The 52,365-nt window shown below is 41.8% G+C and overlaps 1 protein-coding gene across 2 annotated transcripts; it reads left to right on the top strand.

The window, feature by feature from the left end:
• The first annotated feature begins 3,219 nt into the window (after window positions 1–3,219).
• On the top strand, window positions 3,220–46,019 carry EGLN1 (egl-9 family hypoxia inducible factor 1). 2 transcript variants are annotated; one of them, XR_002908998.2, is made up of 6 exons: window positions 3,220–4,566; window positions 34,141–34,260; window positions 37,455–37,591; window positions 41,610–41,677; window positions 43,416–43,819; window positions 45,280–46,019. XR_002908998.2 is itself a non-coding variant. In XM_024215926.2 (5 exons), the coding sequence occupies exons 1-5, from the start codon at window positions 3,688–3,690 to the stop codon at window positions 43,478–43,480; spliced, it is 1,269 nt and encodes a 422-aa protein (XP_024071694.1). In that variant the 5' UTR covers window positions 3,220–3,687; the 3' UTR covers window positions 43,481–46,019. The 2 variants fall into 2 exon arrangements, 1 of the variants encoding a protein (XP_024071694.1); XM_024215926.2 differs by having other exon boundaries at window positions 43,416–46,019.
• Window positions 46,020–52,365: the final 6,346 nt, after the last annotated feature.

A 52,365-nucleotide genomic window follows, 5' to 3' on the forward strand; every position in this document is an offset into this window, starting at 1 on the left:
CTGAGTTATTCTTGACTTAAATCCAGTGCGGGGAGAATCAGGCCCAAAATTTCAGAAATTCAGTTTCTTCTGCTTGTAGTTAAAGAACATCTCTCACTGGCAGGCGAAGTATGAAAACCCAGGTTATAACATCTTCCCACTTTATACAATGGTCTAAAAAACCCACTTTGACCCACCTTCCTTCCTACCACCGCATCTCCCTTCATCTTTAAAGCCATTAAAAATCCTGTACCCAAGCATTGCCTCAAGTTCCTTTCCTACAACTGTGTTCTTGATTTCCTCCAATCTGATTCCCACCCTTCTCAAACTCCAAGGTTTTCAACAACCTCGTGGCAAAATCTCAGGGCCTTTATTCTATTTGCTGCCTTAGACACCACTGGTCACACTCCCCTTGAAATCTTGTCCTTTGCGCTTTCATGATCCTGTCCTCTTTTAATTCTCCTTCTGACTCTAATAATTTATTTAATCCTCCCTCCTCCCACTTTCTGGGAGTATCCCTCACTTGGTACACTTCTCTCCTCCCTTTACATCCTTTATCTAGATGACTGCATCTGCTCATGTTCCACTAATCACCATTTCTATGCCAATAACTCCCAAAGCTACCTTTCCTATCTGTATTAGTTACCTATACAGCCTGCATTACCATAGTATCTGACTGCCTCACAATCTTAATCCTCACAGCACCCCTTTGTAGTAGGGAAGTACTATTATCCCCATTTTACAGATAGGGAACAGAGGCACAGAGAGGGTAAAGGTGGGATTCACAAAGGTATTTAGGCACCTACCATTGAAATCAGTGGGAGTTAGGTGCCTAAATCTCTGTGTAAATCCCACCCAAAATGACTTGCTTAAGGTCAATGGCACAGCAGCAGGGCCATCCCTAGTGGGGTGCAGGGCCAAGGACACCCACCCCCTCCGCCCCAGGCCCTGCCCCCACTCCACCCCTTCCCCCAAGCATCTGCCCTGCCTCTTCCCACCCTGCTCCACTCCCTCCCGGTCCCATTCCACCCCTTCCCCCAAACCACCGCCCCACCTCTTTCTGGCTTCTGTCTCCTCCCAAGTGATGCCAGGATCCGGCGGAGCGGGGTGCGCTGGGGCCGGGTCGCTTGCTGCTGCTGGTGCCAGGCCCCCCGCTAACCCCTCAGGCTGCCCTGGATCCCCATGTCCCAAAGCGCAGGGCCCCCCCAAAGCACAGGGCCTGGGGTGGTTGCCTCAGTCCGTCCAATAGACAGGATGGCTCTGCACAGCAGAAACTCAAAACCCGGTCTCTCAAGTCCTAGGCTACTTACTAGATCAGCTGCCTAGCTGGGCTATCTCCAACCATACCTACATCTTGGTCCATTTAGCTGATATCTTTTGACTTTCACAACATCAGCTTGAAATGGCAAAAACTGACCACCTAGTCTGCCCTCTCCACTTCCTCCTTTCTCCATCAGTGTCAATAACACCACTAGGAATCATCCCTGTCACTAAAGCCCAGAATGCAGATGTCATCTTTGATTTGCTCTCCTTATCTCAAAACATCCATTCTGTTGATCTAAACCTTGGCTTTTCTTGCCTGTCATTTTTATAATATTTTGTACTTGTGTGTAGGGCCCTACCAAATTCATGGCCATGAAAAACGCATCACTGATCGTGAAATCTGGTCTTTTGTGTGCTTTTACCATCAGGAGAGACCAGCAATTCTCAAATTGGGGATCCTGACCAAAAAGGGAGTTGCAGAGGGGTCACCCTCTGCACTGCCTTCAGAGCTGGGTGGCCAGAGGGCGGTGGCTGTTGGCAGAGCGCCCAGTTCTGAAGGCAGTGACCTGCCAGGAGCAGAGCAGAGCAGAAGTAAGGGTAGCAATAGCATACCATGCCATCTTTACTTCTGTGCTGCTGCCTTCAGAGCTGGGCAGCCAGAGAGTGGTGGCTGCTGACTGAGGGCCCAGCTCTGCAGGCAGCATCGCAGAAGTAAAAGTAGCAATGCCATGCCATCCTTATTTCTGCACTGCTGCCGGTGGTGGGTCTGCCTTCAGAACTGGGCTCCTGGCCAGCAGCCACCACTCTCCAGCTGCCCAGCTCTGAAGGCAGCACCGCTACCAGCAGCAGCGCAGAAATAGGGGTAGCAATAATGCAACCCCCCCCCCCCGTAACCTTGCGACCCCCGCACAACTTCTTTTGGGGTCAGGACCTGTACAGTTACACCATGAAATTTCAGATTTAAATAGCTGAAATAATGAAATTTACAATTTTAAAAATCTTATGACCATGAAATTGACCAAAATGGACTGTGAATTTGGTAGGGCCCTATTTATGTGTATCGCTTTTCAGTGGAGGAGCCTGGTGCACTTTACTAATGTGGATATGTATTATTAGCATTCTTTTATGGATGAAGCTACTGAGACACCAATAAATTAAAGGGATGCCATTAACCTGTAATCTATTTTTTTAAAAAGTAATTTCTATCCCCCTGGTAGCTGTTGTCATTTAACAACCAAATTGTCTTTCTTGGGGGAGGGGGAAAGTGTTTTCCTCTCCACTGTTGCTCTGCAAAACACCCCCCTCCATCCTAAATAAATAAATGAGCGGAAACTGTGTACATGAGAAACCATAGTGTAATTGACTATGCAGAAAGTGTTGTCAAATGCACAATTTTGCTAACCTTTCCATTATAGTAACCTTAGGTCTTATAACTATAGTAAATAAATAATTTTCAGACATAAGTGTGAATTCAAGCTGTTTCCCTTTAAGTGACTTGCCCAAGGCCACTCAGTAGATCAGTGGCAGAATTTGGGACTATAAATCAAGTGTCCTACTATGTACCAGACACACCACTTCTTATGTTTGTACAGCACTGAGCACATGGCTGCTATTAGATAAATAACTGTAGTTCATTTAGCAGACAGCAGTGCAAAGCACAGAGGGGAGGGGGGGCGAGGAGGTCAGAACAGATTTTTGTAAAATATGGGTGCTTGGTTCCAAGGTTTTGGTTTGGCCTCAGCTCCAACTGGGCTCCGGAGAGAGAGCAAAGGGGTGTCTACTCATGTCCTGGCAGGGCTGCTTAAAGTGACTGAGGGCAAAATCCACCCCGTCTGCTCTAATACAAACAAATCACGGCCTTTAAGGTGGCTGACGAACTAAAACCTCCCTCAGGAGGGGTGTTACAGCCCCACCCCCAACGCTGCAGCAGTGCTGAGCTGGCCCGCACTCCCCCTACTCTGCGGCCCCGCCCCGGCCGCGCAGGCTGGCTGGAAGTGGCGTACGTGCAAAGCGGGCAGAGATAGTGGCGCCTCCTCCTCGCCCCCGCAACCCCCCCGACTCAGGCAGCGGCGAGGCGAAGGGAGGAGACGCCGACCCGCACCGGGAAGAGGAGGAGACCCTAGTTCCCGGCGCAGAGGGGAGAGGCGGCGGCGGCGGCTCCGGCACTCCCCGCTGCTTCCCTCGCCGGAGCAGCGATGAGGCGGTGGCGAGCCTGAGCCCCTGGGGAGATCAGAGCGGCCTCGGCTCCCGCGGGTGCCCGCTCCCCACCCAGGAGGAGGCCCGGGCTCCGTCGCGGGAGGCAGGCAGGGGAGCGGAGGCCGCCGCGGAGCAGGGACGGCCATGATGCAGTGAGAGCTGCCCGCCCTCCCAGGCTCCCTCCCAGCGCGGCCCGCCTGAGCGCTGCTGCCCCCCACGACCCCCCGGAGCACCAGGGGCGGCGGCGCCATGGCCAATGACAGCGGCGGGGGCAGCGGGGCCGGCCAGGGCGGCGGGGGTGGCGGCAGCGAGCGGGACCGGCAGTACTGCGAGCTGTGCGGGAAGATGGAGAACCTGCTGCGGTGCGGCCGCTGCCGCAGCTCTTTCTACTGCAGCAAGGAGCACCAGCGCCAGGACTGGAAGAAGCACAAGCTCATCTGCCGCAGCGGTGGCGGCGCGGCGGCGGCAGGGGGCGCTGCCGAGCACCACGCCGGGGCCGCCGCCGGAGCAGGCGGCGGCAGGGAGGACGGAGCCGTAGCTAGGAAGGTGCCGCCGGGCGCGGGCCCCGGCGCTGAGGAGGAGGCTGCGGCTGCGGCGCCTCTGACAAACAACCACGTTCCCACGGCCGCTGCTGCGCTGTCCGAGGCGGCGGCCCCCGCCGAAGAGGAGGCTGCGGCGGCGGCAGCTCCGGGCGGGGAGGCGGGGCTCGTCTACCGGGACAAATCCAACCTATACCCTGGCGGGGGCCAGGCCGGGGCCGGCGGGGGCGCGCTGCGGCCGAACGGGCAGACCAAGTCGTTGGTGCCGCAGCGGCTGGCGCTGGAGTACATCGTGCCCTGCATGAACAAGCACGGCATCTGCGTGGTGGACGAGTTCCTGGGCAAGGAGGTGGGTGGGCGCATCGCCCGGGAGGTGCGGGCTCTGCACCACACCGGCCGCTTCACCGACGGGCAGCTGGTCAGCCAGAAGAGCGACTCCTCCAAGGACATCCGCGGGGACAAGATCACCTGGGTGGAGGGCAAGGAGCCGGGCTGCCAGACCATCGGGCTCCTCATGAACAGCATGGACGATCTCATCCGCCATTGCAATGGCAAGCTGGGCAACTACAAAATCAACGGCAGGACGAAAGTGAGTGACCCTCCCTTCCCCCCAATCATCTCGCGCACACACCTGCGGCTCGGCCTCCACCCCAAGCTCCCCAATACCTGGGGCTTCTCTCCTTGCCCATTTCCTCCTCCTGCTCATGGCTTTGTTCAACATCTTGATTAGTGATCTGGATGATGGGATGAATGGCAACCTCCGCAAATTCACAGTTGGCACTAAGCTGAGGGGAGAAGTCGATACACTAGAGGGTAGGGATAGAGTCCAGAGTGACCTAGACAAATTGGAGGATTGGGCCAAAAGAAATCTGATGAGGTTCAACAAGGATAAGTGCGGAGTTTTGTACTTAGGAAGGAAGAATCCCGTGCACTGCTACAGGCTGGGGACCGACTGGCTAAGCGGCAGTTCTGCAGAAAAGGACCCTGGGGTTTACAGTGGACGAGAAACTGGATGAGAGTCAGCAGTGTGCCCTTGTTGCCAAGAAGGCCAATGGCATATTGGGCTGTGTTAGTAGGAGCATTGCCAGCAGATTGAGGGAAGTGATTATTCCCCTCTATTTGGCACTGGTGAGGCCACACCTGGAGTATTGCATCCAGTTTTGGTCCCCCCACTACAGAAGGGATGTGGACAAATTGAAGAGAGTCCAGCGGAGGGCAACAAAAATTATTAGAGGGCTGGGGCACATGATTCATGAGGAGAGGCTGAGGGAACTGGGGTTATTTAGTCTGCAGAAGAGAAGAGTGATGGGGGATTTGATAGCAGCCTTCAACTACCTGAAGGGGGGTTCCAGAGAGGATGGAGCTAGGCTGTTCTCAGTGGTGGCAGATGACAGAACAAGGAGCAATGGTCTCAAGTTGCAGTGGGGGAGGTCTAGGTTGTATATTAGGAAACACTGTTTTACTAGGAGGGTGGTGAAGCACTGGAATGGGTTACCTAGGGAGGTGGTGGAATCTCCATCCTTAGAGGTTTTTAAGGCACGGCTTGACAAAACCCTGGCTGGGATGATTTAGCTGGGGTTGGCCCTGCTTTGAGCAGGGGATTGGACTAGATGACCTCCTGAGGTCTCTTCCAACCCTAATAGTCTATGATTCTATCCACCTATCTAGCAGCTCCTCCAAGGCCAAGCAGGGTTAATGAATTAGATCATCACCTCTCGCTGCCCTTCTGTCTCACCCCGAAGGGGCAACTCAAGTGAGAACTGAAAAATAAAATAGTTTAGTCTGTTTCCTCTTGTCAAAAATGCCACTGACAGGCGAGCTCCACTGATACCAATATTGAGCATCTTAGTCAATGTTGTTACTGTGCAGCTCCAAAGAAACTCTGCTGGAAATAGCAACAGGAGGATTACATGAACAGCGTTTTAATTGCTGTGTTGTCTAACCCTGTTTAGAACTCTCTAAAATTCTCATTGCAAGTGTAAGCATAGGCTTGGCGGGGCCAAGGATTGGATAGTCCTGGGAACTGAACAGCTTCTCATTCCTAGAGGGTTGTCCCTAAATGTCAGGGTGGGGTAATGTGTATTGCTGGTGAGTGAGGTAATATCTTTTATTGGACCAGCTTCTGTTGGTTAGAGAGACAAGCTTTTGAGCCACACAGAGCTCTGGGAAAAATCAGACCCGAAGAAGAGCTTTGTGTGGCTCGAAATAAAAAAAAAAATTATACCTCACCCATCTTGTGTCTCTAATATCCTGGGACACACATGGCTAAAACTACACTGCATACAACAGTGATTGCTGCTGTCAGTGCTGTGCTGGTTCTGTGTCTGACTTCCATTTCTAGGACAGTCAGTGGGCATGCTTTCATGAATGCTACATCCCATATGCAAAACTGTAATACTGTATTAAATGTCTCAACTCATACAGCACAATCCTTGTTTGTGAAAGTACAAGAAACACCGCTTCAGAAACACAGCTTCAAATAGAGGTCTCTCTCCTCCCGAGAAAGATGAGGCAGGTCTGTAATGTCAAGGTTGCTAGAGGACTTGTTAGTTCTAATTTTCCTCTTCTCTATCCTCTTATGTGCACAGCAGTTTTTTGTTCTGAATGTGACAGAAAACTCATATTGTACAGGTGGGGAAATAGTTTTGAAAATGATGCAGTTTAATTTGACGGACTTGAGTTTTTTCTTTTTCTTCATAAGTAAAAGACAGGTCTGAAGATATACAGTATCTGCTGTGGAAACTCTCACACTCTACACAAGTGTGAAAATGATCCTCCTTTAAATTCTGTTTGAACTGGTGGTCCCTGAAAATTTGGAATGTGATGGCCACTGTCTGTAGTGTTCCCCTTTTGATATTAAGTAATTTGACCACTTCGGAGATCTCATGCTACAATAGTGTTTGATCAGTTTCTCATGATTACTTCAGTTTATAAATTCTGAAATAGTAATTCTTGTTATGAATACTTCTAGAATTACTTAGTGGGTGTTTGCTTATGAACATGCTCTTGGCAATGGAGGCTTTAGCGTGTATGTAGTCTATTAAATTACCATGAGTTGCATTGGTGTAGTAATACAGAAAGTGCTGTAAATAGGTGTTTGCATAAAACTGCCAGATATGGGACTATGGCTTACAGAGTGACTATAATATGTCAGATTGCAATATTTGGCACATTTATGAATACAACAAAATGGAAATTATTGGGTAAGTATCCAGGTGTGTGTGTGGTGTTTTTTTTTTTTTTTTAAAGTTTGTAACTTGTTGACCTGTAGTGGAGTCATCAGGCAGTGCTGTTTTTATAACCTACTGTAAAATGTAAGTGGCGAGGAGAGGAAAGGTGTGATTGTTTGTGAGATGTTTTCTTTGCCAGTTTTGCCAAAAATGAGTACATTCATATTTTCCTTAGTGGGTTTTTTTGAGACACTAGCCCTCTTAACATGGAATTCAAAGTTTCATGTCATAGTCATCCTGACTTGCAACTGTTTTCTTTGGATTCTTAAAGAAAAAAATCACAGCCTTTACAGGAGACTGTATAGGACATCTCTAAGTTTAATAAAGGACTAGTAATAAGAAAAAATATCAAAACTTTTAAACTTTTGCAAAAAAGTTGAAACATCATTTTCAGACATCTCTGACAACTTGCTACTTCTGTTGCAATATAAGAATGTTAGTGTGAACTGCTAAGAAGCAATGTGTGTCTGTTGCACTGTGACAGACTCTTGTTGCTGCAGAGCATCAGCTAGTAGGAAGCTATGGGGGAGAGGGAGAAACTGGAAGGAGGGTAGCCCTGGCCTCCTTTGGGATATAGTAAATTAAATAGATTTCCCTGCTGATGGAGAGTGTGTGTGGAATTTTGTTTGTGTACCTTGGTGTACTGACACTTAATTTGAAAGGCTATTATGTTGGAAACTGATGGCTGACATGCTATGATTGTGTGGGTTTCTTGCGTAACTCCATAGCGTGACATTTGTTAGCCAATTCATCCTTCAAGTAAGTATTCCACTCAAAAAAACCTCAAAGTTAAAATATTACAAAACAGCCTCCTAAAATCTGTAGTATTGTTAGATTTAAAATTGGAGTAGTACTATTTGAATGGTAATCCTGCATTTTCCATGGCCTCTGCCTTTTTGTAATTCAGACCCCAATCCTGCAGTTTACGATAGATGGGTAGTATGGTGTAAATAGCAAGACTGGGGCTTAGAAGGAGGACTGTTGGAGTTGACATACAGCATCAAACTATTAGTTCATTTAGTCTGGTATCCTACCAGCTTCTGGCAGTGGCAGATACCTGATGCTTCAGAGGTGGTTACACCTCCACCTCAGAAACCCCTTGGCTAATTGTGAAATGATGTAAATGGGCAGGAGAGAATTCCTTCCTGCAGTTAGTTCTAAATGGAGTAAGAATAAGATTGATGGAATGTGGTTAGTCCTACTTGGATGCAGTCTGTACCTTCTGAAATCTCTGGGGATGTGTTATGGACAAGATCCCTCCAAGAGAGAAAAAGGTTTAGAGAGATGTTGCTTTTCTGAGGCTAATGCTTGTGCTGCTGGGGGTAAACTTACTTCCTCAGCAACTTCAGCAGGGACAAAGTGGAAGTCAGTGAACTGACAAGAATCATTCTCTTGAGTGGGTTAGGGGATAGACAAAAGGAGAGAAGAGGGAAAAGTCTCAAAAGGAAGGTTAAAATTGCCAAGGTATTCGGTCTAGTGCAGGGGTCGGCAGCATTTCAGAAGTGGTGTGCCGAGTCTTCATTCATTCACTCTAATTTAAGGTTTCGTGTGCCAGTAATACATTTTAATGTTTTTAGAAGGTCTCTTTCTATAAGTCTATAATATATAACTAAACTATTGTTGTATGTAAAGTAAATAAGGTTTTTAAAATGTTTAAGAAGCTTCATTTAAAATTAAATTAAAATGCAGAGCCCCCCGGACCAGTGTCCAGGACCCGGGCAGTGTGAGTGCCACTGAAAATCAGCTCACGTGCCGCCTTCGGCACGCGTGCCATAGGTTGCCTACCCCTGGTCTAGTGTATATTTCTGAACCAAGCTTATTCACTTACTCCCACAGCTAACTGGGACTAGGAGTGCTATGAAAATGAATATTTATTTCTTCCTACCTCAGCCTTCACCAACTGTACAGAATTGCACTTGTGCCACTCCTTCAGAGTGCTTTCTCTGTTTGGCAAGAGTAGCATAGTGAAACTAATCGCGATCACCTGATTGAGTAGTACAGTTCTGGGGAGGAAAATAGTAGAGATGGAACACACACAAGGTGGATAGGACAGAGACAAAGAGGTGAAGGTGTGAGGATGATTGAGACACCTGAACAGCAGGGGACTGGCTGTGCGCCAGCAGCAGTATAATAAATACTATTCATGGTAGAGGAGAACCCAAAAAGTAAAGGGTGGGGGAGGGGTAGAGTAGTGGAGACTTTCCAACCACTGGCTGCTTGATAGGAGAAGGGAAAGAAGGCTCCACATTTATTATACAACTGTTATATAAAAACTGTTATGAAAAATGAGTCCCTTCCTTCCTTCCCCCTTCTTTTAGTCCCAGGGTTGAGGGAATTGCAGTATGTTCAGAGTCTGAGCATCCACATTCCTGGCAGATCAGAGGGATAAGGGGTGGGGCACCACATTGGGTCACTGCCATTTGGCCTTGCTGGTGGGGCACCTTTCATTTTGACCTTTGGTTAACAGGCTTAGTTCTGGGTACTGTGTAGTCTAGTAAATTTTCAAGCCCTGTTCCGAACAGTCCTTACACCAAAAGTGTGCTTTTCTTTGGTAGCAAAAACTGCTTTTCTTTTTTAAAACAAACAATGGCACACTAGAAGAAGTGTGATTATATTAGATTCCCATTTATAACTACTGATCCAGCTTTGTGTAAGCCCCAACATACATAGGTATTTGGTATAATGCACTTTGCCGTGCTATAGCTTACATATTTTTTACTGTATTAAGTACATTTGGCTTGTTATAGGGACAGTTGCAATCTTGCCTTTCAAACATTGTTTTTTATATTTGTGTCTGTAATGTTTTGGATTGCTTAGTATGGGTGTATGGAGAATGTAAAAGAAGCCTTATAATGTTTGATATTCATGACAACAAAATACTTTTAACAGGATAGTAGGTAAATCAGCATAAAATACTATGGGCTACAGGGATCATTTTAGAGTTGGCCTTTGCTCTGGCAGGACAAGAATGCTCAGCTTTACCAGCAAGGTCTGATGCAGTATACTCCCATAGCACAAGCACTCTAAGGGTACGTCTACACTACCCGCTGGATCGGCGGGTAGCGCTCGATCTATCGGGGATCGATTTATCGCGTGTAGTGTAGACGCGATAAATCAATCCCCGATCGCTCTCCCGTCGACTGCTGAACTCCAGCAGTGCGAGAGGCGGAAGCAAAGTCGGCGGGGGAGCCGCGGCCGTCGATCCAGCACCGCGAGGACGCGAAGTAAATAATTTTAATTTGATCTAAGATACGTCAACTTCAGCTACGCTATTCTCGTAGCTGAAGTTGTGTATCTTAGATCGATTTTTTGTTGTTGTTGAGGGTGTGGCGAGGGTGAGTATTGGCACAGAAGTCACCACAGCATTTTTATTGAATATTTGACCTTTTACCAGTACTGGTCCAAGCCCTGTAAACAAACTTGTTCTGTTAGGAGAAGGAATGAATCATAAATGACTCCAGTCCATAGCCTGCTGTAATAAAAGGGTAGGAATTATGTTGTTTCATAAATGTTTCATTGGTTGAAAACAACTGTAATATTTTACACCTTTTTTCTATCTTCTACCTTTTTTCTAGAGATGCAAAAGCAAAAACTCTCTCTGCTTTAGCTGATAGCTGGGTGCCTTTACAGAAGTGACTGGATTGCTGATGAAAGGACAAAATGCCATTTTAATGGCTAATACTATTGAAAAACATCCAAAAATTTAAGTAATTGATTTCAGTACTGAAAGTTTTTCCTCGGTAAGCAGTTGAGACATGATCATTCACAAGATCATCAGTTCAGATTTAATCAAGGCTTATATAGTGGTTGGAGCGGGGGTCATTACCATTAGAAGGCTATTTAGTAAGGGCTAGTCTACACCGGCAACGCTAAAGTGCTGCCCCGGCAGCACTTAAATGTGCCTTGTGTGGTTGTGGCACAGCGCTCTAAAAACCCACCTCCACGAGGGGCGTAGCTATCAGTGCTGGGAGCGCGGCTACCAGCACTAGTGCACTGTCTACGCTGGTGCTTTACAGCGCTGAAACTTGTTGCTTTTTCACACCCGAGCGAGAAAGTTGCAGCGCTGTAAATAGCCAGTGTAGACAAGCCCTAAGTGTATGAAAAGGAGTAGTAGCTGGGCCTTGAAATATTTATCCAACATCTACTAGCCTGAGGAATCGTCTCTATTTGGGAGAGTAGACTGATATTTTGGGAGAGAGGGAGAAGAAAGGAAATATAGAGGTGGTAGAGAACACAACATAGGGAAAGATGCATAAGCAAGTGGAGGGACAGAGAAAAAGAGACCGACATTGATGACACAGGAAGAGAGATAGTTATGATCTATTACAGGGAAAATAAAAAAAAGTGAAGTGCAGTCCAGGAAGGGAAAAGACTATGGCCTTGGGCTACACTCGCGGATTCACAGCGCTGCCAGCGCTGCGAGAGCTCTCTCGCAGCGCTGCAAGTACTCCACCTCTCCGAGAGGAGTAGCTTGCAGCGCTGCAGGCGCTGATTACACTGGCGCTTTACAGCTCTGCACTCGCTGCACTAAGGGGGGGTGTTTTTTCACACCCGAGTGCAGCAAGTGCAGCGCTGTGAATTGCCAGTGTAGCCAAGGCCTATAGAACAAAAGCAAGAGGTGTAGTAAATTGCATTTTTTAAGTTTTATTGCATAAAGGTGATAATGTGTTACAATTAAACGCAATACTCATCTGTTGTACTCTTTTTACATTGCAGGGAGTGTGGCTTTGTGGACATCACTACAAAAATATTTCTTATGCTAGTTAATAGGCTAGGTTTAATTCAATCAGTTTAAATCGATTGTTTGCCTTAATTTGATAGCAATGCAAACTAAAATGACTTAAACTTAAACAAGAGTTTATTTACATTAGGGGCTTGCGCTGGTTTAAGTAGATCAATTTAAAATCAACTTCCTCAAACCACAGTGACATTAAAATCTGCTGTATTTGCATTCCTGATCACATTTAACATCATTGTATGAAAGTTTCAGGTGTCTCAGATGATCTTCAGGTAGTCAGAACTTCACTGTATACTCTTTTGCAAAGATAAGGTACAAATGTGACCATTCTTTTCAAAGCTTGCCCTTTTTAAAATCAGAAAGAATGTATTCCTAGAGCAGTGACTAAAAAGTGGGTAGCACATTTAAAACAAATTGTGCTTGATTCTCCACTGCACTTGGGTTCTGCTTAGAAGCAATGGGGAGGGGAGACTGGGAGGAAGTCAGTTGTAGCTTCCTGCTTGACTATTATTATTTAATATTTGTATTTCTGCTGCACCTAGGGGCCCTATTCAGAGAGCAGGACCACATTGTGCTAGGCCCTATACAAACATGGAACAAAAAGGTGGTCTCTCAGCTATTTTGTCCTGGCTTAAGTTAAAACTGCAAGGTGAGCAAGTTTAATTTACACCGTTGATGTAAGGTCTCTCAGGGTCCTTAGTCCAGTGGAGAATTGGGTGTATTAGAGCCCCACTCTGACATGCCCCTTACCTGCCCAAGTGTCTCCTTCTTCTCTTTACACTAGAGTAAAGCTCCAACACATGGTGCAGTAGAGTTGGCAGAGAAGGCTTCTGAGCTGGTGGTGGAGATTCCCCTTACACAGGGGGAATTCTCTAGAGACAATCTCCTGGGTGCTTTGCACCATATAAATTCACTTTTCACCACAAAAATAGTGGAAAGTGAACTTTGTGGACTGGAGATTCTGGACTATTGGTTATGAACCCTTAAGTAAAACAATGTACTGATTTCTAAAATAACCATTATCTTGCTAAATTAATTATTATGGGGAATTAAATCCAGTGATAGAGCATGCACCACTGGATTTAATTCTGAGTCTGTAGCCAAGTTGCATTCTGGACAAAATGCTGTTTTGGACTCCTTCTCATATGTTTTCCCTCTAAGTTACACCATATGAGAATCTGATAATGTGTCATAGTACTATCCTCACTGTTTTTCCTGGTATAGGTATTCCTGGCATGTTGGGGATTTTCTTTTTTTGGCAGTATAATTTCTGGCTGTGATTCTGGTCTTTCCCAACCATTACACAGAGCAGGCTTTGCATAAAAGGTCTTTTCTGTTCCTAGTCTGTAGAACTTGGTTACATTAGTAGAATTACATAATAATATTACTGTTGGAAAGTTAGTTTCTAAGAAGTCAAAATTATTTCTAGAAAGTTAGTAAATCCAATCTAATCTTATGAGAGCTCCAGCATCTATGTCCTAACTCTTACAGTACATATGCCCCCAAAGTCTATCCCTACTATATTCAGCTTTTATATTGTCTGCTCAATCATAATTTAATCTCCTGCTGTCAGATTGCTAGTAGTCCTTTCTGGTAATTTTACTTATCCAAAGCTATGGAGAAACCTTTTTCCTTGTGTGGTGGTTCATTGAAAGCATATTTCATATTCCAGTATGTGATGTGGCTGGACTAGCTGGATCTTTACTCTCCTCTGCCTTTTGGTAGGGCAAGGGGTTGGACACAACCACCACAGTTATTTCATCCTATCACAGATGGCTAAATCTTGGTTTACACGTGCAATTTAGGTTGACATAGTTCTGGTGCTCAAGGGTGAGAAAAATCCACTTCCCTGAGTGATGTAGCTATGCCAACCTAAACTCCTGCTGTAGGTGTAGCTAGGTTGATGGGAGAATGCTTCTGTCAACCTAGCTATCATTGCTTGGGAAGGTGGTGTTCTAACAGAGAATGAAAAACCCCTTCCATTACTGTAGGCGGTGTCTGCTCTACAGGGTTATGCTAGCATAGCTACAGCACCATAGCTGTGCTAGTGTAGTCCCCATGGCATAGATGTGGCCTAAACTTATAGGTTCTCATAGTGTCTACTTCCACCTTCAGTGGTTGAATTACAGTGGGTGATGAGGCTGGTTTATATGTTAAGCACAAAAAACGTGCTAATTCAGCATTGAAGTGAATGTTTTATTCCATCCTTCACTCATCCTTTATTCACCCTGATCCTCGCTTTTACGAAAGGTGATTATATAGGTAAAGAGCCTTTTTATTTTTAAATATAGGGTCCTCAAATGACCCTCTCTGTTACATGTGTACTCACTGCCCAGTTCTTTAGAAAAAGAATGTTTGGCCATTTGCTTTCCCTCATTTTTGTGAACAATGGTTTAGCAATTAAAAAACTGCATTTTACTGTGTAACCTGAGTACTGACATAACCACATTGTACATCTGTGTAATATTTTTGTATGTAGTTAAATTGATAATGTGTATTTAACATACAATAGAGGCAGTGTAGGTTAGTTATAAGAATATATACTTTTGCATAGCCTTACTTCATTGTTTTTAACTTTTGTAACCTTAATGTAATGTTAAAGATTTTTTCTTAATTTTTTGTTTTTTTAAGAATGAACAGAAACACAGTCCCATTGTTTCTGTTCTCAGCCTCTCCTTGCCCTCTTCTTTTTCTTGTCCCTTCTTCTCAGTCCATGCTTTGTTCAACATTCAAAGTACGACCTACTTTCTGCTGTTCTCTGGCTGCTCCTTCAGAAAGAACTCTGCTCCTTCCCACAAAGGTTGTGATGTGCAGCCCCCTTCTGGCATCTAGTTCATGTTTGAATTATTGGTGGAGAAACAAGTTATACACTTCTTTTAGATGCAAACTTATTTTTCCTCTCTTAAAGATGGCATGGTGACTAGGTCTTTGCTCCTGGCTTGAGTCAGGCCAGAATTCCTCTAGGTCTGAAAAGATTCTTGGCCCTTTCACTTTGAGACCCAAATGGGCTTGCCTCCTTTTGAGACCAGCTGCCAGTGTCTCAGCATTACCCTTTTAAAAATACCTGTTTTACATTAGTCCCCCTCAGCATAAGTACCAATGAGGTTCATGGTTTTGAAGGACTGTGAGGGTTATGACCAACCACTGCTTCCTCTGCAGCTTCTCCTTTGGTGATGAAAATAGCTTACTTCAGAATCCCAACAGTGAAGGCGAGTTGTCCACCTATTCTCCTAAAGACCCCTCTCCAGATTTTGACTTGGAGAGTGATTCCAGAGTGTCGTCCTATTCTAGACATTGTAAGAGTCTACTTCCTCCATGTGCCTTGGTATCCATCCCACTAAGGCCCTCTCTCATTCCTTTATAATGCCCTTTCATAGCCATACTGGAGCCCTGGGGTTCCTTATTGGAAACACACTTCACATACACCATTCCAGAGAGAGAGTGTTTATTTAGAGGCAGAAAACTGCTCAGCCTTAAGGAAACCCCTCTTGAGAAGGAACATTCCGAAGAACCCTCTGAGGAGGAACAACGTCATGAGGAGGAGGACATCAGTCTGTGCCAGGATGGGTTACTCTCCCAATAAATGAGGCCCCTTTAGAACCTAAAAAAACTGTCTGGCAGATGCCAGCTACTATAGCCCCAACAGCCAAGAAAGCTGACAAAAGGTATTTTGTGTCTTCTGGGGGAGCAGTATATCTGTATTCTTCTCTTGTAGTAAGGCTTTCTTGTAGTAGCAGCTGCAAACAAAAAGAGCAGACAACTTCTCTCTAAAATAGCCCTGACTCAAAGGGATCCAAAATGTTTGGACCTATTTGCTTATAAAAATTATTTAACTCCAAGTTTGCAGTTGAGAATCTGTAATTATCGAGCACTTGTAGTATGGTATGTTTTTTTTCTCATCTACACTGAATTTGCAGACTTTATTGAGAAATTGCCACAAGATCATAGAGCACAGTTTCTTTTATTACTGAAGGTCAGTTAATAGCGAGTGTCTTTATGAGCATCTCTGGCTGCTGCAGATACTGCTTCATGCTCCATGGCAGGATCAGTGGTGATGCAGCGCCACTTAGAGAGGTCCAATCCACGGTAGAGGATCTTCTGCTCGAGGGCCCCAGTTTATTCAGTAGAAAGACAGATGATGCCCTCCGCACTCTTTAAGAATTTCTGCACTACTTTTGGGTGCCATACACATCTGCAGTGAAAAGGAAGCATGATAAGTCCCAGACTTACTCAAGGCTGAGAACAACCCCCCAAGCTCCTTCTGTTACCAGAAACCCTCAGAGCTTCTTAAGAAGTGGCACAGATTGAGGGGGGCGGGAAAAAAGATCAACAGCAACTATCACCTCACAGTCAAAATTTTCCAGTAAACAATCCTTCTGATTTGTTGAGTGAGAGCTACAAACTGACCCTGACTCTAACTCCTCTTCCTCCTTCTCTAAAATATTTTGGAAACCTGTTCTTCCTATTTTGGGGGTTATGGAACATTATAACTAAGGCTACGATTTAGTCACGGCAGTCACTGATTCCGTGATTTTACTGGACCTCTGTGACTTCTTCAGCTGTCAGTAGCTGAAACCGTGGCAGGGGTTGGGGCTGAAGCCGAGGCTATGCTCCCCACATAGCCCCATGGCAGGGGCCGCCGCTGGGGCCATGCACTCCTGCCCCGCAGCTTGTACTGTTGTTTTTAGTAAAAGTCCCGGGCGCCATGAATTTTTGTTTGTTGCCCCTGACCCGTCAGTGACTTTTACTAAAAATAATCGTGACAAAATCTTAGCCTTGATTATAACAGATGTGGGTCTGAGAGATCATTACGTCTAATTATACAGTTCAGTTCTGCACTACACCTACCCACAACCCAGCTTCCCAATCCTTATTCAGGTACCCCTCTCACATGAGACTAGTCACTTCTTGGCTGAGCGCCCTCATCTCTGAGCTCCACAACACAGAAGAAAAGATTTCTGTTCCGAATACTACTTCATATCTAAGAAGAATGGTGGTTGGGGACCTATTCCAGACCTCAGAATGCTCAGCATGAATGTTTGGTGAGAGGGTCCTAGATTGAAAGTCTGCACCACAGTTAAACAGGTCCTTAGCCTGAGTCAGCTGGCATGAGTCAGCCACAGGTGTTTAATTGCAGTGTAGACATACCCTAAGACAGCCAGAAGTTGCCTGCCTCAGGGAAAATTGGAGACCATGTCCATGCTCATCACTCAACTTCAGACAGTTCCTCAAACAACAGCTAGGACTTGTCACAGTGTACTGGACCAGATAGTTTATTGCATTTCTGTTACGTTGCATGCCAGACTACACCTATGTTGCATGCAGGGTTGAATAAAGTACATACCTTGTTAGAATGGGTCACAGCTTCTGAGTCACTAAGAGTGGACTATATATAGCACTTGAAGAAAAAGCAATTGCTTACCTGTGTAGGAATGCAGGACTGGAAGCAGGGGTAGTCAGTAGGCAGACTGCGGACCAAATCTGGACTGCCAAAAGCTTTTGAACAGACTGAAATCTTTTATTTACTTATTATTATTATCATCATTATTGTTATTTTTTATATTATTTTTCTCTGGAGTCTGGACCTTGACTATACCTTGACCAAGAAATTTGGACCTTGACAAAAAATAATTGATTACTCCTGATCTGGAAGGGACCTCCTGGATCAGAAAGTCCAGCCTCCTGCTATTGCAGGCAACCTAGTCATGTAATTCTGTCTTTAAATTTATCAAGCTCCATCTTAAAACTAGTTAGGTTGGTTTTCCCCCACTACTCATATTGGAAGGCTGTTCTAGAACATCACTCCTGTCTGATAATTAGAAACCTTCTAATTTCCAGCCTAAACTTTTGTAAACATTTGTAACTGGAGTTTTTAGAGATTTGTTCTCCATATAAATATATATTCCAAGACCCACCCTCGATCCCTTCTGTTATGGAGTTCTATAGCATCTGGATTTTGCGGTGGAGAAGGAACTGAGGGTTGGTTGGGTGAGACCTCCCTTTATGCCTTCAGTGCAAAGCACAAAGACACTCGGTGCATGCTTGGCCCTAACGGACACTGCTGGCCAAAAGATTCCAATCTACTCGAGAGCATGGTGTGTGTGTACAACACATTTCAAACTCAAGTTACTGTGCAGATAAGTAATTTCTCTTTGCCAGTGCCTCAAAGGGCCTGAAATTTTTGAGAGCTAAGGTTGTTCCTAATGTTATGAAGGCCAGGAGTCAATATGCAAGAGTAGGAATCCAAGCAAACATACCTTTAGAGAAGCAGCATTTCAGGTGAATAGTTATCTCTTCTCTCACTAATAATTCAAAAACCAGCTAAATAGGCTTTCCTAAAACTATTTGGAAAATCTCTCCTTAGGGTGAAGGCCAAACATGTTTTATCCGCAAAGAATAACATTTCAGAAAACTCTGACTGAAAAGAAGGCTTTAAGTAGGTTTTGTAACCTAACCCAGTGGCTCTCAACCTCTCCAGACTACTGTACACCTTTCAGGAGTCTGATTTGTCTTGTGTAACCCCAAGTTTCACCTCACTTAAAAACAACTTGCTTACAAAATCAAACATACAAATACTAAAGTGTCACAGCACACTATTACTGAAAAATTGCTTACTTTCTCATTTTTACCATGTAATTATAAAATAAATCAATTGGAATATAAATATTGTACTTACATTTCAGTGTATAGTAAATAGAGCAGTCTAAACAAGTCATTGTTTGTATGGAATTTTAGTTTGTACTAACTTTGCTAGTGCTTTTTATATAGCCTGTTGTAAAACTAGGCAAATATCTAGATGAGCTGATGCACCCTCTGCGTACCCCCAGGGGTACATGTACCCCTGGTTGAGAACCACTGATTTAACTCGTGTCCCTTAATACTCTAATCAAGGCTCCTCTACCTCTTGTGCTGTTTGGGAAATAACTAATATGTAATCAGAAGAACGGTTCTTGGAGTTTCTCAAACCATGATTGGAAGCGCTTGGTAATACCAGAAAGAGACTTACAGATTACTCTATATTAATGCTAATAAAGTAACATATTAAATGAACAGACAAGCAAATGAACCGACCTTTTCATTGAATGGACAAAGAAAGTTATGTGAATTCCCCAGCTTCTGCTACTTATATGAATATACTGGATATTCTATTATAATATTGTCCATAATAATTCTGTATGCCTCTTGTTAACATTGTTTCTTTGGCTACTATAGCCATTTTTCATTTGCATGTGAAGAAACAAGAGGATGAAATAAGGTCCATTTTGGAAGTGGGGGAGAGATGTAGAGAATATTTATTCCTATAGGGATGGATTTTGGTGATGCAGAATGCCAAATTATTAGAATATAGATTTCCTTTTAGATGGTAAAAATAGTATAGAAAGCAATGGGTTACATATGAATTTAACAGCCTCTTTTTTTTTTTTTTTTTTCTTTTCTTTCTTTCTTTTCCCCCTCCCCCCCCTTCAGGGACTCAATATTCACTTTCAATGGACCTTTTCAAATCCCATTCCTTTTTGCATAGTTTTTCATGGCTCTTTAAAGGAGGCACTGCAGTGGTAATTGCTAAGTCATTTAAGATACCTCTCCTGGATTCTGAGGATGACTGGTTGCATTTTGCTGAGCAAATCTTCAGTTGAAGATCAGAATTAGTTGGCTCATGACCCTGCAAAAACTGCTGGTAAATTTGGATCATAATCTCAGGTTGAAAGCTGCTGAACTGGACACTCAAGTGCAGTGACTGCAGACAAACTCAGTAGCCATTACGTGCTTAACCAGTGTTGTTTTAAGTTAGGCTTTCATTACTTTTCACTATTCACATTGGGAAGAAATACTTGAGCAATTTTAACTCAAAATTAATATTTTTATAGGAATTTGACTATAAATAATACAAAATCCCTTTATTACAAAACTCTGCAGCCTAACATCTCAAATTTCTAGTGGGCACTAACAACAACTCTTTAAGACTGAGGATTATTTTTATAGTTCAGTTAATATAGTCCAAACACAATTAGGGCATGATCGAGCTAAAGGCTACTTTTTATGGCAACTGGCCTACAAAAGTTCTGACCTCTTCAGCAGAGGCTATTCAGAATTTTGGGGACCCATAGAATGTCTGCACCATTTCTTTCCCAAAACCAGAGTCTGACGCTATCCTGCATTTCAGTAAATGTCAGTCAGGATCTTTAAAACAATGTCAGATGAGTGCAATGAACCATTTTAGGGACCCCTACTATGTTTTACGGGGAGTGGGTGCTTAGCTGGGGTAGAGTTTCTAATAGGCAATACATGGACCGAAGATTTCAATTTAAGTATAAATATATTTTAAACCCAGCTACTGAGGGATCCCATCCCACAGCCCTCCACTTGTCATTTTCAGTTGTCAGGTTAATAGTTTGGGGTTCTTAGCAACGGGATGGAGATTTCTGTATTGACATTCCTTTCCTGTGACTACTAGGTTGACCTGTTGTAGAGCCAAGATCTGTGACCTTCCAGTACTTCTGCAGTTCAGGAGGCTGCGGGTATTTTTGTCTAGATCAGCTTTTTTAATTGGTATAACAATGAGTAATTTAAGTTGATAGTATTCAGGAGTTGAATGTGCTTGGAAGTTATGTAATGTAGAACTTTAATTCTGTAGGTCTTAAAACTCTCCATACCCCCGTACTGACAAGAATCTTCCACTAAAATTCCAATAGACTTCTCTGCTTTCTTAAAGATCCTGTAGATGTGGAAAGAGGAGATGATGTACTGGCAAGAAAAGTTTTCAGAGCTGTTCTTGTTCAGTTTTACTAAACCCTGAGTTAATTCTTTACGGTCTCATTTTAAACATCCATTCAGCTAATATTCACCACAACAGTGAAACTCAACGAACAGCTTGTGCTTCATTAGAACATTTGATCTGTTTTTGGTAAAGGGTATCAGGCTCTTATTCATTTCAGTTGAAGTTGTTCCATTGCTGTTAAGATAGCTGGCACATAGCCTTGGCATTGTGAGAAAGGAAACTGTAGCCAGTTGATAAGGGAATCTTGAGCTAATTAAATTTCAGCTGGCATGTTATATTATGCCCAGTGAAATAAATGGTCAGTCATACTGTTGGATGGCTTAACCTTATTTATGGTCTGAATTGGGGGTGGAGCATCAGCCAGTTTTGAAACCCTCTTATTCATAAAAGTAAATCCATCTTTTTTTTTTTTTTTTTTTTTACTTTTGTTTTGATTGGTGGAAACAGAAGAAGCTAATCTTATGGCAAGTCAGTATGCATGTTTTCAATAAAGGTACAGTGAGTATTTGTTGCTGTACTACAATGCTGCCAGAGTGAGTTGGCCGAAAGTCTGATTACTTCTTACCTTTTAAAGGTGTGCTGTCAACTTGAAATCTGATTAATTTAAAAAGAGTTAGTCTCCAATATTAAACCTGCCATGAGTACTTTTGCCAGTTTTTGTGGTTGTAAAGCTATATTTATAAAAAATGTATTCCTTTTCTATTGGTGTGTGAAAGACCCCCTGAAAGGAGAAAGCTGACTACAGTGAAATGATACAACCCCCCCCCCCAAACTTTCAAAACAAAAAATGTGGGGGGGGAGAATGGCCCAATCTCCCCAAACCTCTAGTTTATTTATTTATTTATTTTTTTTACAGTACACTTAGGTATTACTTGTAAGAGTAGATAAAACATCTTCACATAGGAGTGTCCCCCCCCCCCCAGTTTCTCCCCCCCCCCCAAGACTCCTACCTTATAATTTACAAAATCAAGCTCTTTTAAAGCCCACAATAAACTGAAATGTTTCAATCAATATTTAAGTAAAAAATGTTTCTTGTTAAACATTTATCTGCATTATTTGCACCTCAAACACTGCAGCATTGAGAGCTTGAAAATGAAACTGATTATAAACAAGACTAAAACTGACTTCATTTATCTTGCTCGAGCTGAGAGAAATTTAAAAAATAGACTAGTATCAGTAGTGGAAAAATAATTTTAAAATATTTTTAAATCTTGGGTATAGGCAACATAGGGAAACACAGTAACTTGATAGCGTACCTCTATATAAGGAAAGGTGGCACTCTGTACATTAATTCACTGTCACTTTTGGATGCTTGGTTTACATTCCATGCAAGTGAGCATCATGGAATCACTTTAAACTTTAGTGGACATTTGTCCTCATTACATGGCTAATGTTTGGTAGCCGTTCTTTGAGAGAAGCCAGGAATGAAACCAGAGGAATGTTTCAGGTTAGGATTGAGTAATGTCGGGAAGTTTTTGCATTACGTTCCCAAGCATGCTGGTTTTTAATCACTCCTATTTATTGAAATTCAAAATAAAAGGATAGGGATGAGAAGGAACTTAAGTAAAAACTGATATGTTCAAATAGGCTTCAGTGGAGAAAATGCAATGAAAGTGGATAGGTCTCCGATGTGCTCCATGATACCAGTGGGATGAGCAGACTCCACAGTGGAGGACTCCATACAAAACTGGTGGTTTAGGAGGGAGTGGGTGAGTATCCCAATTGATCTAAGTTGTCCATGTACAGCAGGAAGGAAGTGGAATTTCCCAGAGGACCTGTCTGGTTGGAGACCAGGACCTGTCTGGTTGGAGACCAGACCCTGCCTCTGATGGGATGATACATGGGAATCTGAAGAGATTCTCTCAGAAACTCCCTCTCAACAAGTCTTCTCTTGTGGCTTTTACCACTGAAATGGATAATCTGGCCATTAGAGCTGTTGTTTCAGTTCGTATGTCTACCGACTGATGAAGGCTATGTTGCATTCAGAAGACTTTCTTAGTAATCACAAAGGCTAGAAAATTACTCTTTTTTTTAGAATGTTGGAGCCTGGTAACAGGCCTCAGTCACCTTGGTGGGCTTGGTGTTAATTACTTTTTCCTATAATAGTAATGAATTTATGGGAATGAAACATTGTTAGTGGACTAGCCTGGTACTTGAAAAATATAAATCTAATTTTATACCTATTTTTAGCAAATGTACACTCAAATTGTTTCTGCACTTATCTTTGAGCAGCAGATCACCATTTGGTCATAATATTGCAATTCTGTCAAAGTGAGCCAGTATAATAACAATCTGCTATAACAGTTTATACAAGCACAAATGGTAACTGTTTCTGGAGGTAGAACAACATGTTAGCTTTCCATTCCATTTAGTGTGCTTGGGGGGAAAATAAAAGAACCTATCATAACTGAGTAATTTTACCAATTAGTTACGTCAGTTATTGATTTTAGAATTACACCTCTACCCCGCTATAACGTGACCCGATATAACACAGGTTCGCATATAGCGCGGTAGCAGTGGGGCTCGGGCGGCGCTTTAAAGGATCCGGGGCTCTGGCTGCTGCGGGGAGCCCCAGGTCCTTTAAATCACCGCTAGAGCCCTGCTGCTGCTACCCTGGGGTTGTGGCAGCGGGGCTCGGCCAGCGATTTAAAGGGCTCGGGCTCCCTGGAGCTCTTTAAATCACTGCTGGAGCCCTGCCGCCCCTACCCCGATATAATGGCGTTTCATCTATAACGCGGTAGGGATTTTTGGCTCCCCACAACCGCATTATGTCGGGGTAGAGGTATACCTACATAGGATATGCTTAGTTTTATTCATAATATTAATACTTATGTTAAAATAAAAAAGTATCTAAATATGGGATGATTTGGGAATTCAAAGCTCTTGTGTTAAAAGGACACAAAGTTAAAACACATTTTTCTGACTAAGTTTGACCTACTGTTGTAATGCATAAGATTAGTTATGCTTAAGCTAGGAGACAATACATACTTTTCTTGTCAGTTTTCTTTGTGCATTTGACAGGTCTCTGTGTATCAACAGTTTCCTCGATTGTGTTATCTAATCATTCAATCTCCCCTGTTTGGAATCTTTCACACATCAGCAGGGAAGAGATATAGTTAATACTAATATAGGAAAGGGTGAGGTAAAACTACAAAATTTGCAGAGGGGACTTGGGAGTAGGGGTAGTACTTGAAGATGCATTTAACTTGCTTTATAATTGACAGTGTTTCAAGTTAATGGTATCCCTTTGAAAACGACCAACCAAAGCATTACTGGGTCTTGACCCCACTAATGAGTTTTTCTGTACTGTTGCAGAAAAACACAAATTTTTGCAGTGTAGGTACACTCTAGAGTCTGGAGATTAGCTTCAAAGGAAAAGATGAATCAGGGCTTCTTTAAATAGTCCCTTTTGTAACCTATTTTTTCTCCAAAAATGTTTTTATTTCACTTAAATTTAGGCACCTTCATTTCCCCCCCCCCCCCCCCGCACTGCATGAAACAATGTGTAACTCCTCTTTCCTTCTGTAGTGGAAGGAACATGGTCAAGTACTCTATTCTGACTTCTCTTTAACATTTCATTTTTTAAATACCCTTTAAAAAGCTTGTCAACGATTCTTTAAGGTAAATGGTTTTTGTTTCAAATCTGTGAACTTAACTGGAAAGCATTATTTTTTGGAGACCGTTGTTATTTATATTGTGGTACAATACAGGTCCAAGCCTGTTTTGCTAGGCATGTGCAAACATAACAAAAACAGCCTCTGGTCTGAAAAGCTTACAGTCTAGGTAAGTAATGTAAGTGAAGTCCTGACTTAAAATAGTTCTGGAGATAGCTTTCTGTTCTTTGCTGCTGCTGTTAAATTTAAAAAAAAGTCAGTGTAAATTAGAGGGGTGTGTGTGGCAAATTTAAATTTGTGCTTTAAGACAGAGGTGGGCAAACTTTTTGTCCCTAGGGCCACATCCGGTACAGAAATTGTATGGAGGGCTGGGGGAGGCTGTGCCTCCCTAAACAGTGAGGTGTGGCCTGTCCCCCGCCCCCTATCCAGCCCCCTGGAATCCCCCCCAACCCCCCTCCCGCTCCACACCCCTGACTGCCCCCTCCCCCGGGGACTCCAGCGTCCTATCCAAACACCCCTGCTCTCTGCCCCTTGACCATCACCTGGGGACGCCTGTCCCCTATCCAATCCCCCCTGCTCCCCACCCTGTGACTGCCCCACTGGGGCCCCCCACACCCTATCCAACCCTCCCTGCTCGCCCCGCCCCACGTTACCTGTGGGGTGGGGGAAAGGGGGGCTCAGTCCTTTCCCTGTGCATTTCCCTTGCTTGTTTAGCTGCTCTCCCTGGCAGTCGGGCAGGGCTCACTCCCTGTCTGGGCTTGGCTGCTGGGGACAAGGGCCAAGCATGTGGGGGGTGGAAGGGGGCTCTGGCTTGCTCTGCCACTGGCCCCGGCAGCAGGGCCCAGGCCCCTTGACCGCCTCCCTGCAACGCCCCCTGACCGTGCTGCCCTGGAGCACCAGATCTGGTGGTGCTATAGCTGAGCCACCTGGCCGCAGCTGCAGCCATGCTGCCCAGGTGCTGGGGGAACTGTGACTGTGAGGGAGGCAGGAAGGGAGGGGAGCCCCGCTCACCACGCTGCTGCTGGAGAGTTGGGCTGGCTCCTCCGCAAGCCTGTCCTGACCCCGCTCCCTGGCAGGAGCTCAGGGGCCAGAGGGAAGGGTCCTGCCGGCCAGATGTGGCTTGCGGGCCATAGTTTGCCCCCCTCTGTTCTAAGAGGTGCCAAACTTAAAGCACAGAAACGGAAGCAATCCTTTTAACCATAGAATAGAGCCTTTTCAGGCAGTACCAATGCGAGCGTCCCCTGCTCTTCTGACATTGTGTTTCAGCTGTGTTTAGGGGGAGCATGTTTTGGGGGAGCATTGTCCATGCCCATTCTGTCATTGTTATATTATCTAGAGACTGCTAACAAAGGTGTTAATTATGGTGAACTTTCCACTTGGAGCCGATCTGTGGCTACCCCATTCATCTAGGCCACTGAATGATGATCAGATAGTACCTGCTCTTAAGTGCTGCTCACCTGAGCCAGATTTGAGCTGTTGATCTGTCAGTAAACAGAACTACAAAAGAAAAGACCTACAGAAGAAGGAATTGATGTCCCATTATTTTATCTATGTTTAGCAGTCTAATCTCACCTCATGGACTTGAAAAAACAAAATTTGAAAAATTTAAGTAAATATAGGAAATAAGCTGGTAACACAGCTTTTAAAGAAAAGCTACTGTATAACAAAGGATTCTGCATTTTTTAGATTAAATTTAAATTTTCAAAATTTTAAAGCAGCTGGTGAGATATTGTGAGCTAGGAAGTGGATGTTGCTTCTGTTAATAGAACTTGGACTTTGTGCCTTTGATTATTGAAGTTGAACCTGGATAGGAACCAACTAGCTGTGACAAATTCGGTAGAAGATGGAAGTAAAGCTGGTGGGTTACAGGATTCATTTAGAGGACTACAGTCATTCATTTAGAGGGAAACTGTCATCAGCTTCAATTGAGGGTTTAGGGCTGCCCCTTTCTAGTATGGTTTGCAAACTTAGGTTACTTTTGGATCCTTGGCTGTATCTTAATGTGGCGTTACCAGCAGTAGCTCATAGTACTTTTTCCATCTGTGACTGATCAAGAAGTTGTAGTCTTTCTTTGATCTGGATCTGACCTGAGTTATCCATGCTTTTGTCACTTCCAGACTGGATTATTGTCATGTGCTGTATGTGGTGTGGCCTTTGAGAAATCTCTGTAGTGTAGACATTAGCTGGTGCAGAACTCCATGGCCTGCTTTCTGAGTGTGGTGGATAGGCATGAGCACACAGTACTTCAGCTATATGCTCTGTACTGGTTTCCTGTTTACTCCCAGGAGCATTTCTAGGTGCTACTGTTACGCTCCCAAATCTGAGATGTTTTGTAATTCATTTCTTTAAAAGATTGCCTTCTTTCCTATGTTGTGCAATTATAGTTAAGGCACAGTGGGGTGGTTCAGTTGTTCAGTGCTTGGCACTGTTTTCATGGGGTCAGTAGCAGGGCATTCACAATTAAAAAAACATGCTTTTGGAACTTGTTCCCTCAATCATCAAAGCCTGCGTTTGGCAAGCTTTGGATCCTGCTGTAAGTCTATTTTTTCCCCCGCATCTCCCTTAAGTCAGATTCTTGTTTCAACATTTTTTGTCTTGTTTGTTGGCTATCTTAAGTCAGTGAAGGCTTATGAATGGTACTAGTGTTTAAGTTTTGGGATCAGTATGTTCTTAATTGTACTATACTAAAAGACCCATCAATTAAAAATTACTACTTCAGTATCTCAATTTGCTGACCAACAGGTAGTGTTTCTGAAGTTTCATCTGCCATTAAGAGACTAGCATTCACAGTGTGGGGATGACACATCAGTGACACATAATTCTTAAAGGCATGTGAAAGACTGTGTGTGGCCATTCTCCGTAGAGGGCTAATTTCCATTTTTTAATTATAGTCCTTGAGTTGCAGTAAAAATTTGGGACTACTTACTCTCCTCAATCCATAGCATATCTCCTATTAATTTCAATGGGAGGTTTGCCCAGAGATCAAGCATGGTATGTAGTAACTAAACTGATTTATTACTTAATTTGTTCAATACTTTATCATTGCATTCAGTATTATTACTGAATGGGGAAAATGTGCTTACATTTAGGAACACTTCTATTTCTGGCGTTTGTTTCTCTTCCTTTCCCCTTCTTTTTTGCTTCCCTGTGTCTTGTCCTTTTTGCATTTCCTTCCTTGCAGCAACTCCCAACTCTTCCTCATTGACTGCTTAAAATAAGTTGTGAAATAGTTAGTTTACACTTTGAAATATCATTAGGTTTTAGAATGAACACGCCAGTGGAATGGGGAGTTCACACCTTTGAGCCATTGTTTCAAGGTTTCTGCAGACTTGGGCTGACATTTCATTGGTTTATGCTCTGACATTTGGAAGACTTGTTTTACAGCTACTAGAAACACTTTTTAAAATGAAAACTTAGATTCTGCAAATTCTGAATCTCCCATGTTGTTCACAAATATATTGTATGGGCCAGATCCTACCCATGGGCTGTGTGTATGACACCTTTGATCTGAAGTATTATTATTAGTCTTTTTCTAGGAAGTATGGTATATTGAAAAGCCTGACTATCCTCCAGTTTGCTGAGAAGGTTGCTGCTAATTGGACTTGTGGTGGCATGTATATAAGAACTCTCATCTTGCAGGAATACATCTGAGAGGATGGAGGTGCATATTTGCTATCTTGAAATCATTCTTGTGTCCAGATCATCGTGTTGCTCTGTCTTCCAAATGCAAGACTTGTAAGATGGCTTAAGAATGAGCATTTACTGTTTTGTAAGGCTGCCAAGTACTCAGTCTCCTTGTTCGTTGTCTGGTGGGGGATTTCCCCCTTCTATTCTTTCAAATGGGTGGAAGAGGACAAAAACTGTTTTTACTTAGTTTTATTTCAGAGGAATTTTTTAGCTTTCAGTTCCTGCTAACTAGTCTTTCTCCTTGGTTCATTCTCGTCTTGAATGGTGTCTATTTGGCGCCGTTTCCTTGACTTGTTTTCTCACTTTTGTCCCTCACAGGGTAGCACTTACCCAGTGTTGTCCACAGCAGTTATGATTGACTCTTGTGACAGAACTCTAGTCGTCAAACTTAATGATTACTTGCTGTGAAAGATTGTCAGCCTTGTGGAATCCTATCCCCCATTGGTATAGGAAGAGCAAATCTTTTTGAAGGGTATATCCTTTCTTTTTTCATTATAGTCACTATAATGGTAAAGGGCAGTCTAGTAGACTTTGTGCCTGGTTTTGGTAATCTTTCATGATGGGTTTTCAAAGTTTGGTATAAACAAATTTGGAACAGATCTAGCCAAGTCCCTTATTAGATTGCTGACATCTGGTGATACAACTGATTGACTTTTTGTGGAGTGTGTGTGTGTGTGTGTGTGTGTGTGTGTGTGTGTGTGTGTTGCAGGGGGAAGTAGGTGTTTCTTCCACAATTCTTTTGTTCTCTTCCCGTTGACATCCCTGATTGCAAGTGACCCTCCCAAGGAGAAATGGATGCTGCTCCCTCTTAACTAGTCAGTACTTATCTGTTGGCCAGAGTGCATTATTTGAGAGCTTCTGCACTCTGAAGTGGTGTCTGCACTAGGGAATCATAACAAATACAAATTCTTACAAACTGATTCAGTTGAATCTATGGTAGAACTGATAGTTTTTCCGGTTGGCTGGTGAGTCTTGCCCACGTGCTCAGGGTTTAATTGATCGCTATATTTGGGGTCGGGAAGGAATTTTCCTCCAGGGCAGATTGGCAGAGGCCCTGGAGGTTTTTTGCCTTCCTCTGCAGCATGGGGCACGGATCATTTGCTGGAGGATTCTCTGCACCTTGAGGTCTTTAAACCACGATTTGAGGACTTCATTAACTCAGGCATAGGTTAGGGGTTTGTTACAGGAGTGGGTGGGTGAGATTCTGTGGCCTGCATTGTGCAGGAGGTCAGACTAGATGATCATAATGTTCCCTTCTGACCTTAAAGTCTATGATTTTGTGACTTCTCTAGGTTTGGTGCTGGTCCTGCATCTACTTAAAAGGTGGGTAGTAAATTCTATAATTATAGTAAGTTTAGGCCTTAACATAGGCGATCATAATTTCAAATATCTCATTTTTTTTAAACCTGTATTTAATTTAAATAATTTTTTTAAAAAATCTGATTTTTTTGAGATTTTTAACAAACATTGGTTTTTATCCATCCTGACCTTTCCACATAATCAACTACTATTTACATTTTTATCTAGTTTTCATTCAAAAATTTTATAAGCACCAAGATGCTACCCAGTTAATCAGAGTAAATATAGGGTAGTATGTCATGCCTAGACTGGAGAACAGATGTTGGCAGCATTAAATACTATACAATATGTACAAATTCTCCACTTTAAAATGTGCTTCTTACACATTTGTGCTGAATACCTGTTTTAAAGAGGTGTGATTATAGCAGCAAGCCTTTCTGTTCATTAAGAATTTTAGTTAGTCACTGAGACTTTGATTTGAGCACTAAACATAGATTGTGTAATCTTAATCTGTTTTCAAACATACACTGTGTACCTCAACAGTGTTAAAAAAAACATATACTAATATGTTAACCTTCCTATTAAATTGGGTCCAATTCTACTAACCCTCCTTGCACAAAACTTATTTAAGTCAAGAAAGCTAACTTGTAAGCTAAATTCCAGTATTAAAGTTCCTGTTGTGCCTTTAATTAGAAATAAGATAAATTTTAAACAAAGAATGAAGCAGCTAGCTAAATAGGGTTGCCTACTCTCCAGGATTGGCCAGGAGTCTCCAGGAATTAAAGATTAATCTTTAAAGATTGTCGTGTGATGAAATCTCCAGGAATGCATTCAACCAAAATTGGCAATCCTATGGCTAAAGCCAGTATTAGTGATTCCTTTTATTCATGAAATGTCTCCTGGTACTCGGAAATAATGAATTATCCTTCTAATCTTTTATAACATTGGGTGGGGAGGGGAAATAATTAATTTTACACACAACTCCCTATATTAAATTTGTAATGTATTATTCAAGGATGGTACTCATAAGGGGTCTAGTATAGATTGCACGACTTGACATAAATGCATGACTCGACACTGCTAGTCTCTCAGCCACACAATGTTGATTATTGCAGAGAGATTAAATTTGGTTAAATCTTAAACATCTACTCTGTATTATCAAGATTGTTTGTCAGGAAAAGGCCTTGCAGTTCTGCATTACAGGGAAGGAAACATGCTTATTTGGACCTAGAGGGGACATTGGTACCAGATGCAGGTTTTGAAGGAAGTGGAACACTTTTATACACTCTCTATTTATACAAGCACTTAACTTAGTCTCCTGAAATCTATACTGTAAATTCTGTTTCAAAGTCTTGGGTGGGGAAAAGCTCCAAGTTAATGAATGCAGGAATAGCTTTAGGAGCGGGTCTGTTTTTCTGTGGAAAATGTTTCCAGTTTTTCTAGTACAAAGTAAAACACTAAAACGTTTGTTACAGATTATAGATGAACATTTAACAAATGCCCTATGCTCATGTTATTTTGTGTGTGTGTGTGTGGGGGGGGGGGGGGTTGTGACTGTTATGGTATAGAACACCTTATTTCTGGTAATTACAAACTTTTGAGGTACTATAAATAAATAGAACTTTGTGTCCTAGCTGTATGAGGAAGGAGAGGGAAAGTCCAAAGTAAGAAATAGACATAAGCTTCCTACATCAACAATATATATAAATTAATAAAAAGATAGGGACACACCTATAGTCATTCTCTTTAAAAGCTTTTAACGTCTGCCAATTTTGACAAAGAAAGTGTACCCGCAGAAGGTTTGGAGATTTGCTTGGAGTTAGTGAGCACCCAAAAATAAATAGTACGTCTTTCTGCTGCGCGTTTACTTCTCCATTATTTTCAATATTGCCTTCCAGAGGGTTAGATAGAAATAAAAATAAAGGTATTACACCTTAATTTTATCTATCTATCTATACACATATATATCATATAATGGAAGAACATAGTGTGATTTCATTGTACATATATATAACTGCTGTATCCTTAAGTAGCAAAATGAAAACTCTTAAATATGAATAACTTTGCAGTACATGAGAACACATTTATATTGTTTTGGGCAAAGAAAAAAATACATTTCACAGACACTATGGAAACTGTAAGCTTTCTAATTTTCCTTTAGAGTAATTCAGTTGGGGGGATGGCTAGGGGGGAATGAATAATAAAGCAATATATGTAAATATAGTATGCAATATCGGTTTATTGCAGTTTGCTTTCCATTTTGCAGTCACTGTTACTGATATGACCAATATATATTAGCTAGATAAAGTGTCACAGCAAAACTATTTTCTTTTAGTATTTGCTTCTGCTACTAATAGACTCTAAAGTAAAAATAAATAAAGCTAGTTTCTAAGCATTGATAGTATTTTAGATTCACATGAATCATAGAAAACACACTCAAGCATTACTGACAACTGACTTTAAACATATTTATTGGAAATTCTACATTAAAGGATTAGATGGTGATAATGGGGTTTTCATTGTACTATCTTAAAAAGGGCTGGTGGGTCTGTGTCTTCAGATGGCTTTAATAGATTCAATAGACAAAATTTAAATTGTACGATCCAGTCTCCAGGATCAAGTCAAGAAACAGTAAATGAAGAGAATCTTCCTGTAACTTACTCATTTGGTTTCCTTCCAGATTTACAAATTTGTGGAAGCTATGTGTTCTAACTACGTAACTTTTCTTCCCTAACTTTTCTTCCCTGGATGCACTTAAGTGTCTTTGAGGGAGTATTTTCTGGTGGTTAGAAGAGCCTGGTATGGGAAGCAGGATTCATAGGTTTTACTCTTGATTCTCACTGACTCAGTGAATGATCTTCAAGTCATTAGGAGAAAATTGAGACAGAGAGGCTCTGTTACATGAGTTTAGTAGTACCTGTTTCATCTGGGTGTTAAGGCTTAATATCTGTAATGGACGTATGTGGCACGTCTCATCCAAACATCTCAAATAACTTATTGTATATATTTTAGTATTCCTTTAAATTTGGATGGAGGTGCAGATGAAATAACAGCTGGGGATAGGTGTGGGTGAGGCTGGATCCAGCAAAAACTGGACTCAGCTTTCAAAGCAGTGCAAGTTCTAGAATACCAGACACTGGTTCTGTGGTAGACTGACATTTTTTCAAAAGAGAGGTTGTCTTTCTACAGAAGCCAATGTCTTGCTTTTCAAAACTAGCTTCATTTTTCATTCATTAATTCCTGTGTATAAAAAACAGGAAGTTACAGAACACTAATATGACATTCTTTGGTATCATAAACCCACAAAATCTAAACAATACTGAATTAATCTTCCTGTGGCAACAGTGATAAATGTTGACCTTGCCAAATATTAGGTCATGTTTCTCTGTGTAATATGTTTACTTAATGTAAGATCCTGTAACAGTGAATGCATTTAAGGAATTAAGCAAACTCTGAATTTTGTGGGTTTTGTGGCTTTGAGACTTCTGCCATAGTGTCATATTAGCTTAGCTTTTTGCATTAATGTGACTATATGTCCATACTTTAAGATTCACCAAATTTTAAACTTGTATTTACTGACACCATCTTTAACAAAGGGTATATTCTAATTTCTCTACGTAGGACTATATTTGTGTTTAAATGTTAAAATATGTAGGTTGGCTTTTACTCTTGTAGCAAGATCTTCTTTCCTATTTATAATTAACGCATAGAAACTTTAGGCTGTAATAATAGTCTTTACTGAATGAACCTTAAATGCTTTTAAAACCTGCTATTAAAATATCCTCCCATCTATGTGCCAAGCAGCAATTTCTTGCATTTGGAATAAACTCTATAATACCCTATGTTTGTCTATATTATAGAAAGAAATATTTTAAAAAAAGCTTTGCCTCCAGAAATCCTCTCCCAACCACAATATCAAAACATAGTGCCGGCAAAGCATGCACTGAAAGATTTCAAATTGGGAGGGGCATGTTTTTAAAATGTTAAGCAAGGCATAAGCTGTACAATTCTTGTTGATTATAATAAGATTAGCATGACTGAAACTTTGCTCAGCCATTTGAAAATTTAGGGTTAGGGTTTGAAATTCTGAGCTAAATTTGTTAGTCTAACTTTAACTCAATCAGTGATGCCTAGGCTTAGAAAGGATCTGTAGACAATGGGCCTTCATTAAGTCTAGTTTGGGGGGGGGAGGGGGTGGAGAGGAAGCCATCATACCCTTTGCAAAAATGCAAAAGTCATAATTTTAGTTTAAAAAGAAAATAAATATTGTGTATGATTATAGGTACTCGGGTATTATGATGATGGGTGGCAGTATAAAATCCTTAGATTTTCATGTGAAATTGCTTATCATGGGAAATAATTCAGATTGACTTAATTCACAAAAAATGGAATCTGCCACTTGTCCATTCTTCTGTGGCAGGTTTGTTTTATATATAAAAACATTTTGAATGAATGACTTTTAAAACGTAGGCTTTAAGTTTTCATTTGCAGATCTGCCTTTCATTGTGGAGTCATTCAAACAGGTAGGGAGTAAGGAAATATCAAGCAGAACTTCTGTCTCGAGGATTTTTGTTCAGAGTCTTTCAGTGAGTCAGGTCTTGTGGAGCTGAAAGTAAAGAGAATATTTTTTGTTCTTGTAAATTGTTTCCATAGCTACACCAGTTCAGGGAGCTTTCAATGGATGCTGATGCCTATTAACAGGTGTGAGTTGGAGTAAAAGCTTTAATTGTGAACTGACATAGATGAAGTGCAGAAATCCATTTTTACAGGTAGGAGAAATGTCTGTTTGGTTCATATGGTGATTCTTTGATTGCAGGCAATGGTGGCTTGTTATCCAGGCAATGGAACAGGATATGTGCGTCATGTTGATAATCCAAATGGAGACGGAAGATGTGTCACATGTATATATTATCTTAATAAAGACTGGGATGCCAAGGTATGTAGTTTCTCTTCCTATATGAGAGAAATTAACAAATTTTTTCCACTGTGTGTGTGTGTGTGTGTTTAGGATTCCTGCTCCTGGTCCTGAAGCTTTTCATTGAGCTCCATATCACTTACTTTATATTTTAATTTAAATAAAATAAGAGAACTCCTTGTACACCTTGGTGAGGTGTACCAAATAGTAAGCATTATTGCTTCAGGGTTTTGAAGGATATTGATTGAACCTCCTGGAGTGGGAGGCTGGAAAGGGCTAATAAGCTTAATATGGTATATACTTTTTGTATGTCTTATTTGACATAAAATAAGCCAATTACACTAGTATCTGAGCACCCCAGATACCTAAAAATTATGATAAGCATATGTATGAATACACATTAATGCAGGGGTTCTCAAACTGGGGGTCGGGACCTCTCAGAGGGTCACAAGGTTATTACATGGGGGGTCGCGAGCTGTCAGCCTCCACCCCAAACCTGCTTTGCCTCCAGCATTTATAATGGTGTTAAATTAAAAACACTTTTTTAATATATTTATCAGGGAGTCACACTCAGAGGCTTGCTATGTGAAAGGGGTCACCAGTACAAAAGTTTGAGAACCACTGCATTAATGTAATATAAACAGAACAAACCTCTTTCCCAATTGATATTAAACAAAAAGTAACTGAAGAGGGAATGTATTAATGAGATTAGTATGAAAGTACAAATGAAAGATACTACATTTGCTTCAGCTTTGCGTGTGGGTTTTTAAATTTTTTTTTTTTTTTTTTTTTTTTAATTTTGAGTCAAGCTGGTGTTAAACAGTAGCCAACACCCATTCTGCCTGAAGGGAGAAGCTGGAGGTTAAGGAGTTGTTTTAAAAACACCAGTTGTACCATTTTAACTATATCAGTAGAGTTTAAAGCAATACAACCCCCTCTAGTATGGACTCAATTATACCAGCATTAAGATGCTATATATACTCATACAGGAAGAGGAATAAGCTATACCGGTAAAGCACCTTTATAGTTGCATAACTGCAACCATTCTAGGGGGTTGTACCGGTGTAACTATTGTGTTGGGTTGTTTTAAATCACCGCCAATCAAAATAGTCATACCAGTACAAAAATAGCTTATAGACCAGGCCTAAGACTTAGAAAAGATCTTTTATGAGCTCCCCAAAATTCTAATGTATTTTATGGCAGAATTAATAAATTCAGGTTCTGAAGGATGTCTCCCTTGACTGGAATCTTGTTGGCAGTATAAGATAATGTCTTCACTATATTGTTGATATACTGGCAAAGCCTTTGTGATATAAACTAGCCCACAGACTACTAAATGGGTACCATGGCTGTAGCGATCACTGTTCTGATCATTCTGTGTGCAGGATCTAATAGAAATCTCCATTTGGCTTTTAGCCAGTAGTTTTCTTGTTACTCTCTAGGATTTGGGGCTTGACTAATATGTCTAAATGCAGTTAACACTATGGAAGTGATGGTAGCTAATCCTGGTTCAGTACAGCTGAACAAGATTCGCAGAGCTATAACATGAATTCAGACCCTGACAAAGATTGCATTGCCGAGGGACTAAGGAGCAATCAGTTATGCGGAGATTATTCCCTATTATGTACAGAAGGAAAGCTCACTCATGATTGTCTGAAAAGTCATGTGATTTATCAATACATTTCTGTTGCTTAGCACCTTAAAAGTGAGAGAACTGAAATGGTGAGGAATATTAACCAATCTGATCTGATCTGCAAATCCCTGCGCTTAACTGGCCACAGCTGAGTTCAGTGATGATGATTTTCATGTTCAAAGGTTTTCATGACACTGTCTACTTCACTCTACAGCCCTGTGGGGTAGATGGTATACTTGTGTACAATTTGAAGATCTGAAAACTGAGTTGGAGTGAGTGTAAGTAACCAGGTCAGGGGGAGCCCACAAAGCCTGCACCTCTGACCCCTCTATGCAAAATGGTAAACCGCTTTCATTTAAAAAGTAAGTTACTAGCCCATTCTGGCATGGCTGCATCCTTCAAACTGTAAAGAGATTGGTAGGGCTGAACATTTTGATGATTTTTCCTTTAAAAATCGTGGTTTACTCAAGGGTCTTAGCAGCAGCTGCCCAGACTGGCATTTGGAGCACTGATGACTTTAATTTTATTGGGGGGGGGGGAGTTATGCCACAGAGAAGGGGCAAAGATTAGCTCATGACTTTGAGGAGGCTTTCACTAGGTGTGGTGAGTTCTTTCCTGTTCACTGATTAAACTACCTGTAGCTGACCTGCCTCGCCTGAATTACCAGTATGATTTCTGGCCCCAAGGAGAAGCACAAATTGGTGGAGGAGCAGAATAGAGCCAGTCCACCCCATATCCTCGACAGTAGCAGCAGCCTTCCTAGGAGAGGGGTGAACGGATTACAGGAATGAAGAATGGGCAGGCTCTTGTGACGTAGAAGGGAGGCATCATTGAGTGGAGAAGGGACAGAAGAAGGGGAAAAAAAAGAACCATAGCCTCCCCATAATCAACAAACTACTGTCTTCCTCTGGAGAAAATGAAGGCCCATTGAAAACAATGTCAGAGTTGTTCTAGAGATGCCACGATAGCGTATATACTAAAGTACTAGAATGGCTATGTATTGCTAAAAAACTAGGGATATGATACCCTCAGAGCAACCGGCTGGAGGGAGGCGCAATGTGACCAAAGACGACCAGGATCTTTAGAAATATATTCATTGTGAGTAACTCTCTCCTTTTTCTGATGTTGGTATTCTGTAGATATGCATAGTCACCCACCTATTTAAGAGCTCCAAGTTTGGAAGGGCTTGAAATAAGTGGACAGTGACATGGCACCCAAAGAACAATGATTCCCCAAAAGCTTAAAAAAAGAGTTGTCAACTTTTTCTTATTTTAAATTACAGCTTCATGATTTTTTAAACATATCATTAGCAAATCAATAATCGCCCTTGGAGAGAGTGAAACCTTGTGGGACTCAGAATTAGAACTCTGCTATTCTGGGCTGTGTTGATTTTGCTTTGTGGTTTCGGTCACCAACTTAACATCTGTCTCACTTCCTCAAATGGGTAATGGTTAAAAAACAAAAACAAAAAACCCTTTTATTGTAAAACAGGGGTTGAGAGTTGCTATTTGTAAAGCACCTTGAAATCACTGGATGAAGAGTAAATAAATATTTAAGACTGTTTTTTTTTTAAATCACTTAGGTAAGTGGAGGTATTCTTCGAATATTCCCAGAAGGCAAAGCTCAATTTGCTGATATTGAACCCAAATTTGATAGACTGCTGTTTTTCTGGTCTGACCGCCGCAACCCTCATGAAGTGCAGCCAGCATTTGCTACAAGGTAAGATGAATGAGATGTAAGAATGTATTTCATAAAGCTTCTGTTAGAGGTAGAAGAAGATATCATGACAAACTAAGAGCAAGGAGGAAATTTTAATATAGTATGGCCTGAAACAGCCCATTTCTTGTACAATTTGAGGCTCCTTTGCAAATATACTACTGATGCTTGATGTCAGAGTGCCATCGTACTGTAGTCTTCCTATGCAATTTCTCCTCTTCCTAGAAAATCTAGTTCTGGGTACAATTTTGGGTATTCAGAAAATCCTTTTTGGTACATAAATACTCAAAACCAGGACACGACTGGTAAATTTTGATTTCACAAAGCTATATCAGTCTCATAAAGAGCCTGATACAGAGCTCATTGTTAGGGCCCTACCAAATTCACTGTCCATTTTAGTCAATTTCATGGTCATGGGATTTAAAAAAGTAAATTTCATGGTTTCAGATGTTTACATCTGAACTTTCACAGTGGTGTAACTGTGTAGGTCCTGACCCGAAAGGGGGTGTCATGGGGAGGGGGGGGCGCAAGGCTATTGTAAGGGGTTGTGGGATTGCCACCCTTACTTCTGTGCTGCTGCTGGGGTGCTGCCTGGAGAGCTGGGCAGCCAGAGAGCAGCAGCTGCTGGCTGGGCACCTAGCTCTAAAGCCAGCAGAACTGAGGGTCACAGAGTATGTGGGGGGGCTTTACCATATGTCTGGGTTTTCCTGGCAGCCTCGTGCCCAGGACAGACAGCTGGAGCTGCAGCCTTCTGGTCGGGGGCTGACAGCCAACCTCACTTCCGTGCTGCCTTCAGAGCTGGGCACCCAGCCAGCAGCCACAGAGCTTCCTGCAGCTGGGGGAGGTTCCTGGAGGTGGGTCTGACTCCGCTCCAGGAGCAGCTCCTGCAGGGGAAGAGGAAGTCCCGTCCCTCCCTAGCCCAGGCCAGGACTAGCAGATGGAGGCTGGTGCACAATATGAGTCCCTAGCTGGGGTGCCCCCAGCCCTGCCCCTCCCCTATAATAGCCAGATTTCACAGTCCGTGACGTGTTTTTCATGGCCGTTAATTTGGTAGGGTCCTACTCATAGTCAGTGATGTCTTCTCACTGATTACAACTGGCTTTTTATTAGGCCTATATTGTATTAATTTTCCACCTTGCTCCTAGTTAGACATCATGTATTTAAGATTGGCTAGCCATAGCAATTTTCTTTGCCGTTCTTTTAATTTGGGGAGGTTACTGTCTTTTTTTATTTTAAAATTTCCTTCATTTTCCCCTGCCAGTTTTACACCACAAAAGTGGCTGTGGCTGGGGAAAGGATGGGGTGCTCCTCTGTACTCCGCTCTCTCTGTTACATGGATAGGGAGTACTATGTTGCTCCTTGTCTGAATCGCAAACAGAACTTCGCTCTTGCCAATGTTCTACTAATTCTACGGCAGAGTGGTAATGGTGGTGAACATATCTGCAGTCACTGCCAAACCTGTGTCTCCAATGTGGCATTACCAGATGCTATCTGCCAATCCACTGGGGTGGTGACTTTTAATAATTACAATGATTTAGTAGTTATTCTGTAGAATCCACATTTCATGTTGCACATAACATTTTGATATGTCAAGATGTAAAAGCTGGGATGCTAGTAGTGACACCCATACTTAATGTTGCCCAGCATTTTAATTTTAAGTCCTTGCTCTTTGCATAAAGGATAATTAACTTGAGCCAAAATGTTTCAGGCTTTTTTGAGGACAAGGATCATAGGTAGAAAATGTGTTTTCCTGTTTTTAAATTCTTGCTATCTTTTTTTGAGTGGCTATAGTCAAAACTGCTGGGAGCAGAAAGTTGAAATTAGGTAGGAGGGGGGAAAAAAGATGAAATAGCCCTCATTGAGCCTTTTGCCTGTTTTGGTTACATTGATTTGGTGAGGCAGTGTGGCCTAAAGGATACAATAGTGGGCTGGGAATCAGGAGATGTCAGTTCTGTTCCTGGCTCTGCTACTGGCCTGCTGGGTGACCTTGGGCAGATCACTTCTGTGCATCAGTTTCCTCATCTGCAAAATGGGGTAATGATATTGTCCTTTGTAAAGTGCTTTGAGATTCTACTGATGAAAAGCTCCTTATAAAAGCTAGATGATGTTTATTACATACTATTTGGCAGTGTTTAGGATTATCCCACTTTGGGTGTGCAAGTAATCAGAACAAAAGCACTTTTTAAAGCAACACCCCAAAGGAATGTAGGTATATGTGTGTCAGACTAACTTGGGTGCGCAGTGCATGTGTTTGATCTTGTAGGGAGTGCATTGGATGAATTGCATTGTAAGACCAACACCTCACTCAGTATGCACCTTCTAAGGTGTGCACTCGAGCAAGATGCACATCAGGTGAAGTGTGTGAGAAGGAGGAGCCCTTGGCAGATTTACTGTGCACCTTGCACAGAACAGGGCATTCTGGTGGTAACTAGCCAAATAGAAAAATTCCAGACTATGAAATTTCTTATATTAAAAAAATGGGGGCAGGGAGAGGGGGAAAGTCCATTTAAAAAAAAAAAAAAGTCTAAACCTGTTAAGAGAGTGAATATTCTGATTGCACAGTTAAGTACTCAAAAGTTAGGAAATATCAAGGTCAATGTTACCCATTATTACTCGTGGCAGCAAAGGTTACTGTATTTCAACTCTAGAACAAGAATGATGAAAGTCTAATGACATTGCTGCTGCTCCCTAAAAATCTATTTTGTGGAGAATCTCGCATCCAGAACCAAGTACCTGGATCATACAGAAAATATAATTTTATCTTATGTAATCAGATGTCTCTGGTTTTTATGTGAAGTGTGGAGTAGAAAAAAATTCTAACACAAAAATTTGCTCACAATTTATCTGGACCTGATTTTAACTTTGATTTTCCACTATACTTAAGCTGTGGTGCATAGTAAAGGGGAATTCTGCTTAACATCATTTTGAGACTTTGGACTTCAAACTATTTGCTACTTCTAATACTTTAAATAAATCAATGTATATTTAAACATTAAATTTTCAAGTCAAGCAGAAATACTCTGGCTGTATTTTGTTTGTCTGAAAGAAAACCTTAGTGACTAATGCAAGCAACAGGAATTAGATAATTCATGTTTCTCTACATGCTAAGAGTGTAAACTAGAAGCATAAATAGCTTCCATTTATGGAACACTTTTTTTAATCTGAGTCATAAAGCAATCTACATATTTAAATGTACAGAAGTCAGCTGCTCCTGGTTGAAGCATGTTACTGTTTAACAATGTACAGCAACGCTACACAACAGCGTAGGACAGGCAGCTTGTTGAAAATTCATGGGTTTTTGATTAGGCAGAATGTAATAACCTTTATGCTCTAGCCTATTTAGTTCAACACCCCACTTCCTTTGCAAAATGTACCATGGAATTTTTAAATACGTGTGTGCAGGACCTCCTCTTTATTCTGTCTTGTTTGAAACATTGTATTTCCAAAGACACAATACCCCCGGAAGCTTTGTTGGGGCATTGGTTCAGTACTGATTCAGATGGAAGGGTGCCACTTACTGAAACTACTAAAATATTTCTGAAGTGCCTATCATGCACTATACATGGGCTATAGAATGCTGGTCGATCTGTCTGGAAGGGATAATTACTTTTCCCTCCCAGTGAATGATCAGCATAACTTCCTGCAGCGTGATGCTACCTTGAACCTGCTTAATTTATGAAATGTGAGACCACAACCTAAGATGGTCTGGCTGCAGACTATACAATACAGTTTCTTGAATGTGATTTGGGTAATAATTTTATAGCATTTACTGGAAAATGTAGATTCATAGCATCAATGGCAAACCCACTTTGTCTTTTCAAATAACAATTTCCTTCATATAAATGATATTAAAATAGTAGAAATTAACAGAAAATCTTCTCCCCCCCATTCCTCCAATCCTACTCTATCAAATGTACTGAAAAAAACTAACAATTAAATGGGTTGTATTATGTAAATAAACATCACTCTTTGTTTTCCAGACTTCAGGAATTCATTTGTTGTATTTTCATCCATTTTATAGGTACGCAATAACAGTGTGGTATTTTGATGCAGATGAAAGAGCACGAGCTAAAGTAAAATATCTAACTGGTAATTAATCACTTTTGTATATTATATATATATTCTTGGTTTTCTGGGAAAAAAATCTAAATAGTCTTAACACCAGCCACCAAGAGAGGGTGCTACTTTGTAACAAGAGAGGGTTAACATGACTTGTGTAGTCATGTTTTAGAAGAAAGGTTGTCAAATGGTTAGGGCTGTAGGTAGCCTGTAACTTGGGAGACCCAAATTCAGTTCCCTGCTCTGCCAAATGCTTTCTGCATGACCTTGGGCAAGTCACTTAGCCTCTGTGTGTCTGTTCCTGGTCTGTAAAACTGGGATATTACTTCTCCCCATCCCTAATACCTAGGATAAATACATTGGAGAGTAATGGGGCCCATGCAAGTACCTAAAATAGAAGATAATTTTAACAATTGCACAGGACTTGATAAATCAGCTTGAATGGAGTGTGTGTATTGAAAAGCAAAGAAAGCTAAAACTGAATATCTGGAATAAAAGAATTGAGAATGTATTCATTTACAAATGTTGATTTTTGTGATAGTCGCTTCTTCTGCAAGGCTGCCCTAAGCACACTTAGCTAAAATCTGCCTTCCTCTTGTGGATTGCCCTTCAAGAGGAAGTTGATTTAATTTTTCTGTGCAAATAAGCAAGCTTTATCAGAATGAGCAGCTTAGTTCTGCTTGTCCTACATGAAATTAATGTGAAGTAGTTGATGGCATTGGCAGTAAAGGTCAATTTAAATATTTTTGCATATATAGTTATAGGGCCAGATTCCCAGCTGCTGGGAATTAGAATAGCACTAATGAAGTCAGTGGCTCTGTAGTGACTTTCACCACCTTGAGAATCTGGTTCTAATCTGACTTCCTCTGAGTCAATGAGGGTTTTGACTCTGATTTAAATGGGAGCCAAATGTGGGAGCAGATGCACACACTGCTTACGATTCCTATTTTCCCTGGTACAGTTGATGACATCACGGACTACTAAAGCAGTATGTGGAATGTAGCTCTTTCTCTGCTTTAGGTGTCAGTTTTCCAAGGAGTGCAGAAATCTGAGCAGTTCAACTCTGGTCTTGGTAGATGATGGGTCTTTCTTTTGGTTTACCATTGATCTGTATAGATTTAAAAATTACAAAACAACATACTTGATTTCTGTTAATGTTTTGGAGACTTAAACAGTTCTATTTTACTTTAAAGTATTACAGTTCACTTCTAACGAAAAGGGCAGGAAAGATGGCAATTTAGGATATACCTCAGATAGGATGTTATATATTAAAAAGGATAAAGATTTAACAAACTCTTCTCTTCAGTAATTCTCTTCACAAAAGTAAAATGATGATGGACCAAATTCTGAGGTTCACTTGACTTCTTTGCGAGTTTGCCTGTGTAAGGACTGAGCCCTACACTTTCAAAATGGACTGTCTGAAGTTAGGCTCTTAACTCCATATTTGAACAGCTAAACAAATGACTCGATTTTCAGCCATAATTCAGTCAATTGACACCTAGGATCCAAACTTTAAGCACCAAAGTTTGAAAATTTTCTCCTGAATATAAAAGTAGCTGCTCAGAATTTGGCCCATAAGGAGGTAACAAGGATATGAATTTGTATTTTATTTTCTGAAGCGTGTTGAACACCATTTGAAAATGCCTATTTTGCATGGTACCAAACTTTCAACAGGAAGGCAGAGAAGTGGCACAGTAGTTTTATTATAGCACACTCTTTAGCAAATGCTTAAACATTATGCTGATGTATTTTTTTTATTTTTCTGCAGGTGAAAAAGGTGTGAGGGTTGAACTCAATAAACCTTCTGACTCAATTGGGAAAGACGTTTTATAAAGGATTTCATCTAGCAACTCTCCTTGCTACTTCCCCCAGTAAACTATTAACTTTTGAATGTGAATAATGGGATAAAGAAAAATTGACAAGAAATCAACGTTTTAATAAGGAAACAAACACAGCGTTTCAGTGTTGTATCAAACAGAAGATTTTGACTGCTGAACCATTGTGCTATGTGACTGTGACTCCAGACCTGTGACTGCTTATGTAAAGAAGATAAGCAATCAGTAAGAAATAGCGTACACAAATGGACATGAAATAAGTGCCCTACATAGAATTTTTCCATTCTTATATTTTGCCAGACCAGTCATCCAATTCATCTCTCCCTTTTTTTATATGGTAAAATTTGGATTTGGGGTAATTTTTGTATGACCAGGTACAATTTATCAAAATTGAGTAAAAAATACAGTATTCTCCAAAATATCATTGATCTATTTTTGTAAAACTGTTCATACTGTTCTCTGCCATGAAAGACCTAATTTAATATAAGAATTGCCAGTAACTGATGATCACTTTAATTTTCTTTACATCTAAAGTCAGAAAAGGAGCACTTTAATTACCAGCTAAAAACCTGATTGTTTTATATTCATATCTCACACTAATTTGAACTTTTAAAGATTGCTGCTGTATTGTTTTTGACTATGTCCTTTTTGAAACTTGTTAACAGAAACAAATCACTATCTTACTATCAGCAACTTCTAATTCATGGTGTTGTATGTTGAATCGACAGAGGGGAAGGATTCTATATATTTTTTTTTTTTTTTTTTTTTTTTTTGAGTGACTGGCACTAAGTGAACTTGACACTATCCATGGAGGTGGCTTTGGGGACCTGGTAAATACCGTCAAGTTCCTAGGATACATAAGGGCTTTCCTAGGCTTTTATAGGTACCCAGAACCTCCTCCCTGTGTATTTGACAGGAGAATTCCACCTTTTTCTTCCTTTCTGAAAGTTGTTCTTTTACTGTACATAAGTTAATAGAATGTTGAAATTCACAAACTTTGTGTTCTTTCTGAATATTGGTGTCCCGTCTGATCTGCAGGCTGGCTCCTTGGTCTATTATATAGTATCAAGGGAACATTCAATACATTGAGGCTGAAGTGCATCACTACAGGCTTCATGTGTAATACATTTTCAGATTGTCACACTGCTGAAGGATTTCCCCAAAAAGGCACTGGCCTTTGATCAGTCCTGAGTATTTAGCGCAAAAAAATTACTTTATTTTTACACTTTCGTTTTTTTTAAAGGAAAAACGGACTTTACAGAATAAAGATGAGGCATCCAAAAGCTTTGAAATTCTGTTACTTAAGAGATGGATGTTCTAGTCTTGAGCTTTAAAGTTTGAGAGAACAAAGAAAATCCTAAAAGGCAGCATCCATATTTACAAATGTCTTTGGTATTTGAGCTCACCCCTTTCCATTTTTCTATCTGTCCTTGATTTCCTTACATAGCCAAAACAATGTGAGTGTACAGAAATATTTCTGTATATAATACAACTTTCAACAATTTTAGCATCTGTATAGTTTGTATTCAATCAGAGACCTTTTCTATGGAAAGCTCAGTAATTTTTATTAAAAAGATTACTATTCATGTAAAACATGAAAAAACAACAACAACCCAACAACCCTTATTTTATTTAGTGACAAACTGACCGGTGGGTGTGTGCGGGGGGGAGGGGGGACAGGGGGAAACTCATTATTGTGATACAATGGAGGAGACCTTATGGAAAAATTCTCATTTTGTTCAGACCTTAATTAGTTCTCACTCTTTACAGCTTAGTTTCTCTTTCCTCCCTTCCCAGAAAATCAGACAAGACACCTCTACTGTAAGTGCCTCTGCCAGCCTGACCAAGGAGTGTAAATCTTCATTACGGTCTGGTCTGCAGTGCAGTGCATTGCATTAGGCCAGCTTTAGCAAAACAAACACACAAAAAAGCCACCACTTTTAATTTTATCTGCTTTTGTATTATTTTAATGGAGATTTGATTGGTTTGTTTCAAAAATGTACAGCATAAACCTTTCAATTTTGTTCCAGTCCCTCTGTAATTCAAACTTCTATTGCTGCAGGTATGCAAAGTATCAAATTCTAATCACTGTATAGGTTTCTGCTTGCCAGACAGGTTAAAAAAAGTGCTTAATTTTTTGCTTCATCATTTCTTGTCAATCATTACAAAAGGGTCAACAAATCAGAGCAGCCATTTCTTTAACAGTATCCTTTTAGAATCTGTTCATTTCATGTCAGTTGAAATCTTCAATCTTGAGCGTCACAAAGCAGGTCCTTGTTTAAAACTATTTTTTAAACTGTCTTATGACCTGTGTGTGTTTAGTCCTGGTTAAAGATAAAGCTTCATAATACTATTTTTATTCATGACATTAGCCAGCTGTAAAACACAAGACCTTTTTCTATAACAGGCAAAGAAATTCAGGATTCATTTACAGATTGCCTATAAAGTCATGTAATTTGAAAAGCAGTGTTCATTATAAAGAGCTCTCAAGTTGCTTGTAAAGCTAATCTAATTAAAAAGATGTATAAAGGTTCTTGGAAACAACGTGGTGGTTATTTGTAATTATGTAACTTTTTTAAGCCTACTCCGCAGCAACTAATTTATAATCTGATAAAATAGGGGTGTGTGTGTCTGTTTTTAGCATTTAGTGACACTACAGCTACAGTCAAGGGTCTGCCATTTGTTTCCTTGATAAACTCTGTTTTTAATTATCCAGATGTGTGGGGGTTTTTTAATTGAGAGGAGGATGAGAAAAAATTGGTGTCAATTTTTAGATTTAGTGGGTGAGCTGTATTGATGCAAATCATGTTTTACACCAGTGCAATGTGTCTACACAGGGTGGTTGGTTTGTATTAGTTTAGCTACGCTGGTGGGGAAAAAAAATCCCAACCCTGAATTTTGACCCTTGAGGACAGCAGTAGCCTGGTACAGTGTGAGCCAGGCTTCCTGCTACATGTTGTTCACCAATCCATGCAGGTTATAAATGCTGTTCTCCAAGCCTTCTAGTCAGTCCTTTCCTGGCCACTGTTTGGCGAACAGGTTTCTGTTTGCGCTTCTGCATCACTCCAGCTCTTAAAAACTCTCTTAAATGTACTAGTCTTCCTTGCAGTTGGTTCAGTAACAGTGCCCTGATTTTCTAGGCCTATCAGCCTCTGTTCGGTTTGTACTGCTCCAGTACCTGGGTTTTTTGGTACTTTGGCACATCCATGGTATTTCTGGCACTTGGACTCAATCTTGCCCTGTTCCATTTTCTTTCATCACTTCATCGATGGCTACGTTAAAGCACTTTTTCAGCAGGCCACTTCAGTGCTTTGTGGTCTGCTCGGTAGTTCAGTGCTAGGTAACTTGTTCTTTGTGTGATCTTTCTATCAGATATGTCTAATTAGGAAAAAGGCCTCTTGGCAGCTTCAGATCATGTCTGTGATGGACTGACATATTTATTGTAGAGTCGACCATGATGTGCAGTGGTATCAGATTTGCCATTGATGTCACACAATGGACTAAAGAAAGGTGAGAAGTGTCTCTGAACGCTTGGAAGGAAGATACCTGTAAGCCTGGTAGCCGACCGGCTCAGAGTGCTTTCAAGCAGAAATACTAGAAACAGAAGCCTGAGGCAGTCAAGACTTCGGGTTACCGTAATTTAGTCCAGGGACTGGGAAGTGAAATGACCATGTTTGCATGCGCACACATCTCTTGAGAGTCACATTAGTGTCTTGAAACCAGGCTAAAACAAAAATTACATTTTAACAATCTATTCAAACATAAACAATTGCAAAAAACAGCAAAGATTGCTAATGGACTATAATACTAACCACAAAACCCAGGCAGTATGGTTTAAAGCAATATCCGTGTACGTGGCCTTCTCACACATACACAGCTGCAGACACTCTCAAACACATTGCCTCAGTGCCTGATTTGCTAGGGGAATTGACAACCAGACAACCTTAACGCTGCCCTGTATTTTATGCCACTGTTCCTAGGGGATTAATCATTAGTTTCCATTTTCCGAAGGTTCCCATAGGAGTCTTAACTAGTATTTTGCAATACACCTCTACCTCGATATAACACTGTCCTCGGGAGCCAAAAAATCTTACCATGTTATAGGTGAAACCGTGTTATATTGAACTTGCTTTGATCCACTGGAGTGCGCAGCCCCGCCCCCCTGGAGCACTGCTTTACCGCGTTGTATCCAAATTCGTGTTATATCGGGTCGCGTTATATCGAGGTAGCGGTGTATTAGAATTGCGAGCTATATAATTCAGGACCAAAACTTCAGACACATGGAGTCTTGTTCTGATGTACCAAACAATGAAACATTATTCTTTTTTGTATTTGTACAGAAAGTAAACATGTAACATTATACAAAAATGGAGTCTCAGAACCAAAACAAAAAATTGTCTTATGTTTGCACAATGAAACAAACTAGTCAGTTGGGTGGGGGGAGTGGTTAGTTTGTTTTGTAGGTAGGCACTCACTAATACCTTTTGTCTGAACTAATTTTCTGATGGTGTTAATATTTCTAGTGAAATCATGGTGCTGATTGGGATCTGTTGTCTGGCTTTAGTTCTACAAATTTGCATAGTTTTTGCTGGTATTAAAATTTCTATTTTAATAGAATATAGATTACTTCCTACCACTTTTGCTTAACCCAAAAGACATATAATGAAAACAACTTCTGTACAAAGAATCCATGTGAGGAAAAAGAGTTCAGTGCTATAAAGTGGTAATAGTTAGAAAAACAGCTATTAGAAATGAGGTAGCCATTTATCTGATTAAGTTAATGAAGACATTATTGGGACTTTCGTCTACCATCTGCACTTGGTCCTGCGTGTTGGTCATGAACCTCAGAGGGTGAAGAGCCCAGGTGACCTAACAGTGTGTCTTGCTTACATTGACATGGCTTTACCTTCTATAGCAGTGGTGGGCAACCTGTGGCCCATGTCAGAGTAATCCTCTGGCAGGCTGCGAGACAGTTTGTTTACGTTGACTGTCTGCAGGCATGGCTGCCTACAGCACCAAGTGGCCGCGGTTCGCCGTTCCTGACCAATGGGAGCTGCAGGCCACAGGGAGGTGCTGGCCGCCGCTTCCCGCAGCTCCCGTTGGCTGGGAATGGCAAACTGCTGCCACTGGGAGCTGTGGGCGGCCGTGCCTGCGGACGGTCGCTGTAAACCAATTGGCTTTCGGCCCGCCAGTGGATTACCCTGATGGGCCGCAGGTTGCCCACCACTGTTCTAAAGTGTATCTTACAGTAATGTCTTCATTTCTATATAGATCAGCCTTGCAAAATTCCAGTGTCTCCAGCTCAGTAGGAGATTTTCAAGAGACTTACAAGTGCCATTAACTACTGCAGAATCTCAGCTGCCATTAAAAACAAATTTTTTTCCCTAGTCCTTGTGAAGAAAACTTTAAATGTGAACTGCTACTGCAACCACCATAGTCACTGTAGAGGGAGCTCTGTTCACTCTGCAGTGGGTTCTTCTGAACTTTCTGTGAGCTTGGCTTCCCTAGGCCCATGCAAGGGGAAAGTGAGTATTGTTACCACCATTAATATTGGTGTCCTCTGGTATGCAATACTATCATGGTTAATAGCAATGTTGCGTTGGAAGGGTTACACAGCACTTACAAATATCCATGTACACTTGCAGTCACTATAAACCAATCTTCAAAAATCCTGAAGTAGGAGTAAAAGCAAGTATCTGATCCAAATAATTTAATGTGTACAAGAAAGCCAAGTTAAAAAAGGGACGTATAGCTGCTTTCCACACCTATTCTATTCTTTAAAAAAAAAAAAAAAAAATCTACTTGCCCACCCTTACCATGAAGAGAACAATCTCCTTTTTCACACATTCAAACACACATTCATGGACAAATGGACTGATTGTCTCTAACACATTCACACTTCTCTTGCACACATGCACAGTGCAGATGGACTCTCATGCCCTTCTTGTATATTCTCACCCCTCATGGAGAGACCTGCTTTTATTCACATTTCATACTAAACTCATTCACACACATTTCATGCCAGTCTTTCTCTCATCTGTCTTGTGCACCAACCCCCCGCTTGGCCTCACTCAGTTCTCAACCCCACTCATCCCCCCCACTCCGCCACCTCTTCATTCACTTACTCTTCACCTTGACATGAGTTCTCTGCATGCCTCCAAATTCATCAGCTCTTTCCCCCAAATTAATCAACTATCTTCTCTTCTGATTTGATTCTTCTCTCTCTTCACCCAATAAATTTACCACTTTCCTTCCTCCTCACCCATCTCCCCTCCCCCCACCCTTATCTCTCAACAGTGTCTCTTCAGAGCTGCAGCAGGTGCCCTCAGGTCTCGTTGGGTTTCAGGTCTAACCAACCTCTCCTAGCTGGCTGGTGACTAACCTCTCCTAGTGGCTCTGCTTAGAGCCATCTTTTAGTCCCGGCTCGTGGGGCTGGGAATTCTGGAGTCTCTTGCTTAAGGAGGGGCCAATAGAGCTCCTGGGATCTTTGTCTACTACCTAGAATAAGGTGCTGGGTAAATTCTGCTGTGCTAGGTTTGGAGATGGCTGCAAAGATGAGCAGGAGTGCTCTGGCATTAGCTTCACCTGACTGGAATGAGGGAGAGGCAGGCAACGGACTGTTACAGTAATGCTTGAGCCACAACAGATAGGCCCCATTATACTAGGAACTGTACAAATACCTAGAGAGAGATTATAATCTAAATAGGTGACAGAATGGGAGAAAGGAAGTGGTAGTAACCCCATTTTACAGATGGACTAAATAAGTGACTTGCCCCACATCACAGGAAATCTGCAGTGGAGCTGGTAATTGAACCCATTTCTCCAGTCCAATGCCTTAACCCAAGACCGTCCTTCCTTTCAAGTAGCATGTGAGCTGAGAAATGGAGATCTAGCTCTGTTCCCCCAAAGTTCAGGATCTGGATCCAGTGTCCCTTCTGGACCTGTCTATAAATGTCACTGCTGTTGGTTAGTCAGGTGTGATTTCATTTCTGTGCCAATTTTTAATAGTAGTATAGGCAGCAAGCTGTCTGCTTGCTTTTAAATAGAAATACATCCAACATAATTAAAATACAAAGATCTGACTTCCATCCACAAAAGCAAGAAAATGCAAATAAAGCTCATACAAGTCCAGGGGAGAAACAAGGATGTTTTTCTTTATCATATTCACTTATGCCTCAGCAAAGGCTACCCAAACTGTCTATTGTATGTAGAATACTTAGAAAATGTTTCTGTTTTTGCCAAGTCCTACAGTGAGACAAGGGAACTGGGTCCCTCTGGTGGTTGTGTTTAAAATAAGTATATCCTTTAAAAAAAAATTACATTTCCTACTGTTCTCTATTAAAAATGTCTTGGAAGTAATGAAAAGGAGGGAAAAAGTCAAATTCTTCTATGTATTTTAAGCCATGAAGGGTGGTCTAAGGCCTGGTTTACACTAGGAAAGCTATACTGCTCAGTTGGAGTGTGGAAATTTTTTTTTAACGTATATAGTAATAACAATATAAGCACTGGTCTAGATAAATGTCTACCTCTATAAAAACTACCTTACACCCATATAGCTTATTTTGCTTCCCAAACCATAATAAGCGATACCACTAAAGCACTTTTCCATACCAGTATAACTGCACCCACTCTATGGGGCTTTTAACTACATTGGTAGAGATAGAGCAGACAAGCACTTAGTCTGAGAAACCTTAATGTAGATAATAACTTGGCTCGCTGTTTCTTCGATGCTCCCTAGAATGCTTTTCATGCTGTTTGGAAGAGCCTCCTGGCCATCAAGCATTTTTCCTTCCTTTCATCCTCTTATTAAAGCCTCCTTCTTCTCTAAAGCCTCCTTATGTGATCTCATCAGATCTGCTGTCTTATCCTTGAAGCGTTATCCCCTGGATTGTCTATCCAGCAATCTACCTCTCCAGGCTCTTAGGCCTTAGCTACACTGGCGCTGTGAAGCGCTGCAACTTGCTGCGCTCAGGGGTGTTAAAATGCCCCCCCCCCCCGAGCGCAGCGAGTGCAGCGCTGTAAAGCGCCAGTGTAATCAGCGCTCACAGCGCTGCAAGCTACGCCCCTCGGAGAGGTGGCAGCACTGTGAATTCCCAAGTGTAGCCAAGGCCTTATACTACACCCCTTGTTGTGCTATCCAAGAACTGTATTAGTCTGAGGCCTTGGCTACGCTTGCGAGTTACAGCACTGTAAAGCCTCCCCCAGCGCTGTAACTCACTCCCCGTCCACACTGGCAGGGCACTTACAGCGCTGTATCTCCCTGGGTACACCGCTGCAGGTACTCCACCTCCCGGAGAAGCATAAGAAATACAGCGGAGTGGCTATGACTCATGGGTGTGAGTGTAAACGCTTGCAGCCCTGTACTAATCACCTTGTCAAGTGGCCAATCCTCTCCGTTGTTGTGATCGGCTGCAGGAATGCGGAAGTGCCGGTTTCAAAGCTCGTACAACAGAGAAAAAGCAAACATTTTGCTGTTTGCTTTGAGTGAGTGAAAGAATGAGGAGAGGGCCGGGAGTTCGGAACTTGCAAACTAGAGTGCTGACATGCTCCAGAAAGCACTCTCTCTCCCCCCACCCTCCCTGTCACACTCCACTAGGGTTACCATATTTGGAGCCTCCTAAAGGAGGACACTCCACGGGGCCCCGGCCCTGCCCCCAGCCCCGCCCATGCCCACGCCCCAACTCCGCCCCTTCCCCAAAGTCCCCGCCCCCTCCCCTGCTTCCCGCGAACATTTGATTCGCGGGAAGCAGGAAGCAGGTAAGCTGGGGGGGGGGTGGATGGGGGGGGAGGAGGCGGCCCCGGCCCCCGGCCCAGCGCGCCCCCCGGCAGCCCAGCGCGGCCCCGTCCCAGCACCGCCGGCCCCGGCCCCCGGCCCGGTGCACC

The sequence above is a fragment of the Terrapene carolina genome, unplaced genomic scaffold (genome assembly GCF_002925995.2).
Source record: "Terrapene carolina triunguis isolate 2854851 unplaced genomic scaffold, T_m_triunguis-2.0 Scaffold85, whole genome shotgun sequence".
Lineage (NCBI taxonomy): Eukaryota > Metazoa > Chordata > Testudines > Emydidae > Terrapene > Terrapene triunguis.

Bases quoted from the DNA above. Each gene is read 5' to 3' on its own strand.
- EGLN1 (XM_024215926.2), top strand. From the start codon at position 3,688: ATGGCCAATGACAGCGGCGGGGGCAGCGGGGCCGGCCAGGGCGGCGGG. The intron at 4,567-34,140 runs GTGAGTGACCCT...CTTTGATTGCAG, and splicing joins AAATCAACGGCAGGACGAAA to GCAATGGTGGCTTGTTATCC. The intron at 34,261-37,454 runs GTATGTAGTTTC...TAAATCACTTAG, and splicing joins ATAAAGACTGGGATGCCAAG to GTAAGTGGAGGTATTCTTCG.